The sequence below is a fragment of the Amblyomma americanum genome, chromosome 1, assembly GCF_052857255.1.
Source record: "Amblyomma americanum isolate KBUSLIRL-KWMA chromosome 1, ASM5285725v1, whole genome shotgun sequence".
Lineage (NCBI taxonomy): Eukaryota > Metazoa > Arthropoda > Arachnida > Ixodida > Ixodidae > Amblyomma > Amblyomma americanum.
The window spans coordinates 459,883,324-459,955,412 of NC_135497.1; positions in this window are offsets into that span (position 1 = coordinate 459,883,324).

Consider the following 72,089-nt stretch of genomic DNA (forward strand, 5'->3'; position numbering starts at 1 on the left):
GTGAGACAGTACTGAGCGATTTCATTTCCTCAAAACCAGCCCAACCGCGGCGGCCGCGTTTCGATGGAAGCGAAACGCAAAGGCGCCCGTGTGCTGTGCGATGTCATTGCATGTTAGAGATCCCCAGGTGGTCGAAATTATTCCGGAGCCCTCCACTACGGCACCTCTATCTTCATGTCTTCTCTCTGTCCCTCCTTTACCGCTTCCTTTACGGCGCAGTTAAGGAGGCCGCCGAGATGTGAGACAAATACTGCACCATTTCCTTCCCCCCCCCCAAAAAAAAAAAACAATTTTCGTCTCCAACCAACTTTAAAAACCAATCTTCCATTTTCTTCGAAAGCGAGGGAAAGGCGCAAATGGCTTCCTGGGACAGTGGACACCTCAGTCGCACTTTAAGCTACGTGGCGGCAGTGAGAGATACGTGCTGCATGCGTTGGCATTCAAAACGTTGTAGCAGAAACGCGGCCCTGAAGCTATAGACCGTTGGCGTTCTTTGAGTTCATCGGCGTTAGCGTTGACAACGTTCTAGGCTCCAATATTTTGAGGAAAGGAAGGCGCATAGCAGGCTCCCTAGGGCAGTGGACGCCTCAATCGCGCTTTGAGGTACGCGGGTTGCGTGCATCAGCGCTGACAACGTTGAGTCAGACGCGTCACTGCAGCAACAGGCCACAGCGTCCCCTGGGTGACCAACATTTTTTATTTACATGAACAATAAAGGAGAGGTTGGTGCTGCATATCGGATCCGGCTACTGATTTGGTGAATTGATTGGTTTTTGAGGAAAGGAAATTGCGCAATATCTGTCTCGCATATCGGCGGACACCTGAACCGCGCCGTAAGGGAAGGGATAAATTAGGGACTAAGAGGAGGGAAGAAACAGGTGCGGTAGTGGAGGACTCCGGAATAATTTCGACCACCTGGGGATCTTCAGCGTGCTCTGACATCGCACAGCACACGGGCGCCTTAGCATTTCGCCTTGGAAACGCGGGCCGCCGTGGTAGGGTTCGAGCCCGGGCACCCCGGATCAGTAGCCAAGCGCCTTAACCACTCAGCCACTACTGCTTTTCACTTAATTCATAGCAACCACTTGGTCCGACGCTGTACAGTTCAACATAACATAGCACAAACACAAAGAGTACACAACATATAAAAAATAGAAGCGTCAGGAGAAGTCAGGGCAGAGAGATGTGGTTTGCATGCATTAGCGCTGACAATGTTGTGGCAGACACGCGCCATTGCAGCAATAGGCCGCAGCGTTCGTTGTGTGACCAGCCTCTCGCGTTCAACCATTAATTTAAGCGCCACGTGGCAGGGTGGCCGCGTAGTCTATCCAGTGTGCGGAACGCACTCAACGTTACATTGGGCAAGCCGCGTCTACTTGCCCGATACACCGCAGCTTTCCCACTCGGGCCAGGTTCAGCAGTAGTTGAACTGCAGCTATTTTTTTTGCGCAGCGGTTTCGGCAGCATCCCTGTCGAGCTGGTGCCTAAGGTTTTCAGCATATAAAAGACGCATAACTGCTTCTAGTTCTAGGTGAACGCCACCGCATAGTCACAGCGCGACTGAGGTGTACACTGACTCAGTGACCAAGTTACTCTTGCATTTAAACATCCTAAGAATTGCTAAGGTACCCCCATATTTTTTTTACATTTTGACCTTAAAGATGATCATTTTAATAACAGTTTGTCGGAATGCTTTGGGAGGGATTCAATGATGAAAGCGAAAAATATTTCTGCTTGGGTGCTGCGAATAAAGCTCTCAGATATGCTAACTGATCTGCTACAGCTTTCTGCGCTGAGTACGAAGGCGTATGGAATTAAATGCCCTCTGGACGACTTCGCTTCTCAGTCATCGTAGCTACTACTTCACTTTCCGAGACTGGTTCTATAAATATCGTTTGTTCATTTGGGCCATTCATAAGAGATAAGTGAGTGGTGGATTCGCTAATATCGCCAAGTGAAAGAAATAAAGAACTAAAGGCGTAAGATAGTTTAGCACCTTGTAACTCTACTCCGTCTTTTGTTCTTTTACATAGTGTTTCTGTTGAGGTTCCAATTGCAACTTAAGTGCTTTCCAAACATTCCCTGTGCGCCCTTCTGCCGAATTAAAGCGGTGAATATAATACTGTCTTTTTTCAGCACGAAGGTGTTCCGTGACGAAATTCCTGTATGACTTGAATATTTTGAGGGCTTTAGGAGATTAAGTTCCTATGAATGTCCTATATAAATGATCTCGTTTCCTCAAAGGGTTAAATGATTCTTTTGTTCTCCAGGGATACTGTTTTTAAATGTTCTGCACTTTTTGACGGGAAAGCACGCGAAGTATATATCAGAAAATTCACGCAAAAGTGTTTCATATGCTACGTTCGGGTCATTTGCTGCGAACGCATCATTCCAGCTGACTGTGGTCAGACGGTCTTTAAATATTCCGAGCGTTGTAGGATGAACAACTCAGTAAGAGAATACGGAACGTGCTGTAGTTACTGCATTAGTGCACTGATTTACTGGTATAACTATCGGCAGGTGGTCGCTGATGCTATGAATTAATGTACAAGCCCTAACGAGGCATGCATCGCTGCTCTGCCCCTATTCTTTCTAAAGGGCGTTGCTGATGTGCACATCCGCCCCGGCGCCGAAAATGGCGAAAATGCCGAAAATGCATCCCTGTGTTTTGAGGAAAAAGGAGGAAAAACTTTAGGTGTAGAATTTCGTCTATCCCTGCGGATGCGCATTTCGTTATATTTTCGTCCGACTTTTTCCAGTTTTGACTGGTCAGTTCTAAACCGTGTTCTATTGTGCTGTCCTGTGTTGCTCCCTCATTTAGGAAATTTACCGTATCGTCGTTCCTAAGCGACCCTGCTATAACTGGTGCAATGTAGTTCACAGCATCGTCTCCATTTTCTTTCGGCATCTTCAATCTGTTCCTGCTTTCTTTGATTCGTTTTACCCAGCCAGCTTATATGGTTCCAGAATTTTCTTGGCCCCCCTTTAGTTGCATCGCGGACTTCATGCAGCCAGCGATCAGAGGAGTGCTTTATTTTATCTTGGACGTGGACCTGCACTTGCTGTTTCTTTTGTGGATAAAATTCCCATTTTTGGCCTAGTTCCTCTTCAAATAACTGCGCCCTATTTGCTTCTCTGTGTTCCCGTGATGCCAAGCGTCGTTGTTCGATGGCGTCCCTAATATCCTTATTCCACCAACTTTGTGGCTTCCTCTTTACTCTCCAGCAGTTTACTCCTTTGACATCTTTTATTCTTGTAATAATTAGTAGTTTTAACTGATTGCAATCACACTTTTCCATGGAATGCATCTCTATTGCTTCATCTATGCCGGCCGCTATTAGCGCGATTTGCTCGTCTTTTAATTTTGCGTACTCTTTTTGACTTCCCTGCATTTCACTTTTGAGCAGGGCTTCTAACTGTAGATTAATACGCTTATGATCACTTCCAAGGCTGTACTTCTCCTCTTCGTCTATTTCCATTATTGCGAGCTTGCTATACATCCCCTGCGACATTAAGCAGTTGTCAATGGTAGTTTGCCTGTTGCGGGATTCCCACGTGACTGGTCCCTCCCACTTAGTTTCTCTATTTACAATAGCAAGGTTGTGTCGCTCACAGAAGTCTAGCGCGAACTTCCCGTTAAAGGGACACTGAGGAGAACACTATCAAATTTTTTTTGTTAGCAAAATCTAATGGCTCGGCATTTTATGGCTTTGTTGCCGCTTGTCCGGGAGCGAAAATTGCATTTATTTAAAAACAAAATTGGATTCGAAGTTGAAAAAGTATTCCCGCCGCTCCGATTCAAACTCGAGAACTCTTATGACGTCACGGAGAACTCTTATGACGCCACAGGACGTAGTGACGTGAAACTTGACGTAAACGGTCACTCCGTGATTTCTGAGGGCTTGCGGTGCGATCTAGCAGCAGCCGAAATGAAAGCTGCCGCCGCCGCACGTTGAAGGCATCTATCGGGGGTCGCTTCGTTTACGTGTGCACCGGTGTCTTGCCAGCGGTACGATGGATCCCGTTCCCGAACCCGACGACGTAGTTCTCGCAAAAAGTCCGGCCGGCATTTCAGCGACCTCAGCCCCACAGAGCGTGCGATGCTTTTGAGGGAGCACGGTTAGGTTAGCCGCCGGCGGGTCGTTTCCCCCTTCCTCAGTGAGCAGCCGTTGCAAACTAAATATCATAACCCCAGTGCGGGGATTCGCAAGGGGCCAGGACAAGGTCGGCGCCTTGCGCCCACCGGAGGCTGGCCGGGGCTTTGGCGCCGGAGGACTGTGATTCCTTGAACGGCGCGGTTTCACGGTGCAGCAGGCGGCGTCGCGGTCTCCCACGGCTGCAAGGGCCAAGTTATTTATTTATTTTTTTGCCACAAAAAACGGATGGGTGCTCAAGGGCGGTCGCGTTTAAAGTTGGCTGCTTGAAACTAAAGCCGGCGCACGACGCTTCAACGGCTTCCGCTAGATCCATCGGGTCCACTAGATCGGGCTCTCTCGCCCACTTGCATGTACCTTCAGATATGTAATGTGAATGGGTTAAATTAGCCGAGAGCTCGAAAAGAACAGCTCCGCCCATCTGCCAAAGCCATTGAATTACGTCACAACGCGCACCTCGCCGCGGAGCCGAATCAGTCAGGCCGGCTGGCGCACTCGGCGCGAAATAGAGACATGCTCCAAGTCTTCCCGCCAGTGCGGTCAGAGTGCGCCGAAGCCGCTGAACGCGTCGGCGGTCAAGCGCAGTTAGAGCATAGAGGGTCTCGCTTTGGCCGACGTGACGTTACGCCGGAGCATAAATGCGCCTTAACAGCCTGCGCTTAACCGCTAACAAACGTATTCGGTGGCGGCATCTATGGGAGCCACTGAAACCCCCCGCCCACTAACTAACTGAATAAAAAAAAGTCCTGTGCAGAATTTTTTTTGGCGTTCGAAGCGGTGACGCTACCACTCTGCCACGACGGCTCAAGTTACAGCCGTCCATAAAGGCGCATCTAGTGAATGCACCCTTCCGATGCAGAAATCTCCGTGATTTCGCTATGTATATCATGGGTAACAGAGCTAGGCCATCAGCTTTTTTTCTGAACTGCCTTGTACTTTGTCTCCCGTTTCTAATAAACGATTTCCGTTAAGTGGTTTGAAGTTCACTGGCACAGCCGCGAACGTTTCGGCGGGCGAGCATGCGAAGACACAAGTGCTGCCTTGTACGATCACCAAACATCGTGCCATCATAGTTTTTCATCGACCGTGGCGATCATCTGACAAGCCTTAACAGGCCCCTTCAAAGGTTAACTAGCACTTGAAGCGGCACTTGGAGTTCCTCGATTGTTCGGCGCTTGTAAATCGAGGCGCGTCAAGAACAAAACCGCGGGGCACGCAAAGCTCATAGACGCGAAGCGCCATAAAAAATCGAAGCTCTCCTGGCCGCCTGTGGCGCCGTCAAGCATCGGTTTTCTTTGCTTCCAACATTCACGTTGTCTTTTGTCTGCCTTTCTAGCGTGATAAAAGTGCACTATCGGTTTTAAAACAAAACTTACTTCCATATTGAACCGCGCAACCTTCCCTTGGCAGCCTCAGAGGTATGCGGTGATGTTGGAAGGAAAATTACTCCAAGGTGGCGCCTCTTGTACTATGCCGTCACCACGCTTGTACTTGCGAGATTGGCCTGTGGCGGCGATACTTGTATTTTAGTTCTTGCTATTTTCGACCTTACAAGAGCTTTGTTTTCAGTAAGAGCGACGTTTTTGTGATCAGGAGCTGGTATTCTATCGATACAAGCCATCTTCAATTTCTCCTCAGTGTCCCTTTAAAATCTGTGTATCCATCTAGATCCTCGATGTGGCCATTCATGTCAACCAGCAGAATAATATCGGCACCTTCTCCAAACTGCTTTACATCGTCATTGAGATCCTTGTTTTCTTGACTGCACTTCTCCCCTGTCATTAAATAAACTACTCCTAGCCATGTCCTTTTACCGGAAATGTTATCTGATACCAGGACATGTTCTATGCAAGTTGGCTTTATTCTTTTCCAATTTGTTCCTTGATGTATCGCATACCTACCCCTCATCCCTTCCTCTCCGTTGTTGCTCCCTTCCCACATGTAGCCATCAATAAACGGTGGGTCTTCTAGATCCCTGAGATGTGTCTCGCTTATGTTGTTGTTGTTGCCTCAAATACGATGGACATACCCACGATGGGGGATTGGCCAGGGTTTGGTCCAGATTCAATCAGGGAAAATCTCATCCAGGTTTATCTGAAGCGGCTCATAAATTGAGAGGACTCTGTGTGAAAAAGAAAATCACGAATTTTGAGAGAGCTTGAGGAAATCGGAATGGAAATCAAGGAAACAAAGTGGTGCAAGTAGAATAACTCGCATAGCGCGTATACACCTACTTCTTTGTCCTTTAACTGCTGTTCTTTTTCTAACCATTTCGCTCTCTTTCTACCGCTTTGCATGTTTATGTACCTGATCCTGGTGTTAAATTTAGTAGTTTTTTGTAGTTTTCTTCCTGGTCCTCCTAGCGACCATTTTATTGGCGTCAGCCGCCATTGTAACATTTTCTAGTTTGCTTCTACCTATTCCTAAGCTTTGAGCCGCAGTGGACCCCCTTAAAAAGCTACTGCTCGACCTGCCAGGCGCCAGCCGATCTCTACTCCTAGCCTTCCACTAAAATGGATGCCATTTCGTGTAAAGCCTCTGCCAAAGCCTGCTCTATGCACTTCCCCGTTTATGTCTGCCACTTCAAATACCTTCTCCTGGCTTAACATCTTTATCTCTCGATTAACAGCCACAACGTCCTTGGCAACATCTCTCTTCCGTCCTTGCATCCCGGGCACTGTGCAGACCATGACCTGCACTTGCTGTGCTATCGCTCTTATATCGACCACTCCCTCCGCTAACCTTTGTGCGGCTTCACCATTCAGGACATCATTTCGCTCCGCCGCTACTACCATCAAATTACGCTCTGCAAAATGCCCCGCCGCGGTGGCTCAGCCGGAGTACCTGGGTTCGATCCTGACCGCGGCTGCACCGTTTCGATGGTGGCGAAATGCTAAGTCGCCCGTGTGCTGTGCGATGTCAGTGCACGTTAAAGATCCCCAGGTGGTCGAAATTATTCCGGAGCCCTCCACTACGTCACCTCTTTCTTACTTTCTCCTTTCACTCCCTCCTTTATCCCTTCCCTTACGGCGCGGTTCAGATGTCCAACGATGTATTAGACAGATACTTCGCCATTTCCTTTCCCTCAGAACCATATAATATTTTTATTATTAAAATGCCCCGCCGCGGTGGCTCAGTTGTTAGGGAGCTCGGCTACTGACCCGGAGTACCTGGGTTCGAACCTGACCACGGCTGCAGCGTTTCGGCGGAGGCGAAACGCAAAGGCGCCCGTGTTCTGTGCGATGTCAGTGCACGTTAAAGATTCCCAGGTGGTCGAAATTATTCCGGAGCCCTGCGCTACTGCACCCTTTCTTACTTTCTCCTTTCACTCCCTCCTTTGTCCTTTCCCTTACGGCGCGGTTCAGATGTCCACCGATATGTGAGACAGATAATGCGCCATTTCCTTTCCCCAAAAAGGAATTTTTATTTTTTTATCATTTAAAATTCTGATAAAGTTCGCTCGTTGGGTCTCAGTGCTGCGTCCATTGTCCTGCCTGGGAATGCCCCGACTGCTAGCCGCTTATCATCCTTTACACGCTCCATTATAGTTCTTTTGCACCTACTCATGCTTGAGTCCCCAGCGATAAGCACTAGGGCATTCTCTCTCTCCCTCCCTCCTAACTTCTGGATTTTGCTGCCTCTTATCAGTGACTATAACCTCGTTTCTTGTTAGCTTGTTCCCCATCTCTCCATCGCCTCCAGACTTCATAGAGGCTACGTGTGCGTAGCTGTTCCTGTCGGAACCTGCTTTATTTACTTTTCTATTGCTGTCTATGCCAGTGCACGCCCATCCACGTGGCCGGCGCTGGAATGTCCGCCATTGCGTCCTCACATGGCGGTGTCAGACATTTTTGCGTCCAACAGTTGACTAGGTTGTTCTTGAAGTTGGCGCTTCTCATACCCCTCTGCCTGTAGTTTTCTTTCTAGAGCATCCATACGTATCGCTAGGTCGGTGTTAGCTTGGTCAGCGCTGTCCAGGCGCACACCTAATGCGCAACACACGCACATAAAATCCGCGCCTTCGGCCTCCTCTACAGATATTATTGCTACCACAAAATGCTAGAGTATCGAGAGGCTAAAAAAAGCGCTTGCATGCACATGCTCAAATAAAATTCTGCTAACCGCAAAAGCGATCACCTAGAAAAGGAATACTACCTGTCTAAACTACTTAACTAACAAATGAGCCCAGTAAATCTATAGCTGCCGGCCAGAAAATACCTGGCCGTTAGGTCACTGACCTGCTCTTTCGCGAGCACTTCACCTCACTTGGCTAACTGAAACTAGCGTAGATATAAACTCTCAAAATATTGTTGCGGGAAAGAATATATTTACAGCTATGTACACCAGCGAAGGAGCAGCTACGAGCGGCACTCAGAACACAGTCAGAACTTCGTTGTCGTCTTCGTCCACCCGTTCACTCGCTCAGTCTGGTCGTCGTCTTCCCGCTTCAGGACCCCCGGCTGATGAGACGCCGTCTCAGCGTTAGAGTGACAACGTATGAACGTCGTGATAATGTTTTAGGCGGGAGACATGGACGACGTCGGTGGAGGGGCCGGAGGACGATGGCGAGCACGCAAGGGGTGCAATTTCATAGTTCACGTCGGTGACACGGCGCACCACACGGTAAGGGCCTCGGTATTGAGAAAGGAGCTTCTCGGAGAGACCGACGCTGCGTGACGGCGTCCAGAGAAGGACGAGTGATCCGGGTTCATATTCTACCACCCGGTGATGGCGGTCGTAGGCGGACTTCTGGGAAGCTTGTGAGGCACGGAGCCGACTACGGGCTATTTGGCGCGCCAGCGAGGCCTGGGCGATGGCGTCCTGAGCGTATGCAGTGGTGGCGACTGAAGAAGACGACATCGGTGTGTCCAAAGGCAAGATGGGGTGCCGACCAAACCAAAGGTAGAAAGGGAAATAGCCGGCTGTGTCATGCCGTGAAGAGTTATACGCAAAAGTCACATAAGGCAAGGCAGTGTCCCAATCTCGGTGGTCTGGCGAGACGTACATTGCTAACATGCCGGTGAGCGGGCGGTTGAACCGTTCCGTAAGCCCGTTGGTTTGTGGATGGTAAGCTGTCGCGAGCTGGTGCTGCGTGGCACACGAACGAAGAATGTCATTAATCACTCGGGACAGAATATAACGACCACGGTCGGTGAGCAGTTGACGAGGGGGCCATGGTGAAGAATGACTTTTTAGAGAAGAAAATCGGCGACATCGGTAGCGCAGTTGGCAGGCAAAGCACGCGTGATGGCGTACCGAGTCGTATAATCAGTTGCGACAGCGATCCACTTGTTGCCGCAGAGGGACGTGGGAAAAGGGCCTAGAAGGCCGAGGCCAACACGGTGAAAAGGCTCCGGAGGTACGTCGATGGGTTCTAGGAGACCGGCAGGCAAAGTGTAGGGCCTTTTCTGACGTTGACACAGGTCGCAAGCGGCAACGTAACGCTTGACGGAACGATACAGGCCAGGCCAAAAGAAGCGGTGCCGCACTCGAGCGTAGGTGCGGGACACGCCAAGGTGGCCGGCTGTCGGCAGATCGTGCAATTATTCAAGGACAGAAGAGCGTAGATGTTGGGGTATGACGAGCAGCAATGGAGGACCATCGGAGCGTAGATTGCGGCAATATAAAATGCCATACTGGAGCACATAAAGTTGCAGAGACGGAGATCGGTTTGCAGAGCGGAGGCCATCAAAGATAGGGCGTAAAGAGGAGTCGTGGCGCTGTTCGTTGACGATATCGGTGAGAGCAGTGATAGCTAAGAGGCAGGGCAGGATCTCAGCGTCTTCTTGGTCGCGTGGCTCCACAGGGTACCGGGATAAACAGTCAGCGTCCTGGTGGCGACGACCGGACTTGTACACTAGAGTATCAATATTCTTGGAGGCGCAAAGCCCAGCGACCAAGGCGACCGGTGGGATCTTTTAGTGAAGTCAGCCAACAGATAGCGTGGTGATCAGTGACAACAGCGAATGAGCGGCTGAAAAGGTACGGGCGGAATTTAGCTACAGCCCAGACAAGGGCGAGGCACTCGCGCTCATTAATGGAGTAATTTTACTCGGCGGCGAAAAGTAGGAGGCTGGCATAAGCGATGACGCGATCTTGTCCCTGTTGGCGTTGGGCTAGCACGGCACCGATCCCATATCCGGAGGCGTCGGTGCGAACCTCTGTGGGAGACGACAGGTCAAAATGGGCTAAGATGGGCGGAGAGGTTAGAAATTGAACGAGCGAGGAAAATGAGTGCTCTTGAGCAGGGCCCCAGTTAAAGGGGGTGTCGTTCTTAAGAAGGTCGGTGAGGGGGCGAGCGATTTCCGGAGAAATCTTTGATAAAACGGCTAAAATACGAGCGTAAGCCGACAAAGATGCGAACATCTTTCGACGACCTAGGAAGAGGAAAGTCCTTGACGGCTTGAATTTTGACTGGATCTGGGCGGACACCAGAAGCATCAACCAGGTGTCCGAGAATATTGAGTTGGCGGCGACCGAATTTGCATTTCGATGAGTTCAGCTAGAGTCCGGCGTTACGGAACACTGTCAGAATACTGGAGAGGCGTTCGAGGTGCGCGGCAAAAGTAGGCGAGAAAACCACAACATCGTCAAGGTAGCAGAGGCAGGTAGACCACTTAAAGCCGCGAAGGAGGGAATCCATCATTCGTTCAAAGGTAGCCGGCGCGTTACATAGTCCGAATGGCATGACTTTAAATTGGTAGAAGCCATCAGGCGTCACGAAGGCGGTCTTTTTGTGGCCCTTATCATCATTATCGAAACATTGAATAACTGCGCAAAAAGGACGGGACAAGAGAGAAGAAACACCCGTCGTTTTTGCGCAGTTATTCAATGTTTCGATAATGTCGTACCAACTAGCCCCTCACCGCTCTCTTCTAGATTTCCTCTTAATCAACGGCAATTTGCCAGTACCCCGGCGGAGGATCGATTGAAGAGAAATATTTACGCTGCGGAGGCAATCTAATGCATCATCGTTCCTCGGGAGAGGATATACGTCCTTTTATGTGATGCGGTTTAGGTGCCGGTAATCAACGCAGAAGCGCCAGCTGCCGTCCTTCTTTTTTACCAGGACAACTGGTGAAGCCCAAGGGGTTGACGAGGGCTCGATGATGCCTTTTGCGAGCATCTTGTCCACCTCTTGATTGATGACGGTGCGTTCAGCGCTGGACACGCGGTACAGACGTCTGTGGATAGGAGCGGCATCACCAGTGTTTATGCGATGCGTCACTACAGAGGTACGAGCGAAAACACGGGCATCAAAGTCGAAGATGTCGCGAAAAGATGACAAAAGGCACCTAAGATCGTGAGCTTGCATCGGCGGTAGGTCAGAAGAGATCATGTCGGCGTAGTCGTCCGTTGGTTTCTCGGTTGATGTGGCCGCAGGCAACAGGCTTTGATGAGTAGAAGGTAAGCAGGCGTCCACGACTGATAGGACACATTCGGCAGCCAGTCAGAGCATGGCGAGTGAGATGCGTTGCGGGAGCGGTTGGATAGACGAGCCAAAGTTCAGAATCGGAAGGTACGCTCGGTTGGCCGACATTGTACAGACAGTGTGCGCAAGCGCAATACTTCACGAGAGGGCGACGTCAAGGTCCGGAGTGACTGCGTAGGGACCATCAGGGAGCGGAGGAACAGATGAGAAAGAAATGTAAGTGGTGGCTTTAGGCGTTAGACGGACAAAGTCGACAGCACAGAGGTGAGGTACAACTGGGGACGGTGACTCAGCAGAAAGGGGAAAGTCAAGCTGGACAACACTGGTGGCGCAGTTGATGAGGGCTGAATGCTCAGACAGGAAGTCAAGGCCAAGAATGACGTCATGAGGGCTCTGGTTCAGAACAGAGAATTGAACGGATGTATGGCGGCAGGACTCTCTCACCAGAGCAGGATTTTGCCACCCTGGTGTAGTACTTGGCCACAACCTTCTATGATCAAACCAATTAACCCTCGGCCCTCAGTCCCTAGCGGCTGCAGAACAACTGACCACGGCGGCGGTCAGACCTGTGACGCAGCGGAGGGTGCTAAGAATCTCTGGCTCCGGACAGGCCGCCATTGGAATCTGAACCTGGCAACGTTTAACGCTAGAACTTTAGCTAGTGAGGCTAGCCTAGCAGTGCTGTTTGAGGAACTAGCGGGAATTAAATGGGATGTGATAGGGCTTAGCGAAGTTAGGAGGACAGGTGAGGCGTATACAGTACTGAAGGACGGACACATACTGGGCTATCGCGGGTTAGAGGATAGACGAGAACTAGGTGTGGGTTTCCTCATTAATATGGATATAGCTGGCAACGTAGATGAGTTCTACAGTATTAACGAGAGGGTAGCAGCTATAGTAATTAGGCTGAATAGGAGGTACAAGCTGAAAGTGGTGCAGGCCTACGCACCCACATCCAGCCATGATGACCAGACCGTTGAAAGCTTCTATGAGGACGTAGAATCAGCAATGAATAAAGTAAAATCGCAGTACACTGTACTGATGGGCGACTTCAATGCGAAGGTGGGCAAGAAGGAGGCTGAGGACCACGCGGTAGGTGACTATGGGATAGGCTCTAGAAATAGCAGGGGAGAGTTATTAGTCGAATTCGCGGATAGAAATAATTTACGGATCATGAATACCTTCTTCCGCAAACGAGAAAACAGGAAGTGGACCTGGAAGAGCCCCAATGGTGAGATTAAAAATGAAATCGATTTCATACTATGCGCTAAACCTGGCATCATTCAGGATGTGGCCGTCCTCGGAAGGGTGCGTTGCAGCGACCATAGAATGGTAAGGTCTAGAATTAGCTTAGACTTGAAGAGGGAACGGAAGAAGCTAGCGAAGAAGAAGACCATTAACGAGTTAGCCGTAAGAGGGAAAGCACAGGAGTTTAGGATAGCGCTGCAAAACAGATATTCGGCTTTAACTGAGGAAGATGATCCTGATGTTCATTCAATGCACGATAACCTGACATCAATAATTACGGAGTGCGCAGTAGAAGTAGGTGGTAGGACAGTTCGAAAAGATACCGGGAAGCTATCTCAGGTGACGAAAGATCTGATTAAGAAGCGCCAAAACATGAACACATCTAACACTACCGATAGAATAGAACTAACGGAGCTATCAAAGTTAATAAATAAGCGCAAGGTAGCCGACATAAGGAAGTTTAATATGGAGGGAATCGAGCATGCTATAAAGAACGGAGGTAGCCTAAAAACAGTGAAGAGGAAACTAGGCATAGGTAAAAACCAGATGTATGCATTAAGAGACAAGCAGGGCAATGTCATTAGCAATATGGATAAGATAGTTAACGTAGCCGAAGAGTTCTACACAGATCTGTACAGTAGCCAATGTAATCAGAGCGCTAATGAGAAAGACAGCAGTGCACAGCAATGCGTCATCCCGCCAGTAATGAAAGATGAAGTAAAGAAAGCCTTAGAAGCAATGAAAAGGGAAAAGCAGCTGGGGAGGATCAGGTAACAGCAGATCTGTTGAAGGATGGGGGGGACATCGTACTAGAAAAACTAGCCACCCTGTATACGCAATGCCTTATGACCTCGACTGTACCAGAAGCTTGGAAGAATGCAAACATTATCTTAATTCATAAGAAGGGAGACGCCAAGGACTTGAAAAATTACAGGCCGATCAGCTTACTATCCGTTGCCTACAAAGTATTTACTAAGGTAATCGCTAATAGAGTCAGGGCAACGTTAGACTTTAATCAACCAAATGATCAGGCAGGCTTTCGTAAAGGATATTCCACAATAGATCATATTCACACTATCAATCAGGTGATAGAGAAATGCGCAGAATATAACCAACCTCTATATATAGCTTTCATTGATTACGAGAAAGCATTCGACTCAGTGGAAACCTCAGCAGTCATACAGGCATTGCGTAATCAGGGGGTAGAAGAGCCTTATGTCAAAATACTGGAAGATATATATAGCAACTGCACAGCTACTATAGTCCTCCATAAAGTCAGCAATAAAATTCCAATAAGGAAGGGTGTCAGGCAAGGAGTCACGATCTCGCTAATGCTGTTCACCGCATGTTTGCAGGTGGTTTTTTGAGGCCTGAATTGGGAACAGTTGGGAATAAGAATAAATGGAGAATACCTAAATAATCTGCGATTTGCTGATGACATTGCCTTGCTGAGTCACTCAGGAGGTGAACTGCAAATCATGATCAACGAGTTAGACAGGCAGAGCAGATCGATGGGTCTAAAAATTAACATGCAGAAAACCAAGGTAATGTTCAACAGCCTAGCAAGGGAACAACAGTTCACAGTTGGCAGCGAGAGCCTAGAAATTGTGCCGGAATAAGTCTACTTAGGGCAGGTAGTGACAGCTGATCCGGATCATGAGAGGGAGATAACAAGAAGGATAATAATGGGGTGGAGCGCATATGGCAAATTCTCGCAGATCATGAGTGGCAGTTTACCAATTTCCCTCAAGAGGAAAGTGTACAACAGCATAATCTTACCGGTACTCACCTACGGGGCAGAAACGTGGAGGCTAACGAAAAGAGTTCAGCTTAAGTTAAGGACAACGCAGCGAGCCATGGAAAGAAAAATGATAGGTGTAACGTTAAGAGATCGGAAGCGGGCAGAGTGGGTGAGGGAACAAACACGGGTTAATGACATCCTAGTCGAAATCAAGAGAAAGAAATGGGCTTGGGCAGGGCATGTAATGCGAAGGCAAGATAACCGCTGGTCTTTAAGGGAACGGAGTGGGTTCCAAGAGAAAGTAAGCGTAGCAGGGGGCGGCAGAAGGTTAGGTGGGCGGATGAGATTAAGAAGTTTGCAGGCAAAGGGTGGATGCAGCTGGCAAAGGATAGGGTTAATTGGAGAGACATGGGAGAGGCCTTTGCCCTGCAGTGGGTGTAGTAAGGCTGATGATGATGATGATGATGGCGGCAGGAAATGGTCACACGAACCGTGCATAGTCCAACCACAGGAGGTGTTCCGCCGTCGGGTCTTCCCCGTTCAATATTAAATGAAAGAACTCATCTATTTGGTGTAGTCACAGCACTCTCGCTGTTGTCAGTCCGTCCGGTCCCGGTCACCTCGCGTAATTCGAAGAGCACCCTAACATGCGTCCGCACCGCACGGCTGTCAAAGCGTTGGATCGATGGATGGAAGGTAGGAGCGTCACCTTTGAAACGGGGCAGTGGTTGTTGCCACTAGGCTCAGTTTTTTCATTTATTTTTGTTTACTCTGCTGTAAGTTGTTAATACAATTCGCCATTTGCTTTAATAAAAAACGTCTTCCTACACTTTAAAACTTATGTCACCTCTCTGCTTTTGTGCCACCAATCCTCCAATCGCTTTTTGCTAATTTACACCGCAGATTTATATACATGACTATTGCTATCTCTAAACCCGAAGGCCTCAGGAAGAGTTACTGTGCCTGCATCGACATCGGGATGGATACCATCGCATTTTAGGATTAGGTGTTCTATAGTTTCTTCAGATTTACCACACACAGCACATGTGTCATCTTCGTTAAATTTTTTTCTGTAGCTGCGCATTCTAAGACACCCTGACCTAGATTCAAAGAGGAGGGCACTGCCTCTTCAGTTATCATAAAACGTTTCCTTCCTGATCTGCCTTTTCCAGCATCAATATAGTTTTACACTATGCTTCTTTTCCATTGAGTCTGTCCAATTTTTACCTTCGACGTCTTTAACCTGTCGTTTAATGCTATTTCTTTCTCCTTCCTCGTCTCTGACAAACTTACTGGCCAGCTTTCTAGTTCGTTTCCGCCACTGTGTGTCAAAGCAATTTCTCTACAGGTATTTAAATACCTTAGCTGCCCACCTGTTATCATCCAATTTCCTCAGGCGTTCTTCGTATAGTACTTTACTCTGAGCTTCCCGTGCTTCGAACGTTGCGCAGCCCATATCCCCCTGTACTGCCTCGTTTGTGGTTTTTCCGTGGGCACCTGGTGCTAATCTTCCGACATTTCTCTGATTTACTTCTAATCGCGACTGAACTGCAGCCCTTAAGCATAGAACCGCATTCCCTAAAGTAAGCCCCGGCACCATTATTCCTTTCCAAATACCTCTGAGGACTTCATACCTGTTGTACCCCCACAATGCCCTATGTTTCATTATCCCGGCATCTCCTCGCCCTTTTGCTATGAGAGACTGTTCGTGCTTTTCCGTGTACATATGCCCTTCGTTTACCCATACCCCGAGATATTTGTATTCGGCCACTCGGGGTATTTCATGGCCTTGTATTGTAAGCTTCTGATCAGTTTTGCCGTTGAAAACCATCACACCTGACTTAGTTGCGCTAAAACTGAAACCTAGACTGTCTCCTTCGTCTCCACAGCAATTCACCAAAGTTTACAAATCTTCCTGGCTATCTACTAACAGTACAATATCATCCGCATACATTAAACCCGGTAGTCGTTGCTCAACAACCTCTCCGCCTAATGTGCATGACAAATCATAACCTAGATTGCTTCCTTGTAGCCTTCTTTCCATACTTATCATATAAAACATTGAACAGCAGCGGTGATAGAGGACAACCTTGCCTTAATCCTTTGTGTATCTGGATAGTTGTACTAGTAATTCCTTCCCATGTTATTTCAACTTCATTTTCTCGATATATTTCCTGTAGAAAATTAATTACCTCATGACTGACACCTGCACCTTTTAATATGTTCCACAGGAGTTCCCTGTTCACGTTGTCGTATGCACCGCTTAAGTCCAAGAAGGCTAAATACAGAGGTCTGTTTTCCGTTTTAGCTATTTCTATGCACTGGGTAAGCACGAACAGGCAATCATCTAAGCGCCTACCACTTCTGAACCCGTTCTGAAGTTCTCCGAGTATTCTATTACTTTCTACCCATGACTGCATTTTTATTTTCACCGCCTGCATCGCCAGCTTGTATGTAGCTTATGGTGTCGTAATCGGTCGGAAGGATTTTATGTTCGTATTATTGCCTTTTCCTTTATAAATCAAATTCATTTTACTCTGTTTCCAGCTGTCTGGAATTCGCTGATTCGTTATGACTGCCTCCAATACTTTTATCAGCGCTTCCTTGCCTCTTGGGCTAAGTTCATTAATTAGCGTGATTGGAATTTCGTCGATCCCTGCTGACGTACATCTTGGAATATTTGCTTCCACCTTTTTCCAGTTAAGATTCGTCAGTTCCACGCTGTTTTCTATTGTGCGTTCCTGTGTTGCTCCCTCATTTGGGGTGATTACTCTATCGTCTTTCTTAAATGACTCAGCTATATGAAATGAAGTTCACAGCGTCATCTCCCTCTAAACATTTTCCTTCGGCATCGTGAATCTGGTCCTGCTTTCTGTGATTCGCTTTGCCCAGCCAGCTTATATGGTTCCAGAATTTTCTTGGCCCCCCTTTAGTTGCATCGCGAACTTCAGCCAGCCAGCGATCAGAGGACTGCTTTATTTTAGCCTGGACGAGGAGCTGCACTTGCTGTTTCTTTTGTCGATAAGATTGCCATTTTCGGCCTATTTCCTCCTCAGATAACTGCGCCCTCTTTGCTTCTCTATGTTCCCGTTCCACCAACTGTGTTCCACCAACTTCGTGGCTTCCTCTTTCCTCTCCAGCGGTTTACTCCTTTAGCGTTAGCTGTGGAACAAAGCGCCATGTATGTTGTAGAGAGGAAAGTAAATGCAAATAGCTTGTGGTCAGGTACGATAGGTGTGACCGTGTTCTGCTTGGGCTTATGGAGTTCTGCGTTCCGAAGCGACCCAGGCTATGAGAGACGCTGTAGTGGAAACCGTCGGTAATTTCAGTGACCTGGGGTTTTTAACGTGCACTGACTTCGCGCAGGGGATGTGGATTTGAATTTGGGAGACCGGCAGACGAAACCTTTGAAGATGTCAGGTGGTACTAACACGGAGCCCGGTGATAACATGACGGTTTGGCCCCTGCGGGCGGCAGCGTGGGTGCAACCCTTCCCGACTTCTTCGGGCTTCAGACGGGCAGGAAGCGATGACCGGAACTGTGTGCGTCATGTTTTGTGCAGGTGCAAAATGAAATTTAGTTTTTGATGAAAGGAAATGACGCAGTTACTCTCTCACATTTCTCGGTAGACATCCCAACCACGCCATAAGGGAACCCTTATAAAAATGGACATGGAATATTTGTTGAGTTCTCATGGGGCGCTTATGGACACATCAGGAAGTCGACAGAAACTCTGGTTCTGTAGAGAGACCACCATTTAAACCACACGAAGCGTTTGATGTGAATTTACATAAAAAATTTAGTCCGAACAAACTCGTCAAAGATGATGTATTTCTCACCACAAAAATTCATGCAATTTAAATTCCTCAGATATTTTTTATGTGATTTCATTATAGGCATTCAGTCTACATGAACCCATAAATGTTCTTGATGTACTTTCATTACAGAAATTCATTCAATACAAATTGCTCAAATATTCTTGATGTGGCTTCACTACAGAAATTTAGTCCGCATAAACTCATCGATGTTATTGACATCGTTTCACTTCAGAAATTTAATCAATACGAATTGCTCCTATATCCTTGATGTGGCTTAACTGCAGACATTCAGTTCGCATAATTTCATTTAAATTATTGATGTTATTTCACTCCAGAAGTTCAGTCAATACAAATTGCTCAAACGTTGTTGGCGTGACTTCACTGCAGAAATCTAGTCTACACTAAGTCATCATAAAGTTGTTGTAGTTCCGCTAGTGAAATTCATTCCGTACGAATTCCTCAAACATTGGTGATGAAGCTTCACTAGAGGGATTCAGTCGGCACAATCTACTCAAATATGTTGATGCAGTTCGCCAACAGAAGTTCAATCAATACAAATTCCGCAAATAACACAAGAGACCAAATCACACAGCCACACTATTAGGAGGAATTATTCAGCATAACTGAATAAGAAATGCATATACTTTTTTGGAAGAGTGCTTTCGACGTCCTGCTGATGCACATGCCATTTATTAAGTTGATATGGGATTCGGAAATAAGACTTTATATCGCGTTTTTATAGTTGGCAATGATTGCGGTTCGATTAAAAAATTGCGGTCGGATTCAAAACTGCTTCACAGCTTTCGCACTGAGCACAGTGTATGGCTGCTAGATGGTTTCGGCGTGACTTATTTTCTATGCCTTTTTCGACCTCACTGATTGGATCGCTGATGCAGCATTCAGTCTCGCCGATAAAAAAGTTGCCGCGTCGAAATTTCATTTAATACAGCAACGATACACCAAACTTCTGATGCTGTTTCCAATAATATTTTAGTGCTGAAGCACTACTTCACGAGCTATGAACCGGCTCAACAAATTTGTGTGAAGCTTGACATTGACGGTGATCGACCTGGCCCGTGCAGGAATGAAATGAATATAAATAAATATTGCCGTGAATTGGTGTTGACTTCACGGGGGTGCGCGAAAAGATTCATGAGCTTTGCTGGTCACTGCACGAGGGCCCGAACACATGCTTTCGAACGTATACTCGGTTTATAACAGTACGTTAAAATCTACAACTTTTTTTCTTCCTCGTTCACTCGTTTGCTCAGCTCCACCTAGTTTATACAGGACCAGAACGGAAACCTCACGCCAGCTTTGCTCGCAGCTTTTTTAGGGCACGTCCTGGATGAATGCTGTTTCCTTCCTGACTCTTTGATCAACATTAATTCACTTGTTATTTTGGGTCCTGCATCTGGCAAGCAAGCTTATGAACTACGCTACGCTGAACAAAATAGGTATCCTCCCGCGCTTAGCCTCCTCGCCTGTTCGTGGAGGCGAGTTTTGGTTATAGAGCCATGCACACATAAACTCTGCAAGGCGGCTTTTAGTTACGCAAGCTTTTGCAATCCCGCGCTTGACAATTTTTCGATTATGCACCTTAAAGTGCAGAATTAAGGATCTTTAAGGACGGCTAGTATACACTCAATACACATGAATTGTCCTTAGAAATTACGACTTCGAGATTTAAGACCCAAGAATATTAAGTGGAAAGCTCCTTAGTCAAATATAAATTAAGTCCGGTACATAAAGAAAACAATAAAACGAAAAAAAAGAAAAATCCAGACAGACCAAAAAATATACTGAAGAATGAGCAACATTAATTTATTAATAAATTCACGAGACGTCCATCAAAAGACATCCATCTATTTCATTGAATAAAATGCGTGGTGACGCCAGCCATTGGTTTAAACTTTCCGTGAAAGCAAGAACATTTCAAGTAAATTTTATTCCACACTACAAAAGCTACGCGTGTGAGCCGATCATTGATGAGGTCGCCAGTGAGGGGCTTTAGCACCGCTTGCAACGCCACCGTGGCAGGTATGATGATGCTTGTATTGCACTATGCGCTGTGCTTTCCATTGCCGCAAGTGACGTTTTCTGTTTTCATGCCCATTAAAGGCTTATAGCAATACGTTGTTCCCGCCGATCTGAAGGGCTTAATCCAGTTGCGTTTTATATTATCCCGGCAACTCATTCTTTGGCATCAGTAGAACGTAGGACTCCAATGATCGAGTAGTGCATACCACGGTTATTATAGGATGATTATGGTGTATGAAGCACGTCAGATACCTTTATTCTCTTAAGACCTCTTTGGTTGCGTAGACTCGGCTAACTATAGCAATTTTCAATTGCCTTTTTTTGCATACGTTTGCGAGGTGCTTAGTGTAGTTGCTTGCTGACTAATTCGGCACTCATGATGTAGAAGCCATTTCGACATTTGTCTTATTATCTGTTTTTAATTTAACTTTCAGAATAGGGTGGCTCTATCGCTTAGGTTCATAGGGTGATAGCATGGAGCCAGTGCCCAGGCGCAGCACAATTACCGGAGGGGCGTTATTGTCCTGCGCCTGCGCACTGGCTCCAAGCTATTCCCAGTGCTACTACAATTATCGCCACGTAAACGAATGAAGCACGTTCAAGAATTTCGCGCTCATTTCTGACTCTAACCGGTAGCGTCACCCTATTCTAAATACGCGTAGTCTCGAATGCCTCTTTTTCTGCAAACACCGTTCAATACATCGGATCTGGTATTTCTTCGCGAGAATTTCCAGCAATCTTAGACAATGGTCACTTTACCCTGCGTTCAGGAAGAAGGAAACAATATGATTTCGAATGCTTTCTAGCTGAAGTTAGGCTGCCGATTCGTGCGCTTATGTTTTCGGAAACATGGTTGCAGAGCGGGTGGCCGAGCCAGTTGATATATACTAGCTTTCAAGAGCTGTTGCTTGAATCACCAGGTTAAACGAGGTTGTGGCGTATCGCTTTTGGTCAAAAATGAATTACAATGTGAACTTCTTGATATATTTTGTGTTGCAAACGCCCATTATGAGACACGCTCAAAATTCCGCTCATATGTGTTTGTGCGTGCTATCGCACCCTCCCTCTGGCAATACGAGTGCTTTCTTTTCTTTTCTGGATTCTCTCAGTGAATTTGTGAATCATTACAAGTTCAATAGTGTTCTTGGTGGTGGCCTAATATTAAGCTCTTGTCAAACAGCTAGCATTGCTACGCGACAATAGGCACACTGTTCAATGTTCACTGGTGTAGGAATGCTATAAATACCCCAACGAGGGTAACAAAAGAAACAGAAATACTGTTAAACCTTTTCATTGCAAATTATAACAAAGATCACTTAAAGATGGACTAAAAAGGAATCTCAACTCGTCTTTTTACCGCGGGAAATCGATCTACACGTACCGAGCATTCTTAGAATGTTTCAATTATTGTCCTTTGTGGCCGAGTTCCCTAATTTAAATCGGTTTAAACGTTCCGGCTCCCGCCTTTTTTGAACACAACGATAAAGCTAGGAGGAGTCAACCAACGCGTGGAGGACCTCTCAGCCAATCTTGCGGCGGCTTCGCTTACGATTTTATTGCATTTTTAGGTTTTTGTGAATAAATAGTTTCTGTCTTAGGCAATCTAGCCGCAAATTAGGCCCGCAGAGATAAAAATACGCGTGGACACTGATTTACGTATCACTCCGCCGATAAATTAGGCCCGCGGAGATAAAAATACTCGTGGACACTGATTTACGTATCACTCCGCCGATGGCAGAGTATCGCAGAGTATCTCGTTCCCCCTCGCCATGCACTCTTACAATTAACGTTTATTCCGTCTTTTTTTTTCTTTTTCATTTTTAATTATGTGTCATAGAAACTAGCAACACATCTTCCTTCCTTCCTTTTCCTTTATCTCCATTTTTTTTCGATACTTTCGTCCCATCACTGCCAGACCGACGCATACCTCTCCTTCTGCGTGGTTACAGCCACTCTATTACCCCTTCCCTCCTTTTCCTTCCCCTTTGAAGTATATCCTTCTGCGCTTCTTCAGCTCTGTTGATTTTCTTGTTATCGCTGCCAGCTTTCGACCATGTCATTCTTACACCGTTCTTTCGACCAACAGGCTCTTCTCGGCATGCACACAGGCGGTGCGCGTCTTAGATTGTACTGGACTGGCTGTGCACGCGGGCCCGTTGAAGAACAGGGCGCGTCCCATCGACGCCTCTTAAACGCATGCGAGAGGATTTTGTTCGGTGACGGGGGGGGGGGGGGGCGCTGCGAGCTGTCGAGGAGAGCTGACGTGCGGCACATGCGCTCCGCAATTTTCGAAGTCTCTGACCCACAATTCCGACCGGATCACCGAAATTTTCGAGCGGAAAGGAAGAACCGAAGCGGAGCACAAGGACACCAAAATCAAGCCGGTGGGTCCACTTTTTTGGATTTTATCGGACTTTTGGTGCTCCCACGTGGCCGCCGAGACCTAAGCCTAACCTAGGTTTAACGAGTACCGGGGACTGCGGACGGCCCGGCCGCGGCAGAGAGGGCACCTGAGGTCCGAAGAGACCTCCCCCCGGACACGCGAACACCCTGAACCGAGAAAGAAGATGGAGGGACTACCCAGGGACCTGGCAGACGCACAGGAAATGGACTGCCACGTGGCGACCGAGGCCGAGGGCCTAGGCCTAACCGGCTCGGTCGGCAACGAAGTCCCGAGAAGAAGCAGCCCCTCATCCGACCCAAGCACACAAAAGGAAGACAACCAAAACTGGGAGATTGCAATGTCGAGAAGGCAAGCGAGACGCCTGCGAGAGAAACAACAAGGAAACGGCGGCGGCAGCGAGTCGGCCAGCGCAGCGGCAAGCCGAGCGGGACCGCAGAGACCCGCGGTCAGCGGGCCCGACACGGAAGCCACTGCCGAGGAGAAGCGCAGGGAAGCGGCTAGGAAACGACTTCCTCCCCTACCCAAGTACGACCTGAAAATCGTTCTGAGACCCAGAGGCCTCATCGCGAGAAACCTGCAGACCCACCAAGTGGCTCGGGCGGTGGTTGGGGCGACCGGCTCGAGGTGCAAGGGCGAGGACCTGATCATCAGACTATGAAACGGCTCCAACATAATCATCGTGAGCACCGACAACGAAGAGGCGGCCGAACACGTGAGGCGCATCTCCCACCTCACGTTCGGAGAGACGTCCTACGCGGTGAACGACACGTGGCGGTACCGGAAGACACGATACGAGGGGTGGTCCACGGCATCGCGCCCGGAACGACGCCCGAAGAACTGAAAGCCAACCTGAGGGTGCGCACCCAGGGAGTCAAGTTCCACAGCGCTCGTATGCTGGGCAAGTCGAGCACGGCAGTAATCACCTTTGACGGCCACACGAAGCCCAGACAAGTCCTGTACTACGGAGGGGAGATGTGGTGCTACCCATACCTCCCCACCCGCCAGGTCTGCTACGTGTGCTGCAAGCAGGGCCACAGATCCTACGTCTGCCCGACCCCGGACAGCAAGGCCTGCAAGCAGTGTGGGGAGCAGGACCCAACCGAAGAACACCAATGCACCCCGAAGTGCCTGGTCTGCGGCGAGGGCCACAAAACAGGCACCAAGGAATGCAAACAAAGACTGAAGTCAGCGGAGGAACTGCGGGGGCGACCTGCCTTCAGGAACCGACAGCAGCAACAGCAGCTGCTGAGACGGGGACGAAGCAGGAGCCGCAGCAGAGGCCGCGTGCCAAGGTGGTTTGGGGAGGAAGAGGACTCCTCCTTCCAGCCACGGAACGGAGGAAGCAAGTCGAGGAGCCGGAGCCGGGGGAGAAGCAAGAGCCGGGACGGACGGCGGGACGAGTCCTACCCGCCGCTGGTGAAGCCCGGGGGACCCGGACCGGAGCAGCAACAACAACAGCAGAAGAAGAGCGGCGGAGTCAAGGTGAGCTGGAGAGCGGGCCCCCCCCCCCCCCCAAGTCGCTTTTTCCGCACTCAAACACACACTCAAACACAAACACACCCTCACACAAAGAGAAAAAGCTAGAAGAAGAAAACAGGGCTCTGAGGCAGGAGCTAGAAAAGAGCCGAGAGGAGACTAGACAGATTAAGCAGAAGCTAGACGAACTCATCAGAGAACTGCAATGGCAACGACAGGGCAGAAGTGAGGCAGGCAACAGCAGGCCGACCCCCCCTTCGCCACCGCCCGAGGAGGCACAGAAACAATCGGAAGAACAAAGGTGGAACGAAATAAAAAGTTTTATGCTGACCGTACAGAAGCAAATGCACGAACTCCAGCAGAGACAAGCTATGCAGGACCAAAGCTTCCGCAGCTACGTCAAGAATCAAAACAGCAGAGCCATTAACTAGGCCAGAGACAGACTATTCTGCGAGAGACGCTTCGGCGGATCAGAAAACCAAGGGGCAAACAACAACGGTAACTCATCATGGCAGGACATCAGCAACTAAGCATTTGGCAGTGGAACTGCAGGGGGTACAAGAGGAAGCAGAACCTCCTGCAGCAGTACATAAACTCCCAGGGGAAGCAGCCAGACGTAATTCTGCTACAAGAAACCAACAGCACACCCACGCTAAAGGGATACACATGTCAGGAAGGCGGGAAAAGAGCCGCAACCCTCGTAAACAACAAAATAGCCACCAGAGCACACAAAGAGATCGAGGGCACAGGGATAGAACACGTAATCACCGAAATAATCCCAAATAAGTTCAGCGCGAAGAGTACGTACATAGTGAACCTATACAGCTCCCCGAAACAAAAGGACGGCGATTTTGGAAAGCTGTTTACGGAAGTAAGCAAGATGGCCAAAACGAACGCCCTCGTGGTAGCGGGAGACTTTAACGCCAAGAGTCCGAACTGGGGATACCCATCGTCCGACCGCAAAGGCCAAGGCATATGGGACGCCGCGGAGAACCTGGGGTACGAACTAGTAACGGACGAAGACCAACCTACAAGGATAGGCAACAGCGTCAGCGCAGACAGGTGCCCGGACCTCACCTTCGTGAAGGGCACGAGCCAAGTAGAGGGGGAAAACACCCTAGAAAACCTGGGGAGCGACCACTGCATAATCCAACTCACGATGGCAGCAGAGTCCACCAAACGAAAACTTGGGAAAGCCCGCCTCACCGACTGGGACGCCTTTCGGCAAGGAAGCAGGGATCTGACCGGGCAGATCACAAACATCCAACAGTGGTGCCAACAGCTCAAACAGATACAGGAGACCTACACGCAAGAGGGAGACAGAACCGAGCAAATACCGGAGGTGGACAAGCGCCTGCTCAGGCTATGGGAGGCAAGGCGCGCGCTCACCAAACGATGGAGGAAACAAAAGCTAAACAGGAAGCTAAAGAAGAAGATAGCGGAAATCACGGTCAAGGCAGAAGAATACGCTACACAACTGGCAAGGCAAGGGTGGCAGCAGTTCAGCAGCTCGCTAAACGGCACCCTGAACACGGCCAAAACGTGGCGAATTCTGAAAGCGATGATGGATCCGGGAAAGACGAAGACCGAAAGCAGTAAAACGATACAAAGACTGATCCACCAGTACGAAGGAACGGAGGACCAAATGATAGAGGACCTCAAAACCAAGTGTTACGGGAAGGAACGCCCCGAAGAATATAGAGGAACCTATCAAGGCAAAGAAAACCCCGAGATGGACAGGCCGATCACGCTGGCAGAAGTGCACGAGGCGATGGGGGCCCTCACTAAGAACACGGCAGCTGGGGGAGACAGGATACGCAATTCCCTCAAACGCAACCTCAGTGAGGAAGCGGTAAACCAGCTGACAGACTACCTCAACCAACTCTGAGCCGAGGGCTCGATTCCGGCCGAATGGAAACACGCGGAGGTAGTGATGATCCCCAAACCGGGCAAAAAGCTGCAGATCGAAAACCTACGACCGATCTCCCTCACCTCGTGCCTGGGAAAGCTGTACGAAAGAATAATTACGAAAAGAATCCAGCTATGGATGGAGCGAGAACAACTCTATCCACACAGCATGTTTGGATTCAGGTCAAAGCTGTCTACGCAAGACGTTCTCCTACAACTCAAGGAGGACGTTCTCGCCAACATCCCGAAGGCTGGAGAGAATGTTGTCATGGCCCTAGACATCAAGGGGGTCTTTGACAACGTCAGCCAGCCGGCAATAATGGAGGGCCTCCAGAACATAAATTGCGGAGAAAGAACTCACAACTACGTGAGGGCCTTTCTCGCAGGCAGAACTGCCACCGTGGGGCTTGGAGACGTGAGAAGCCAACCCTTAAACACCCCCCACAAAGGAACCCCACAGGGGTCGGTGATTTCGCCCGTGCTCTTCAACCTAGCAATGATCGGCCTGGCCAAAAGATTGGGGGAAATCGAAGGCACACAACATGCCATGTATGCGGACGACATCACGGTGTGGACCAACCGTGGATCGCTAGGAGAAAAACAAGAGAGACTACAGAGAGCCGCGACCTGCATAGAAGAATACGTGAAGGCAAGGGGTCTAGCGTGCTCGACAGACAAGTCAGAGCTACTCAGAGTAGCGAGGAAACCCACGGAGGCGAGCCTAGAGATCAAGCTCGAAGGCCAAAACATACCAGAAAGAAGCACCATAAGGATTCTGGGCATGTGGCTGCAGAGCAGCGGCAAATGCAGCCACACGATCAGCCTGCTACAGAAATCGACCGAACAAGTCGGCAGAATGATAGAGTCTCCCGCAGAAGACACGTCATGAAGGAAGAGGACACCCTCAAACTAGTCAGGAGCCTGGTAGTCAGTAGGGTGACGTACTCCCGCCCCTACCACCCGGCGATCAAGAGGGAAAAAGAACAGATCGAGGCATTAATAAGGAAAGCCTACAAGACCGCATTAAACCTACCGAGAAACACCCCGAACGACAAGCTACTACAGCTGGGAGTCCACAACACCTTCGAGGAGTTGGCGGCGACCCAGCTGAACGCACAGCTAGAAAGACTAGAACTTACAGAAACAGGCAGGCAACTCCTGAGAAGACTTGGCCACAGAGTGGAAACCACAGCAGATCCGGACGAGAACATTCCGGACGAAATCCGGCAAACCCTCAGAATCTGCCCACTGCCGCGCAACATGGACCCCAACCTACACGCGGCCAGAAGACAAGCAAGAGCAGAATTCGTGGAGAGACACCTAGCCACGCAGGAAAACACGGTGTACACGGACGCAGGACTATATCCGAGGGATAGACGCAACAACATCACGAGAGTGGCGGTGGCGGTCGTAGACCACACGGGCGACACGATCAGCTGCGCATCCGCGAGAGGACGTACGGTGGCAGAAGGGGAGGAGATCGCTGTGGCGCTTGCAGCGGTCGAAGGCTACCGCAGAAACAAGCCACGGATTATAATAACGGACTAAAAAACGGCCTGCAGACGATATCAGCAAGGAAGGATCTGCAGGGAGGCCCTACGCATCCTCCTCGGCGCGAGAACCTCGGGATTCAAAGCGAAGCAAAAGGTCTTCTGGGTACCGGCACACACCGGAGTCGAGGGCAACTCGAGGGCTGACAGCCAGGTTCGCGAGATCACGCACCGAGCCTTGCTGACGGAGGACCTCGAGAACCCCTCGATGGTGGACCCAATGTACGCAGACATCCTAAATCACTACAGAGGCTGCAGGTTCAAGTATCCCCCGCCCCACAAACTCCTCACACAGCAAGAAGCGGTCAGCTGGAGGAGGCTGCAGACTGGCACCTTCTTTAACTTACACGTCCTAAGCAAAATGTTCCCCACCCAGTACAGCGACAGCTGCCCCTGGTGCGGGGACGTCCCGACACTTTACCACGTCACATGGGAGTGTAAACACAATTACACCTTCCACAAACAGACTAACCCGAGTGCGGAGCAATGGGAGGGCCTGCTCACCAGCAGCGAGCTCACCGCCCAAAGGGCATTGGTGCAGCACGCGTGCGAGGTGGCCAGGACCAGTGGAGCCCTGGAATGAGGGACCACCCTTGCTAAGGAGCCCCCGACGGCGGCGGCGGCTGCGGCAAGCGCCAAGACGCAGCTGCAAGGAGACTCTCCGGAACTAACCAAAAGAATTCAATAAAGTTTTCCATTCATTCGGTGACGGTGCGTTTTTGAAGCTTGCCGAGGAGACTGGAGAACGTTGTTGCGAATGGAAAACGGGTTGGTTGGTAACAACTTTATTCAAAAGTCCTGCAGAGCATTCGCCGACGGGGCATTAGGTCTCCCACGTGGGGACGTCGAGGTGTTGCCTTGCCGTCGCCTCGCGGGCCTGCTGGACGGACCAGAGTTGGTCACTGAGGCTGAGGCTGCGCAAGGCAGCGGCCCACCGCGGCTGGAGGGTTCCGGAGTTAGCACCGTCAGGGTTTTTGCTACAGTCCCAGAGCATGTGGGGTAAAGTTGCTATAGCAGTATGGCAGACCTTGCATATATTCGTCGGGTATGTTCCGGGGTAGAGTCTGTGGTATTGTGCCGGGTTGGGGTACGTGAGCGTCTGCAGTTGTCTGAGGGCAACCGCGTGCGGCCTGTCCAGCTTGTCGTTGGGCGGAGGGAAGGTTCGGCGGGCCAGGCAGAGGGTCTTGGTAATTTCGTTGTATGTGGTCAAACTGCCTTTGGTGCGGTCCCATGGACGACGGTCGCCGGCGCGGTTCGCGAGCTGGCGCGCCTTGGCGTGTGCCGTCTCATTTCGGTTGCGATATGAGTTCGATACTGCTCCCATGCGCCGGGAACTACTGAATTCTGGTTTGAAAAGCTTCCTCCCACTGGACTTTTCTATTGCTCAGGATTCGGGCCGCTGTCTGTGAGATCCATCCCTTGGCGAAGTTTTTGACCGTTTGTCGCGAGTCACAGAGAACTATGGTGCACGTCGGATCCGTGATGGTGAGGGCCACCGCTGCTTCCTCCGCTTCTTCTGCGCGCTCGCATGTTACACTTGCCGTTATGCGCGTTTCGCCACTCGAATCGACGACCGCAACCGCTAATCGCGAGCGTTCTGCGTATTCCGCGGCGTCAACGTACCTTGTCCCCATTTCGTCTCCGTGGCTGTGTAGGAGAGCTCTGGCCCTGGCCACTCTTCTTCCCCGGTTGTGTTCTGGGTGGACGTTCCGTGGAATCGGGTCGACTCTTAGGGTTTGTCTGATCGCGTCCGGAACAGCGACTTTCTGGCCTTATTGTGCATGGTAACGGATGCTGACACTTTCCATGATCTGGCGTCCTGCTCTCGTGCCCACTAATCTTTTTGTTGTGAAGTGCGCTGCGCGTCGGCGATTTCGGTAAGCGTGTTGTGAAGCCCGAGCTGGAGCAAGCGTTGCGTGCTGGTTGACTCGGGTAGACCCAGTGCTATCTTGTACACCTTGCGGATGAGGACGTTGATCTTGGCTTCTTCTCCCTTGTACCAGTTGTGGAATGCCGCGACGTACGTAATATGGCTCATGACGAAAGAGTGTATGAGTCGTGTAAGACTCGCCTCCCTCATTCCGTTTCTTCTGCTGGTGACCCTCTTGAGGATTCGCATGGCGTTAGCCGTCTTGTGCTGTAATTTAGAGATCGTTTCGCCGTTGACGCCATTGGCTTCGATTATCATGCCAAGGACCCTAATTCTGTGCACTATCGGGATGGTTGCTCCGTTGCTCGTGCGTAGTCTGATCTGTTCGTATTCTCGTCTGGTCGTTAACGCATTCCGACCACACCCGGGTGGTCTGCCCCTCTCCGTAGGGTGGTAGAGTAGGAGTTCCGACTTTGTAGGCGAACATCGCAATCCCGTACCCACACGTTATTCCTCTATTGCCTCGATTGCTAGTTGCAGTGCCGTTTCGATGTGACCGTCGCTGCCTTCGTGCACCCAGAGTGTTATGTCGTCGGCGTATATGGTGTGCTGGACGTCTTCGAGTTCTTGTAGCTTTTCTGCTAGCCCGATCATGACGAGGTTGAAGAGCATGGGCGAGATGACGGAGCCCTGCGGGTGCCGGTGCTTCCCAGCGTTTGCTCTTCTAGCTGGATATCCCCTGCCACTAAGAAAGCTCACCTGCCTGTCAAAAAATCTTCAACGTAGTTGTACGAGCGTACACCTAGGTTTTGCCGCGATATCTGGTGTAAGATCGCCGAGTGCGCGATTCTATCGAACGCGCTTTCAGATCGAGGCCGAGAATTGCTCTGGTGTCTCTCGTCTTGCCGTCAAGCACCTGGTGCTTCAGTTCTAACATTGCGTCTTGCGTGGATAATTGGGGGCGTTAGCAGCCAGCGGTTAAGCAGTGCGTGCGCCATGGTCTTGCGGACGCACGACGTTAGGGATATGGGGCGAAGGTTGTCCAGGCTCGGCGGTTTTCCGGGTTTTGGGATTAGTATCATTCTCGCAGTTTTCCACTGTTGCGGGAGGCTGCCGCGCTGCCAGCACTCATTCATGAATGCCGTTAACTGTTCCACGGATCGGTCGTCGAGATTATTTAGGGCGCGATTCGACAGCCCGTCGGGGCCCGGCGCCGATCTGCTGTGGAGGTTGTGCAGCGCCGTCCTGATCTCTTCTACGTTAAAGTCCTTATCCGATTCTGCGTTCAGATCCCCCTCGTATGAGCCTTGTTGTGCGGTCGAAGTGTGCGGCAAGTACTTCGCTCGTAACCGAACGGTCACTGCATCTTCACCGTGCTTCTCGGGTTCCTTGTGTAATAGACGTGCGAGGCAGTTCCTCTGGTGGGACTTGGTCTTCGTTTCGTCCAACATATGCCTGAGCAGGTTCCACGATTTCCCGTGCTGTAGTTGGCCGTCGACTGCATTGCATAACTCATCCCATTGCTGGCGGTTGTGCGTTCGGCAGTGCTCCTCGATGTTGCGGTTGATCTCCGCTATTTTCTTTCTGAGATAGAGTCTCCGATTGAGTCTGTCCCTTCCACCTGGCCAGGACAGAGTTCTTCGTCTCGATGAGATGCGCCAGGCGGCTGTCCATCTTACCAGTTTCAACCTCGGTTTCGACGGTCTTGGTTGACGCTTTGGCGTCTGCAACCAGCGAGCGGGTCCAGGCTTCGATGTCCGTGATCGTATCTCCTGAAGACTCTTGCTGGTCTCATTTATTTCCGAAATTTCCCAATCGGTCCATTCGAAATTTTGCTTACTGCCGTGCGCCTTGTCCGGAGTCTGTACGTGTATTTCGACGATCATGTGGTCACTCCCCAGGTCGGTCGACGTGTTTTTCCACGTGATGGCCGTCGTCCCGGCATTTCGGAGGAACGTCAGGTCCGGGGTCGTGTCTCTGGTAGTGGAGATACCAATTCTCTTCGGGTGCGCCGGATCCGTAAGTAACGTGAAGTTGAGTTCCTGCGCATCTTGCCCGAGTTGTCTTCTCTTGGTCGTGCTGTAGCCGTAACCCCATGCCGTGTCTGCCGCGTTGAAACCTCCCCCTGCAATCAGCGTCCGGGACCTGGCAATCTTGAGCGTCTTCTGAAACAGCGCTCGGAAGCGTTGGCGGCGTTTCGATGGGCTGCTGTATACGTTCAGTATCGCTTCTAGCCTGTTTCCCTCAATAGTGACCCCGCAGAAGAACTTTGTTAGTGCTAGAGAGCAGCTCGGATCCTTAATTGCAAACAGGTTGCAAAGCACCCCCCCCCCCCGACGCAGATATATCTTCCAAGGGACCAGAAAAACTACTATTCCTTATATGAAAGCCATAACTGACTACTTCCAAGATAAACTCTAGAAGAAGGGCATTGTACAGTCGGGGACAAAATTCTCTGGACCACGTGTTCCTCGAACGAAACTCGTAGCTCTGCTATTAGCCGTCGGCTGGAGACCACACTTGCGGAGATGAAGGAACAAAATATTAACTTTCACCTCCACAACTGTGGTCTCCAGCAGCAGGCTAATAGCACAGCTATGGCCTTCGTTTCAGGAACACGTGGTCCAGAGACTTTTGTCCTCGACTGTACCTCATGATTGGCGTCATGCTGAAATTGTCACCATGCCCGAGCCGGCGAAAGTCACTTGATTCCTTCCGGCCCATCTCCCTAACATCATGCTTAGGAAAACTCTATAAACGGGTCATCCACACCCGCCCCCAAAATTATATTGAAGACAATGATCTCTTCCTCCCTACTACGGTTAGGTTCAGACGGAGGCTTTTGGCCCAAGACGCCTTCCTGCTCCTGCAAGAACAAGTGCTTACCAACATCCCCGGAGGTCAAGAACACCTCATCTTGACCTTGGATTAAAGGGCGCATTCGACAACATATCCCACGAGGCGATGCCCGAGGAGATAAAAGAAGGAACTCGCGGCGGGGAACATACTCTCGTTGCCGGCCAACACTTGACTGCCCCGAGGAACCCCTTCGCTGCCCGCTGGCCCACGAACACAACGCCGGTCGACAACAACAACTTGGTGAGCTACTGAACATCTATTTTTCGGATAGAACATTCCGCAGTATGCCTTGCCTCGCGTTAGGATAATTAACTATTTCCTAGCGTGCCCTGCCGTTGCCTATTTCGTCCGGACCTGCCGTGGCTTCGACTCTGCGCCACGGGTTGGGGAAACGTGTTGCGTAAAAATAACACAGCACCTCCGTGTAGCTGGCACGGAAGCTCGCCTTCCCGGCCGGCTGACGCAGAGTGACCCAGTACCATATACGCGGATGATATAACTATATGGTCCACATAGTGTTCCCTGGGTAAAAAAGATACCACCCTATAATCAGCAGCGCAGATCGTCGAGGAGTTCGCCTCTGAAAGTGGCTTCCACTGCGCGCCGAGGAAATCGGATGTCATACGAGAGCATGGCCCGAAATGCGTCTCTCCAGTTCCCATAAACCTCACGATCGAGGGTCAAGCCACCAGGGAAGATAACCTGATCCGCATTCTTGGTCTTTGGATACAGAGCAACCTCCGTGTTACCCACACCATCCAGACTATCAAAGATCACCGCAAACCAGATAGCTCGCATCATCAGCCGCATTACCAAGCATTGCCAAGGAATGTGAGAAGAAGACACTCTCCGGCAGGTGCAAGCACTGGTACTTAACCGAATCACATCAGGACTACCCTTTCACATGCTAACAAAGGCAGATGAGCAGCAAGTCGACACCATCATAAGGGGAGTATACAAGACGGCCCTTAACCTTCATAAAAACACCTCGCCGGAACGTCTCACCGCACTAGGATACTTCAACACCTTTGCGAAACTAACAGAAGCCAGCCGTACATCTCAAACACAAAAACTTCAGACCACCCAAGCTGGACGAGCTATCCTACGCCGAGTAGGCACTGTTGCGGAGATCCGCGCACTATTTGCTCAATCCCCTCCAGAAAAACAACACAGGAAATACATCAGCGTGGCCCCGATACCGAAACATATGCTTAAAGACGTTCACACAGGCAGACGACGAGCGCGAGTATCCTACCTACGCCGACGGCTAGCCAATGCCCCGACCGTGGTTTGTGGTGACGCCGCAGCATACCTGGGCCATGACAAGTACGCAGTGGCGGAAGAGGACCACTAATTCTCCACTCTATTCACTGCTCCTGTAAGAGCCGAAACACAAGCGGCCGCGGAGACCACCGCCGTGGCCATTGCCTTAAGGCATTACGAGTCCCAAGGCCAAAGGCCTGATGTGATCACAAAGCCTCACACGCGTGTCGAAACTTCCTGAGAGACCGAGTTCCCAAGCACGTCAGTCGGCTCGTGGGCACTACACCCCTCACCAAGCACCAACAAGTCACCTGGACTCTAGGCCACGAGCGGCTGGAGGGAGTTGCGACGGCACATGCTCTATATGGCACATGCTCTATATAACTCGAGGCATCATCAACCGAGCGGGGCCACAAACCGTGCCCGCTTTTGCCCCTCTCCCTTCTAGGTATACCGACCGCCTCGAGTTTCAGCGTCTTCAAAGGAGACACTCCCCTCCACCTCAGACGAAATTATACACCCCAGATGCCGTCTCTTGGTGGCAGATACAGAGGAACACATTTCCAAACCTCCATACACCACATCTCATACACCCAACATTATACTCCGACACCTGCCCCTGGTGCGAGGCCCGCCCTACACTTTTCCACATTTCGCGGGGATGTGAGGCCAAACCAGACACTCTACAGACGGAAAACACGTCTTTTGAGTGGTGTGAGGCGCTGCTGACCAGCGACAGCCTGGAGGACCAAGGGGCCCCCGTACAACAGGCCCGCAGGGCAGCTCAAGCCAATGGAGCCCTGGAATGAGGCCCCCACCCGTAAGCTCGCTCAACTCCTCTCCACTTTAATTACCTCCTCCTGCTCCACGTTTTCTGAGCACCCCGGGAGCTGGAAGCTCCCGTAGCAAACGCTCTTAAAAGTCGAACACTGAGGCAGCGTTGGCGGATTTTGAAGCGAAAGCTTCACAGCGCTACCTGCGGCGCGTTTGGCGGACGCCGTAGTTTGACCTTCATCCGACGTTCAGCCAAATCACGTTTGTCCCTTACTTACGGCGCGGTTTGGGTGTCCACCGATAATTTCCTCAAAACCAGTTCGGGTGTCCAGAGATATATGTGAGACAGTACTGAGCGATTTCATTTCCTCAAAACCAGCCCAACCGCGGCGGCCGCGTTTCGATGGAAGCGAAACGCAAAGGCGCCCGTGTGCTGTGCGATGTCATTGCATGTTAGAGATCCCCAGGTGGTCGAAATTATTCCGGAGCCCTCCACTACGGCACCTCTATCTTCATGTCTTCTCTCTGTCCCTCCTTTACCGCTTCCTTTACGGCGCAGTTAAGGAGGCCGCCGAGATGTGAGACAAATACTGCACCATTTCCTTCCCCCCTCCCCAAAAAAAAACAATTTTCGTTTCCAACCAACTTTAAAAACCAATCTTCCATTTTCTTCGAAAGCGAGGGAAAGGCGCAAATGGCTCCCTGGGACAGTGGACACCTCAGTCGCACTTTAAGCTACGTGGCGGCAGTGAGAGATACGTGCTGCATGCGTTGGCATTCAAGACGTTGTAGCAGAAACGCGGCCCTGAAGCTATAGACCGTTGGCGTTCTTTGAGTTCATCGGCGTTAGCGTTGACAACGTTCTAGGCTCCAATATTTTGAGGAAAGGAAGGCGCATAGCAGGCTCCCTAGGGCAGTGGACGCCTCAATCGCGCTTTGAGGTACGCGGGTTGCGTGCATCAGCGCTGACAACGTTGAGTCAGACGCGTCACTGCAGCAAGAGGCCACAGCGTCCACTGGGTGACCAACATTTTTTATTTACATGAACAATAAAGGAGAGGTTGGTGCTGCATATCGGATCCGGCTACTGATTTGGTGAATTGATTGGTTTTTGAGGAAAGGAAATTGCGCAATATCTGTCTCGCATATCGGCGGACACCTGAACCGCGCCGTAAGGGAAGGGATAAATTAGGGACTAAGAGGAGGGAAGAAACAGGTGCGGTAGTGGAGGACTCCGGAATAATTTCGACCACCTGGGGATCTTCAGCGTGCTCTGACATCGCACAGCACACGGGCGCCTTAGCATTTCGCCTTGGAAACGCGGGCCGCCGTGGTAGGGTTCGAGCCCGGGCACCCCGGATCAGTAGCCAAGCGCCTTAACCACTCAGCCACTACTGCTTTTCACTTAATTCATAGCAACCACTTGGTCCGACGCTGTACAGTTCAACATAACATAGCACAAACACAAAGAGTACACAACATATAAAAAATAGAAGCGTCAGGAGAAGTCAGGGCAGAGAGATGTGGGTTGCATGCATTAGCGCTGACAATGTTGTGGCAGACACGCGCCATTGCAGCAATAGGCCGCAGCGTTCGTTGTGTGACCAGCCTCTCGCGTTCAACCATTAATTTAAGCGCCACGTGGCAGGGTGGCCGCGTAGTCTATCCAGTGTGCGGAACGCACTCAACGTTACATTGGGCAAGCCGCGTCTACTTGCCCGATACACCGCAGCTTTCCCACTCGGGCCAGGTTCAGCAGTAGTTGAACTGCAGCTATTTTTTTTTGCGCAGCGGTTTCGGCAGCATCCCTGTCGAGCTGGTGCCTAAGGTTTTCAGCATATAAAAGACGCATAACTGCTTCTAGTTCTAGGTGAACGCCACCGCATAGTCACAGCGCGACTGAGGTGTACACTGACTCAGTGACCAAGTTACTCTTGCATTTAAACATCCTAAGAATTGCTAAGGTGCCCCCATATTTTTTTTACATTTTGACCTTAAAGATGATCATTTTAATAACAGTTTGTCGGAATGCTTTGGGAGGGATTCAATGATGAAAGCGAAAAATATTTCTGCTTGGGTGCTGCGAATAAAGCTCTCAGATATGCTAACTGATCTGCTACAGCTTTCTGCGCTGAGTACGAAGGCGTATGGAATTAAATGCCCTCTGGACGACTTCGCTTCTCAGTCATCGTAGCTACTACTTCACTTTCCGAGACTGGTTCTATAAATATCGTTTGTTCATTTGGGCCATTCATAAGAGATAAGTGAGTGGTGGATTCGCTAATATCGCCAAGTGAAAGAAATAAAGAACTAAAGGCGTAAGATAGTTTAGCACCTTGTAACTCTACTCCGTCTTTTGTTCTTTTACTTGGTGTTTCTGTTGAGGTTCCAGTTGCAACTTAAGTGCTTTCCAAACATTCCCTGTGCGCCCTTCTGCCGAAATAAAGCGGTGAATATAATACTGTCTTTTTTCAGCACGAAGGTGTTCCGTGACGAAATTCCTGTATGACTTGAATATTTTGAGGGCTTTAGGAGATTAAGTTCGTATGAATGTCCTATATAAATGATCTCGTTTCCTCAAAGGGTTAAATGATTCTTTTGTTCTCCAGGGAGACTGTTTTTAAATGTTCTGCACTTTTTCACGGGAAAGCACGCGAAGTATATATCAGAAAATTCACGCAAAAGTGTTTCATATGCTACGTTCGGGTCATTTGCTGCGAACGCATCATTCCAGCTGACTGTGTTCAGACGGTCTTTAAATATTCCGAGCGTTGTAGGATGAACAACTCAGTAAGAGAATACGGAACGTGCTGTAGTTACTGCATTAGTGCACTGATTTACTGGTATAACTATCGGCAGGTGGTCGCTGATGCTATGAATTAATGTACAAGCCCTAACGAGGCATGCATCGCTGCTCTGCCCCTATTCTTTCTAAAGGGCGTTGCTGATGTGCACATCCGCCCCGGCGCCGAAAATGGCGAAAATGCCGAAAATGCATCCCTGTGTTTTGAGGAAAAAGGAGGAAAAACTTTAGGTGTAGAATTTCGTCTATCCCTGCGGATGCGCATTTCGTTATATTTTCGTCCGACTTTTTCCAGTTTTGACTGGTCAGTTCTAAACCGTGTTCTATTGTGCTGTCCTGTGTTGCTCCCTCATTTAGGAAATTTACCGTATCGTCGTTCCTAAGCGACCCTGCTATAACTGGTGCAATGTAGTTCACAGCATCGTCTCCATTTTCATTCGGCATCTTCAATCTGTTCCTGCTTTCTTTGATTCGTTTTACCCAGCCAGCTTATATGGTTCCAGAATTTTCTTGGCCCCCCTTTAGTTGCAACGCGGACTTCATGCAGCCAGCGATCAGAGGAGTGCTTTATTTTATCTTGGACGTGGACCTGCACTTGCTGTTTCTTTTGTGGATAAAATTCCCATTTTTGGCCTAGTTCCTCTTCAAATAACTGCGCCTTATTTGCTTCTCTGTTTTCCCGTGATGCCAAGCGTCGTTGTTCGATGGCGTCCCTAATATCCTTATTCCACCAACTTTGTGGCTTCCTCTTTACTCTCCAGCAGTTTACTCCTTTGACATCTTTTATTCTTGTAATAATTAGTAGTTCTAACTGATTGCAATCACACTTTTCCATGGAATGCATCTCTATTGCTTCATCTATGCCGGCCGCTATTAGCGCGATTTGCTCGTCTTTTATATTTGCGTACTCTTTTTGACTTCCCTGCATTTCACTTTTGAACAGGGCTTCTAACTGTAGATTAATACGCTTATGATCACTTCCAAGGCTGTACTTCTCCTCTTCGTCTATTTCCATTATTGCGAGCTTGCTATACATCCCCTGCGACATTAAGCAGTTGTCAATGGTAGTTTGCCTGTTGCGGGATTCCCACGTGACTGGTCCCTCCCACATAGTTTCTCTATTTACAATAGCAAGGTTGTGTCGCTCACAGAAGTCTAGCGCGAACTTCCCGTTAAAGGGACACTGAGGAGAACACTATCAAATTTTTTTGTTAGCAAAATCTAATGGTTCGGCATTTCATGGCTTTGTTGCCGCTTGTCCGGGAGCGAAAAATGCATTTATTTAAAAACAAAATTGGATTCGAAGTTGAAAAAGTTATTCCCGCCGCTCCGATTCAAACTCGAGAACTCTTATGACGTCACGGAGAACTCTTATGACGCCACAGGACGTAGTGACGTGAAACTTGACGTAAACGGTCACTCCGTGATTTCTGAGGGCTTGCGTTGCGATCTAGCAGCAGCCGAAATGAAAGCTGCCGCCGCCGCACGTTGAAGGCATCTATCGGGGGTCGCTTCGTTTACGTTTGCACCGGTGTCTTGCCAGCGGTACGATGGATCCCGTTCCCGAACCCGACGACGTAGTTCTCGCAAAAAGTCCGGCCGGCATTTCAGCGACCTCAGCCCCACAGAGCGTGCGATGCTTTTGAGGGAGCACGGTTAGGTTAGGCGCCGGCGGGTCGTTTCCCCCTTCCTCAGTGAGCAGCCGTTGCAAACTAAATATCATAACCCCAGTGCGGGGATTCGCAAGGGGCCAGGACAAGGTCGGCGCCTTGCGCCCACCGGAGGCTGGCCGGGGCTTTGGCGCCGGAGGACTGTGATTCCTTGAACGCCGCGGTTTCACGGTGCAGCAGGCGGCGTCGCGGTCTCCCACGGCTGCAAGGGCCAAGTTATTTATTTATTTTTTTTTGCCACAAAAAACGGATGGGTGCTCAAGGGCGGTCGCGTTTAAAGTTGGCTGCTTGAAACGAAAGCCGGCGCACGACGCTTCAACGGCTTCCGCTAGATCCAACGGGTCCACTAGATCGGGCTCTCTCGCCCACTTGCATGTACCTTCAGATATGTAATGTGAATGGGTTAAATTAGCCGAGAGCTCGAAAAAACAGCTCCGCCCATCTGCCAAAGCCATTGAATTACGTCACAACGAGCACCTCTCCGCGGAGCCGAATCAGTCAGGCCGGCTGGCGCATTAGGCGCGAAATAGAGACATGCTCCAAGTCTCCCCGCCAGTGCGGTCAGAGTGCGCCGAAGCCGCTGAACGCGTCGGCGGTCAAGCGCAGTTAGAGCATAGAGGGTCTCGCTTTGGCCGACGTGACGTCGCCGTGCAGCGCGCGCGCGCGCGTTACGCCGGAGCATAAATGCGCCTTAACAGCCTGCGCTTAACCGCTAACAAACGTATTCGGTGGCGGCATCTATGGGAGCCACTGAAACCCCCCGCCCACTCACTAACTGAATAAAAAAAAGTCCTGTGCAGAATTTTTTTGGCGTTCGAGGCGGTGACGCTACCACTCTGCCACGACGGCTCAAGTTACAGCCGTCCATAAAGGCGCATCTAGTGAATGCACCCTTCCGATGCAGAAATCTCCGTGATTTCGCTATGTATAACATGGGTAACAGAGCTAGGCCATCAGCTTTTTTTCTGAACTGCCTTGTACTTTGTCTCCCGTTTCTAATAAACGATTTCCGTTAAGTGGTTTGAAGTTGACTGGCACAGCCGCGAACGTTTCGTCGGGCGAGCATGCGAAGACACAAGTGCTGCCTTGTACGATCACCGAACATCGTGCCATCATAGTTTTTCATCGACCGTGGCGATCATCTGACAAGCCTTAACAGGCCCCTTCAAAGGTTAACTAGCACTTGAAGCGGCACTTGGAGTTCCTCTGCTGTTCGGCGCTTGTAAATCGAGGCGCGTCAAGAACAAAACCGCGGGGCACGCAAAGCTCATAGACGCGAAGCGCCATAAAAAATCGAAGCTCTCCTGGCCGCCTGTGGCGCCGTCAAGTATCGGTTTTCTTTGCTTCCAACATTCACGTTGTCTTTTGTCTGCCTTTCTAGCGTGATAAAAGTGCACTATCGGTTTTAAAACAAAACTTACTTCCATATTGAACCGCGCAACCTTCCCTTGGCAGCCTCAGAGATATGCGGTATTGTTGGAAGGAAAATTACTCCAAGGTGGCGCCTCTTGTACTATGCCGTCACCACGCTTGTACTTGCGAGATTGGCCTGTGGCGGCGATACTTGTATTTTAGTTCTTGCTATTTTCGACCTTACAAGAGCTTTGTTTTCAGTAAGAGCGACGTTTTTGTGATCAGGAGCTGGTATTCTATCGATACAAGCCATCTTCAATTTCTCCTCAGTGTCCCTTTAAAATCTGTGTATCCATCTAGATCCTCGATGTGGCCATTCATGTCAACCAGCAGAATAATATCGGCACCTTCTCCAAACTGCTTTACATCGTCATTGAGATCCTTGTTTTCTTGACTGCACTTCTCTCCTGTCATTAAATAAACTACTCCTAGCCATGTCCTTTTACCGGAAATGTTATCTGATACCAGGACATGTTCTATGCAAGTTGGCTTTATTCTTTTCCAATTTGTTCCTTGATGTATCGCATACCTACCCCTCATCCCTTCCTCTCCGTTGTTGCTCCCTTCCCACATGTAGCCATCAATAAACGGTGGGTCTTCTAGATCCCTGAGATGTGTCTCGCTTATGTTGTTGTTGTTGCCTCAAATACGATGGACATACCCACGATGGGGGATTGGCCAGGGTTTGGTCCAGATTCAATCAGGGAAAATCTCATCCAGGTTTATCTGAAGCGGCTCATAAATTGAGAGGACTCTGTGTGAAAAAGAAAATCACGAATTTTGAGAGAGCTTGAGGAAATCGGAATGGAAATCAAGGAAACAAAGTGGTGCAAGTAGAATAACTCGCATAGCGCGTATACACCGACTTCTTTGTCCTTTAACTGCTGTTCTTTTTCTAACCATTTCGCTCTCTTTCTACCGCTTTGCATGTTTATGTACCTGATCCTGGTGTTAAATTTAGTAGTTTTTTGTAGTTTTCTTCCTGGTTCTCCTAGCGACCATTTTATTGGCGTCAGCCGCCATTGTTACACTTTCTAGTTTGCTTCTACCTATTCCTAAGCTTTGAGCCGCAGTGGACCCCCTTAAAAAGCTACTGCTCGACCTGCCAGGCGCCAGCCGATCTCTACTCCTAGCCTTCCACTAAAATGGATGCCATTTCGTGTAAAGCCTCTGCCAAAGCCTGCTCTATGCACTTCCCCGTTTATGTCTGCCACTTCAAATACCTTCTCCTGGCTTAACATCTTTATCTCTCGATAAACAGCCACAAAGTCCTTGGCAACATCTCTCTTCCGTCCTTGCATCCCGGGCACTGTGCAGACCATGACCTGCACTTGCTGTGCTATCGCTCTTATATCGACCACTCCCTCCGCTAACCTTTGTGCGGCTTCACCATTCAGGACATCATTTCGCTCCGCCGCTACTACCATCAAATTACGCTCTGCAAAATGCCCCGCCGCGGTGGCTCAGCCGGAGTACCTGGGTTCGATCCTGACCGCGGCTGCACCGTTTCGATGGTGGCGAAATGCTAAGTCGCCCGTGTGCTGTGCGATGTCAGTGCACGTTAAAGATCCCCAGGTGGTCGAAATTATTCCGGAGCCCTCCACTACGTCACCTCTTTCTTACTTTCTCCTTTCACTCCCTCCTTTATCCCTTCCCTTACGGCGCGGTTCAGATGTCCAACGATGTATTAGACAGATACTTCGCCATTTCCTTTCCCTCAGAACCAATTAATATTTTTATTATTAAAATGCCTCGCCGCGGTGGCTCAGTTGTTAGGGAGCTCGGCTACTGACCCGGAGTACCTGGGTTCGAACCTGACCACGGCTGCAGCGTTTCGGCGGAGGCGAAACGCAAAGGCGCCCGTGTTCTGTGCGATGTCAGTGCACGTTAAAGATTCCCAGGTGGTCGAAATTATTCCGGAGCCCTGCGCTACTGCACCCTTTCTTACTTTCTCCTTTCACTCCCTCCTTTGTCCCTTCCGTTACGGCGCGGTTCAGATGTCCACCGATATGTGAGACAGATAATGCGCCATTTCCTTTCCCCAAAAAGGAATTTTTATTTTTTTATCATTTAAAATTCTGATAAAGTTCGCTCGTTGGGTCTCAGTGCTGCGTCCATTGTCCTGCCTGGGAATGCCCCGACTGCTAGCCGCTTATACTCCTTTACACGCTCCATTATAGTTCTTTTGCACCTACTCATGCTTGAGTCCCCAGCGATAAGCACTAGGGCATTCTCTTTCTCCCTCCCTCCTAACTTCTGGATTTTGCTGCCTCTTATCAGTGACTATGGACCTCGTTTCTTGTTAGCTTGTTCCCCATCTCTCCATCGCCTCCAGACTTCATAGAGGCTACGTGTGCGTAGCAGTTCCTGTCGGAACCTGCTTTATTTACTTTTCTATTGCTGTCCATGCCAGTGCACGCCCATCCACGTGGCCGGCGCTGGAATGTCCGCCATTGCGGCCTCACATGGCGGTGTCAGACATTTTTGCGTCCAACAGTTGACTAGGTTGTTCTTGAAGTTGGCGCTTCTCATACCCCTCTGCCTGTAGTTTTCTTTCTAGAGCATCCATACGTATCGCTAGGTCGGTGTTAGCTTGGTCAGCGCTGTCCAGGCGCACACCTAAAGCGCAACACACGCACATAAAATCCGCGCCTTCGGCCTCCTCTACAGATATTATTGCTACCACAAAATGCTAGAGTATCGAGAGGCTAAAAAAAGCGCTTGCATGCACATGCTCAAATAAAATTCTGCTAACCGCAAAAGCGATCACCTAGAAAAGGAATACTACCTGTCTAAACTACTTAACTAACAAATGAGCCCAGTAAATCTATAGCTGCCGGCCAGAAAATACCTGGCCGTTAGGTCACTGACCTGCTCTTTCGCGAGCACTTCACCTCACTTGGCTAACTGAAACTAGCGTAGATATAAACTCTCAAAATATTGTTGCGGGAAAGAATATATTTACAGCTATGTACACCAGCGAAGGAGCAGCTACGAGCGGCACTCAGAACACAGTCAGAACTTCGTTGTCGTCTTCGTCCACCCGTTCACTCGCTCAGTCTGGTCGTCGTCTTCACGCTTCAGGACCCCCGGCTGATGAGACGCCGTCTCAGCGTTAGAGTGACAACGTATGAACGTCGTGATAATGTTTTAGGCGGGAGACATGGACGACGTCGGTGGAGGGGCCGGAGGACGATGGCGAGCACGCAAGGGGTGCAATTTCATAGTTCACGTCGGTGACACGGCGCACCACACGGTAAGGGCCTCGGTAATGAGAAAGGAGCTTCTCGGAGAGACCGACGCTGCGTGACGGCGTCCAGAGAAGGACGAGTGATCCGGGTTCATATTCTACCACCCGGTGATGGCGGTCGTAGGCGGACTTCTGGGAAGCTTGTGAGGCATGGAGCCGACTACGGGCTATTTGGCGCGCCAGCGAGGCCTGGGCGATGGCGTCCTGAGCGTATGCAGTGGTGGCGACTGAAGAAGACGACATCGGTGTGTCCAAAGGCAAGATGGGTGCCGACAAAACCAAAGGTAGAAAGGGGAATAGCCGGCTGTGTCATGCCGTGAAGAGTTATACGCAAAAGTCACATAAGGCAAGGCAGTGTCCCAATCTCGGTGGTCTGGCGAGACGTACATTGCTAACATGCCGGTGAGCGGGCGGTTGAACCGTTCCGTAAGCCCGTTGGTTTGTGGATGGTAAGCTGTCGCGAGCTGGTGCTGCGTGGCACACGAACGAAGAATGTCATTAATCACTCGGGACAGAATATAACGACCACGGTCGGTGAGCAGTAGACGAGGGGGCCATGGTGAAGAATGACTTTTTAGAGAAGAAAATCGGCGACATCGGTAGCGCAGTTGGCAGGCAAAGCACGCGTGATGGCGTACCGAGTCGTATAATCAGTTGCGACAGCGATCCACTTGTTGCCGGAGAGGGACGTGGGAAAAGGGCCTAGAAGGCCGAGGCCAACACGGTGAAAAGGTTCCGGAGGTACGTCGATGGGTTCTAGGAGACCGGCAGGCAAAGTGTAGGGCCTTTTCTGACGTTGACACAGGTCGCAAGCGGCAACGTAACGCTTGACGGAACGATACAGGCCAGGCCAAAAGAAGCGGTGCCGCACTCGAGCGTAGGTGCGGGACACGCCAAGGTGGCCGGCTGTCGGCAGATCGTGCAATTATTCAAGGACAGAAGAGCGTAGATGTTGGGGTATGACGAGCAGCAATGGAGGACCATCGGAGCGTAGATTGCGGCAATATAAAATGCCATTCTGGAGCACATAAAGTTGCAGAGACGGAGATCGGTTTGCAGAGCGGAGGCCATCAAAGATTGGGCGTAAAGAGGAGTCGTGGCGCTGTTCGTTGACGATATCGGTGAGAGCAGTGATAGCTAAGAGGCAGGGCAGGATCTCAGCGTCTTCTTGGTCGCGTGGCTCCACAGGGTACCGGGATAAACAGTCAGCGTCCTGGTGGCGACGACCGGACTTGTACACTAGAGTATCAATATTCTTGGAGGCGCAAAGCCCAGCGACCAAGGCGACCGGTGGGATCTTTTAGTGAAGTCAGCCAACAGATAGCGTGGTGATCAGTGACAACAGCGAATGAGCGGCTGAACAGGTACGGGCGGAATTTAGCTACAGCCCAGACAAGGGCGAGGCACTCGTGCTCATTAATGGAGTAATTTTGCTCGGCGGCGAAAAGTAGGAGGCTGGCTTAAGCGATGACGCGATCTTGTCCCTGTTGGCGTTGGGCTAGCACGGCACCGATCCCATATCCGGAGGCGTCGGTGCGAACCTCTGTGGGAGACGACGGGTCAAAATGGGCTAAGATGGGCGGAGAGGTTAGCAATTGAACGAGCGAGGAAAATGAGTGCTCTTGAGCAGGGCCCCAGTTAAGGGCACAGGGTAAGCCCTATACTTCCCATGCATTTTAGGCCATGTTGAGGTACATGTTTCTCACTAACTAATAACAGTAGCCTAATAATACATATATCATTGTTTGCCAAATTTTGTGCTCTTTGTACTGAATTAGAATATTTGAAGTGTGTTGAAAATTCGATTTTTATTAAAATTTTTTCCGGTAGTACACAAATCTGGCCTTTCTTTGCGCATTTCAAAATTCATAACTGATTAACTGCTCAGTGAAATTGCTTAATTCTAGTTCAGTAGTTGGCAACACTTATGTAGATGATTGCAAAAAAAAATCAGCTGTCTGTCTTGAAAGGCATTGGAAATAATGGTACCTTTGTAAGAAAAAACACTGTTTTGAGATAATAGAGCGTAAAGAGAAAAAAGATGTGAAAAACCATTTTTTATTTGCAGAAACGCCTCCATAGTAATTGGTTTATTAGCCCCCTGCTTCGTAGTCACTGTCGCCGTCATTTTTCCGCTTTTCGGCTTGTCGTTTTGACTGTCGGGCCTCTTTTGTAAGCTGTCGTGTTGCTCGGTCCGCAAAGTACATGCGCTTATGGTCAGCGTCCCTCAGCCACTTTATGGTGTTGCTCCCTGGGTTCAATCCACACTCCTTCAAAACGTTGGCCCGTGCGATGCTACCATCATTAAATGAAAGAACAGCATCCAGTGTTGCCATCCGTAGGGTGCGAAGCGTAACAAACACATTCTTTGGCGCGCGTTCCCAAACAACATGGTTGAACGACTCATTTGCATTTTGAGTTCGCCCATGCAGGCACTTCTCTAGGAGCTCAGCCTTCGATAGCTCCCTATAAATGGGTTTGATAGCCTCCAAGACAGATGCAGGCAAACCCTCCTTGTGGAAAAATGGCTTGCCCTCTGACTGACTTCTGTTGAAGGCACACCACGTATCAGGTCCCTTTGGGCAAAGTCCATGGCATGGGTCATCGTCTGTGGCCGATAAGTGGAAGAAGGTTGCTCAAACGGCCTTTCGCATTTCATCCAGGTTTCCTACATTTCTTCTGATGGCCAAACCATAGTACGTCTGGAGCTTGTCTATTACTGCATCAGTCAGTCGGCCTCGGCCCGAGAGGCTCTTTCCATCAGAGAGTTTTCCTGCTTTGTTTCCTTTTTTTAGCCTTCGTAACCTTGTGCCCATCCTTTTTTGCACGTGCCCTATGCACTCAACCTTGGATATTTCAACGGAATCACCATATGGCATTTGTGCCTTCACAGCCATAAAAGCCTTGCTGTCACCATCCCCAAGGTATTTGACGTATCGAACGCCGTGAAGCTCCTCACTCCTGCCGAAAATTTTCAGTGCTCCTGCGACTTCCATTCCACCGCTGGTGCCTTGGTAGTTGCTTTGGCACACCTCTCTATGAAGGGGGTCACTGTTTGTACTCTTGATGCTGCACTTTGGACAACGTTTAGACAAAACCTCCACATCCAGCACTTTCTCAGAGTCTACACTGGTCGCAGAGACTATGCCGTTATTGGAAGTATGGCCTCGCTTCTGCCAGCTTCCATCAAGAGCAACTGCGATGTCTTTATCCCCCTCATTCAGCTGCACAGCTTCGTCAGCTGCCCTTTTCATCGACTCCTGAGCAGCAGCTTCGATGTGACCTAGAAGCTCTTGATTGTATTTCGCAAACTTTGTCGGCGGCTTAGGAAGGTTTAGCATAGCACAGAGTATATTTCCTGCAGCCATTCCCTTACCAGTGGACCTCAAGGCATACACTAACCTGAGGTTGGCTTCATAGAGGCCAGAAGTAGTTTTCTTCGACGTCTCAAATCGTTGTGCGGCACTACACACTTCATAGTTCAAACTGCAAACGCTTGCAACACCTACCCGTTTTGTCACAATTTCGATGAGCTCAACACTTCCACCGCACTCTCTGCACACACAATTCTGTGTAATTGCGGCACAAATGCCGTCCATGTCCATTAAGGCATATTGGCTGCTGCTCTGTAGCACATCCTTTTCCTGGAAGCACAGAGAAAATCTCGAATGCTTCGATGTCGAGCTGGCGCGTTCGGCGTTCGGGATCTCATTCGGTCGTGGACATCCTTTTGCTTTTTCACGATGAGCGTAGCGGTTGCCGTGAAATTCACGCCTGACGAAGGCCTTCTTTGCCCTGGGCACCTCAACTTATCAGCAGCAACCAACACCGGCACAATTTACGATACTGATCGAAAGGGATAGCACTCGGACGCAGCTGCATGAAGGTTGCAGAAACGTGGAAAAAACGTGCAAAGCGTCTCAGGATTGTCTTGGCTAAAAAAGAGGAGCTGTACAATAGTTGCCAGACAATTTTTTATATGTAGCTGATTTTAGACAAGTTTTGAAATCAGGTGGTGGACTTTTTGGTTGAAAAAATTGACGTTAATCCTGAAAGGGGGCGTGGCCGCTCACTACTTGGTTTCGGAAAAAGCGTTTTTCAGCCGTAAATATGGCTTTCTGAGGAAAGTGCGATCATGGAACATGTGTAGAAAGAATTGAACTTCTAAAATTCCAAAAGAAAAAAAAAACGATTTTTTTTTCTAATTTTACCTTACCCTGTGCCCTTAAAAAGGGGGTGTCGTTCTTAAGAAGGTCGGTGAGGGGGCGAGCGATTTCCGGCGAAATCTTTGATAAAACGGCTAAAATACGAGCGTAAGCCGACAAAGATGCGAACATCTTTCGACGACCTAGGAAGAGGAAAGTCCTTGACGGCTTGAATTTTGACTGGATCTGGGCGGACACCAGAAGCATCAACCAGGTGTCCGAGAGTATTGAGTTGGCGGCGACCGAATTTGCATTTCGATGAGTTCAGCTGGAGTCCGGCGTTACGGAACACTGTCAGAATACTGGAGAGGCGTTCGAGGTGCGCGGCAAAAGTAGGCGAGAAAACCACAACATCGTGAAGGTAGCAGAGGCAGGTAGACCACTTAAAGCCGCGAAGGAGGGAATCCATCATTCGTTCAAAGGTAGCCGGCGCGTTACATAGTCCGAATGGCATGACTTTAAATTGGTATAAGCCATCAGGCGTCACGAAGGCGGTCTTTTTGTGGTCCTTATCATCATTATCGAAACATTGAATAACTGCGCAAAAAGGACGGGACAAGAGAGAAGAAACACCCGTCGTTTTTGCGCAGTTATTCAATGTTTCGATAATGTCGTACCAACTAGCCCCTCACCGCTCTCTTCTAGATTTCCTCTTCATCAACGGCAATTTGCCAGTACCCCGGCGAAGGATCAATTGAAGAGAAATATTTACGCTGCGGAGGCAATCTAATGCATCATCGTTCCTCGGGAGAGGATATACGTCCTTTTTTGTGATGCGGTTTAGGTGCCGGTAATCAACGCAGAAGCGCCAGCTGCCGTCCTTCTTTTTTACCAGGACAACTGGTGAAGCCCAAGGGGTTGACGAGGGCTCGATGATGTCTTTTGCGAGCATCTTGTCCACCTCTTGATTGATGACGGTGCGTTCAGCGCTGGACACGCGGTACGGACGTCTGTGGTTAGGAGCGGCATCACCAGTGTTTATGCGATGCGTCACTACAGAGGTACGAGCCAAAACACGGGCATCAAAGTCGAAGATGTCGCGAAAAGATGACAAAAGGCACCTAAGATCGTGAGCTTGCATCGGCGGTAGGTCAGAAGAGATCATGTCGGCGTAGTCGTGCGTTGGTTTCTCGGTTGATGTGGCCGCAGGCAACAGGCTTTGATGAGTAGAAGGTACGCAGGCGTCCACGACTGATAGGACACATTCGGCAGCCAGTCAGAGCATGGCGAGTGAGATGCCTTGCGGGAGCGGTTGGATAGACGAGCCAAAGTTCAGAATCGGAAGGTACGCTCGGTTGGCCGACATTGTACAGACAGTGTGCGCAAGCGCAATACTTCACCAGAGGGCGACGTCATGGTCCGGAGTGACTGCGTAGGGACCATCAGGGAGCGGAGGAACAGATGAGAAAGAAATGTAAGTGGTGGCTTTAGGCGTTAGACGGACAAAGTCGACAGCACAGAGGTGAGGTACAACTGGGGACGGTGACTCAGCAGAAAGGGGAAAGTCAAGCTGGACAACACTGGTGGCGCAGTTGATGAGGGCTGAATGCTCAGACAGGAAGTCAAGGCCAAGAATGACGTCATGAGGGCTCTGGTTCAGAACAGAGAATTGAACAGATGTATGGCGGCAGGACTCTGTCACCAGAGCAGAATTTTGGCACCCTGGTGTAGTACTTGGCCACAACCTTCTATGATCAAACCAATTAACCCTCGGCCCTCAGTCCCCAGCGGCTGCAGAGCAACTGACCACGGCGGTGGTCAGACCTGTGACGCAGCGGAGGGTGCTAAGAATCTCTGGCTCCGGACAGGCCGCCATTGGAATCTGAACCTGGCAACGTTTAACGCTAGAACTTTAGCTAGTGAGGCTAGCCTAGCAGTGCTGTTTGAGGAACTAGCGGGAATTAAATGGGATGTGATAGGGCTTAGCGAAGTTAGGAGGACAGGTGAGGCGTATGCAGTACTGAAGGACGGACACATACTGGGCTATCGCGGGTTAGAGGATAGACGGGAACTAGGTGTGGGTTTCCTGATTAATATGGATATAGCTGGCAACGTAGATGAGTTCTACAGTATTAACGAGAGGGTAGCAGCTATAGTAATTAGGCTGAATAGGAGGTACAAGCTGAAAGTGGTGCAGGCCTACGCACCCACATCCAGCCATGATGACCAGACCGTTGAAAGCTTCTATGAGGACGTAGAATCAGCAATGAATAAAGTAAAATCGCAGTACACTGTACTGATGGGCGACTTCAATGCGAAGGTGGGCAAGAAGGAGGCTGACGACCACGCTGTAGGTGACTATGGGATAGGCTCTAGAAATAGCAGGGGAGAGTTATTAGTCGAATTCGCGGATAGAAATAATTTACGGATCATGAATACCTTCTTCCGCAAACGAGAAAACAGGAAGTGGACCTGGAAGAGCCCCAATGGTGAGATTAAAAATGAAATCGATTTCATACTATGCGCTAAACCTGGCATCATTCAGGATGTGGCCGTCCTCGGAAGGGTGCGTTGCAGCGACCATTGAATGGTAAGGTCTAGAATTAGCTTAGACTTGAAGAGGGAACGGAAGAAGCTAGCGAAGAAGAAGACCATTAACGAGTTAGCCGTAAGAGGGAAAGCACAGGAGTTTAGGATAGCGCTGCAAAACAGATATTCGGCTTTAACTGAGGAAGATGATCCTGATGTTCATTCAATGCACGATAACCTGACATCAATAATTACGGAGTGCGCAGTAGAAGTAGGTGGTAGGACCGTTCGAAAAGATACCGGGAAGCTATCTCAGGTGACGAAAGATCTGATTAAGAAGCGCCAAAACATGAAGACATCTAACACTACCGATAGAATAGAACTAACGGAGCTATCAAAGTTAATAAATAAGCGCAAGGTAGCCGACATAAGGAAGTTTAATATGGAGGGAATCGAGCATGCTATAAAGAACGGAGGTAGCCTAAAAACAGTGAAGAGGAAACTAGGCATAGGTAAAAACCAGATGTATGCATTAAGAGACAAGCAGGGCAATGTCATTAGCAATATGGATAAGATAGTTAACGTAGCCGAAGAGTTCTACACAGACCTGTACAGTAGCCAATGTAATCAGAGCGCTAATGAGAAAGACAGCAGTGCACAGCAATGCGTCATCCCGCCAGTAATGAAAGATGAAGTAAAGAAAGCCTTAGAAGCAATGAAAAGGGGAAAAGCAGCTGGGGAGGATCAGGTAACAGCAGATCTGTTGAAGGATGGAGGGTACATCGTACTAGAAAAACTAGCCACCCTGTATACGCAATGCCTTATGACCTCGACTGTACCAGAAGCTTGGAAGAATGCAAACATTATCTTAATTCATAAGAAGGGAGACGCCAAGGACTTGAAAAATTACAGGCCGATCAGCTTACTATCCGTTGCCTACAAAGTATTTACTAAGGTAATCGCTAATAGAGTCAGGGCAACGTTAGACTTTAATCAACCAAATGATCAGGCAGGCTTTCGTAAAGGATATTCCACAATAGATCATATTCACACTATCAATCAGGTGATAGAGAAATGCGCAGAATATAACCAACCTCTATATATAGCTTTCATTGATTACGAGAAAGCATTCGACTCAGTGGAAACCTCAGCAGTCATACAGGCATTGCGTAATCAGGGGGTAGAAGAGCCTTATGTCAAAATACTGGAAGATATATATAGCAACTGCACAGCTACTATAGTCCTCCATAAAGTCAGCAATAAAATTCCAATAAGGAAGGGCGTCAGGCAAGGAGACTCAATCTCGCAAATGCTGTTCACCGTATGTTTGCAGGAGGTATTTCGAGGCCTAAGTTGGGAACAGTTGGGAATAAGAATAAATGCAGAATACCTAAATAATTGCGATTTGCTGATGACATTGCCTTGCTGAGTCACTCAGGAGGTGAATTGCAAATCATGATCAACGAGTTAGACAGGCAGAGCAGATCGATGGGTCTAAAAATTAACATGCAGAAAACCAAGGTAATGTTCAACAGCCTAGCAAGGGAACAACAGTTCACAATTGGCAGCGAGAGCCTAGAAATTGTGCCGGAATACGTCTACTTAGGGCAGGTAGTGACAGCTGATCCGGATTATGAGAGGGAGATAACTAGAAGGATAAGAATGGGGTGGAGCGCATATGGCAAATTCTCGCAGATCATGAGTGGCAGTTTACCAATTTCCCTCAAGAGGAAAATGTACAACAGCATAATCTTACCGGTACTCACCTACGGGGCAGAAACGTGGAGGCTAATGAAAAGAGTTCAGCTTAAGTTAAGGACAACGCAGCGAGCCATGGAAAGAAAAATGATAGGTGTAACGTTAAGAGATCGGAAGCGGGCAGAGTGGGTGAGGGAACAAACACGGGTTAATGACATCCTAGTCGAAATCAAGAGAAAGAAATGGGCTTGGGCAGGGCACGTAATGCGAAGGCAAGATAACCGCTGGTCTTTAAGGGAACGGAGTGGGTTCCAAGAGAAAGTAAGCGTAGCAGGGGGCGGCAGAAGGTTAGGTGGGCGGATGAAATTAAGAAGTTTGCAGGCAAAGGGTGGATGCAGCTGGCAAAGGATAGGGTTAATTGGAGAGACATGGGAGAGGCCTTTGCCCTGCAGTGGGTGTAGTAAGGCTGATGATGATGATGATGATGATGATGATGGCGGCAGGAAATGGTCACACGAACCGTGCATAGTCCAACCACAGGAGGTGTTCCGCCGTCGGGTCTTCCCCGTTCAATATTAAATGAAAGAACTCATCTATTTGGTGTAGTCACAGCACTCTCGCTGTTGTCAGTCCGTCCGGTCCCGGTCACCTCGCGTAATTCGAAGAGCACCCTAACATGCGTCCGCACCGCACGGCTGTCAAAGCGTTGGATCGATGGATGGAAGGTAGGAGCGTCACCTTTGAAACGGGGCAGTGGTTGTTGCCACTAGGCTCAGTTTTTTCATTTATTTTTGTTTACTCTGCTGTAAGTTGTTAATACAATTCGCCATTTGCTTTAATAAAAAACGTCTTCCTACACTTTAAAACTTATGTCACCTCTCTGCTTTCGTGCCACCAATCCTCCAATCGCTTTTTGCTAATTTACACCGCAGATTTATATACATGACTATTGCTATCTCTAAACCCGAAGGCCTCAGGAAGAGTTACTGTGCCTGCATCGACATCGGGATGGATACCATCGCATTTTAGGATTAGGTGTTCTATAGTTTCTTCAGATTTACCACACACAGCACATGTGTCATCTTCGTTAAATTTTTTTCTGTAGCTGCGCATTCTAAGACACCCTGACCTAGTTTCAAAGAGGAGGGCACTGCCTCTTGAGTTATCATAAAACGTTTCCTTCCTGATCTGCCTTTTCCAGCATCAATATAGTTTTACACTATGCTTCTTTTCCATTGAGTCTGTCCAATTTTTACCTTCGACGTCTTTAACCTGTCGTTTAATGCTATTTCTTTCTCCTTCCTCGTCTCTGACAAACTTACTGGCCAGCTTTCTAGTTCGTTTCCGCCACTGTGTGTCAAAGCATTTTCTCTACAGGTATTTAAATACCTTAGCTGCCCACCTGTTATCATCCAATTTCCTCAGGCGTTCTTCGTATAGTACTTTACTCTGAGCTTCCCGTGCTTCGAACGTTGCGCAGCCCATATCCCCCTGTACTGCCTCGTTTGTGGTTTTTCCGTGGGCACCTAGTGCTAATCTTCCGACATTTCTCTGATTTACTTCTAATCGCGACTGAACTGCAGCCCTTAAGCATAGAACCGCATTCCCTAAAGTAAGCCCCGGCACCGTTATTCCTTTCCAAATACCTCTGAGGACTTCATACCTGTTGTACCCCCACAATGCCCTATGTTTCATTATCCCGGCATCTCCTCGCCCTTTTGCTATGAGAGACTGTTCGTGCTTTTCCGTGTACATATGCCCTTCGTTTACCCCTACCCCGAGATATTTGTATTCGGCCACTCGGGGTATTTCATGGCCTTGTATTGTAAGCTCCTGATCAGTTTTGCCGTTGAAAACCATCACACCTGACTTAGTTGCGCTAAAACTGAAACCTAGACTGTCTCCTTCGTCTCCACAGCAATTCACCAAAGTTTACAAATCTTCCTGGCTATCTACTAACAGTACAATATCATCCGCATACATTAAACCCGGTAGTCGTTGCTCAACAACCTTTCCGCCTAATGTGCATGACAAATCATAACCTAGATTGCTTCCTTGTAGCCTTCTTTCCATACTTATCATATAAAACATTGAACAGCAGCGGTGATAGAGGACAACCTTGCCTTAATCCTTTGTGTATCTGGATAGTTGTACTAGTAATTCCTTCCCATGTTATTTCAACTTCATTTTCTCGATATATTTCCTGTAGAAAATTAATTACCTCATGACTGACACCTGCACCTTTTAATATGTTCCACAGAAGTTCCCTGTTCACGTTGTCGTATGCACCGCTTAAGTCCAAGAAGGCTAAATACAGAGGTCTGTTTTCCGCCTTAGCTATTTCTATGCACTGGGTAAGCACGAACAGGCAATCATCTAAGCGCCTACCACTTCTGAACCCGTTCTGAAGTTCTCCGAGTATTCTATTACTTTCTACCCATGACTGCATTTTTATTTTCACCGCCTGCATCGCCAGCCTGTATGTAGCTTATGGTGTCGTAATCGGTCGGAAGGATTTTATGTTCGTATTATTGCCTTTTCCTTTATAAATCAAATTCATTTTACTCTGTTTCCAGCTGTCTGGAATTCGCTGATTCGTTATGACTGTCTCCAATACTTTTATCAGCGCTTCCTTGCCTCTTGGGCTAAGTTCATTAATTAGCGTGATTGAAATTTCGTCGATTCCTGCTGACGTACATCTTGGAATATTTGCTTCCACCTTTTTCCAGTTAAGATTCGTCAGTTCCACGCTGTTTTCTATTGTGCGTTCCTGTGTTGCTTCCTCATTTGGGGTGATTACTCTATCGTCTTTCTTAAATGACTCAGCTATATGAAATGAAGTTCACAGCGTCATCTCCCTCTAAACATTTTCCTTCGGCATCGTGAATCTGGTCCTGCTTTCTGTGATTCGCTTTGCCCAGCCAGCTTATATGGTTCCACAATTTTCTTGGCCCCCATTTAGTTGCATCGCGAACTTCAGCCAGCCAGCGATCAGAGGACTGCTTTATTTTAGCCTGGACGAGGAGCTGCACTTGCTGTTTCTTTTGTCGATAAGATTGCCATTTTCGGCCTATTTCCTCTTCAGATAACTGCGCCCTCTTTGCTTCTCTGTGTTCCCGTTCCACCAACTGTGTTCCACCAACTTCGTGGCTTCCTCTTTCCTCTCCAGCGGTTTACTCCTTTAGCGTTAGCTGTGGAACAAAGCGCCATGTATGTTGTAGAGAGGAATGTAAATGCAAATAGCTTGTGGTCAGGTACGATAGGTGTGACCGTGTTCTGCTTGGGCTTATGGAGTTCTGCGTTCCGAAGCGACCCAGGCTATGAGAGACGCTGTAGTGGAAGCCGCCGGTAATTTCAGTGACCTGGGGTTTTTAACGTGCACTGACTTCGCGCAGGGGATGTGGATTTGAATTTGGGGACCGGCAGACGAAACCTTTGAAGATGTCAGGTGGTACTAACACGGAGCCCGGTGATAACATGACGGTTTGGCCTCTGCGGGCGGCAGCGTTGGTGCAACCCTTCCCGACTTCTTCGGGCTTCAGACGGGCAGGCAGCGGTGACCGGAACTGTGTGCGTCATGTTTTGTGCAGGTGCAAAATGAAATTTAGTTTTTGATGAAAGGAAATGACGCAGTTACTCTCTCACATTTCTCGGTAGACATCCCAACCACACCATAAGGGAACCCTTATAAAAATGGACATGGAATATTTGTTGAGATCTCATGGGGCTCTTATGGACACATCAGGAAGTCGACAGAAACTCTGGTTCTGTAGAGAGACCACCATTTAAACCACACGAAGCGTTTGATGCGAATTTACATAAGAAATTTAGTCCGTACAAACTCGTCAAAGATGTTGATGTATTTCTCACCACAAAAATTCATGCAATATAAATTCCTCAGATATTTTTTATGTGATTTCATTAGAGACATTCAGTCTACATGAACCCATAAATGTTCTTGATGTACTTTCATTACAGAAATTCATTCAATACAAATTGCTCAAATATTCTTGATGTGGCTTCACTACAGAAATTTAGTCCGCATAAACTCATCGATGTTATTAACATCGTTTCACTTCAGAAATTTAATCAATACGAATTGCTCCTATATCCTTGATGTGGCTTAACTGCAGACATTCAGTCCGCATAATTTCATTTAAACTATTGATGTTATTTCACTCCAGAAGTTCAGTCAATACAAATTGCTCAAACGTTGTTGGCGTGACTTCACTGCAGAAATCTAGTCTACACTAAGTCATCATAAAGTTGTTGTAGTTCCGCTAGTGAAATTCATTCCATACGAATTCCTCAAACTTTGGTGATGAAGCTTCACTAGAGGGATTCAGTCGGCACAATCTACTCAAATATGTTGATGCAGTTCGCCGACAGAAGTTCAATCAATACAAATTCCGCAAATAACACAAGAGACCAAACCACACAGCCACACTATTAGGAGGAATTATTCAGCATAACTGAATAAGAAATGCATATACTTTTTTGGAAGAGTGCTTTCGACGTCCTGCTGATGCACATGCCATTTATTAAGTTGATATGGGATTCGGAAATAAGCCTTTATATCGCGTTTTTATAGTTGGCAATGATTGCGGTTCGATTAAAAAATTGCGGTCGGATTCAAAACTGCTTCACAGCTTTCGCACACAGCACAGTGTATGGCTGCTAGATGGTTTCGGCGTGACTTATTTTCTATGCCTTTTTCGACCTCACTGATTGGATCGCTGATGCAGCATTCAGTCTCGCCGATAAAAAAGTTGCCGCGTCGAAATTTCATTTAATACAGCAACGATACACCAAACTTCTGATGCTGTTTCCAATAATATTTTAGTGCTGAAGCACTACTTCACGAGCTATTTAACCGGCTCAACAAATTTGTGTGAAGCTTGACATTGACGGTGATCGACCTGGCCCATGTAGGAATGAAATGAATATAAATAAATATTGCCGTGAATTGGTGTTTACTTCACGGGGGTGCGCGAAAAGATTCATGAGCTTTGCTGGTCACTGCACGAGGGCCCGAACCCATGCTTTCGAACGTATACTCGGTTTATAACAGTACGTTAAAATCTACAACTTTTTTCTTCCTCGTTCACTCGTTTGCTCAGCTCCACCTAGTTTATACAGGACCAGAACGGAAACCTCACGATAGCTTTGCTCGCAGCTTTTTTAGGGCACGTCCTGGATGAATGCTGTTTCGTTCCTGACTCTTTGATCAACATTATTTCACTTGTTATTTTGGGTCCTGCATCTGGCAAGCAAGCTTATGAACTACGCTACGCTGAACAAAATAGGTATCCTCCGGCGCTTAGCCTCCTCGCCTGTTCGTGGAGGCGAGTTTTGGTTATAGAGCCATGCACACATAAGCTCTGTAAGGCGGCTTTTAGTTACGCAAGCTTTTGCAATCCCGCGCTTGACAATTTTTCGATTATGCACCTTAAAGTGCAGAATTAAGGATCTTCAAGGACGGCTAGTATACACTCAATACACATGGATTGTCCTTAGAAATTACGACTTCGAGATTTAGGACCCAAGAATATTAAGTGGAAAGCTCCTTAGTCAAATATAAATTAAGTCCGGTACATACAGAAAACAATCAAACGAAAAAAAAAGAAAAATCCAGACAGACCATAAAATATACTGAAGAATGAGCAACATTAATTTATTAATAAATTCACGAGACGTCCATCAAAAGACATCCATCTATTTCATTGAATAAAATGCGTGGTGACGCCAGCCATTGGTTTAAACTTTCCGTGAAAGCAAGAACATTTCAAGTAAATTTTATTCCACACTACAAAAGCTACGCGTGTGAGCCGATCATTGATGAGGTCGCCAGTGAGGGGCTTTAGCACCGCTTTCAACGCCACCGTGGCAGGTATGATGATGCTTGTATTGCACTATGCGCTGTGCTTTCCATTGCCGCAAGTGACCTTTTCTGTTTTCATGCCCATTAAAGGCTTATAGCAATACGTTGTTCCCGCCGATCTGAAGGGCTTAATCCAGTTGCGTTTTATATTATCCCGGCAACTCATTCTTTGGCATCAGTAGAACGTAGGACTCCAATGATCGAGTAGTGCATACCACGGTTATTATAGGATGATTATGGTGTATGAAGCATGTCAGATACCTTTAATCTCTTAAGACCTCTTGGTTGCGTAGACTCGGCTAACTATAGCAATTTTCAATTGCCTTTTTTTGCATACGTTTGCGAGGTGCTTAGTGTAGTTGCTTGCTGACTAATTCGGCACTCATGATGTAGAAGCCATTTCGACATTTGTCTTATTATCTGTTTTTAATTTAACTTTCAGAATAGGGTGGCTCTATCGCTTAGGTTCATAGGGTGATAGCTTGGAGCCAGTGCCCAGGCGCAGCACAATTACCGGAGGGGCGTTTTTGTCCTGCGCCTGCGCACTGGCTCCAAGCTATTCCCAGTGCGACTACAATTATCGCCACGTAAACGACTGAAGCACGTTCAAGAATTTCGCGCTCATTTCTGACTCTAACCGGTAGCGTCACCCTATTCTAAATACGCGTAGTCACGAATGCCTCTTTTTCTGCAAACACCGTTCTGTACATCGGATCTGGTATTTCTTTGCGAGAATTTCCAGCAATCTTAGACAATGGTCACTTTACCCTGCGTTCAGGAAGAAGGAAACAATATGATTTCGAATGCTTTCTAGCTGAAGTTAGGCTGCCGATTCGTGCGCTTATGTTTTCGGAAACATGGTTGCAGAGCGGGTGGCCGAGCCAGTTGATATATACTAGCTTTCAAGAGCTGTTGCTTGAATCACCAGGTTAAACGAGGTTGTGGCGTATCGCTTTTGGTCAAAAATGAATTACAATGTGAACTTCTTGATATATTTTGTGTTGCAAACGCCCATTATGAGACACGCTCAAAATTCCGCTCATATGTGTTTGTGCGTGCTATCGCACCCTCCCTCTGGCAATACGAGTGCTTTCTTTTCTTTTCTGGATTCTCTCAGTGAATTTGTGAATCATTACAAGTTCAATAGTGTTCTTGGTGGTGGCCTAATATTAAGCTCTTGTCAAACAGCTAGCATTGCAACGCGAAAATAGGCACACTGTTCAATGTTCACTGGTGTAGGAATGCTATAAATGCCCCAACGAGGGTAACAAAAGAAACAGAAATACTGTTAAACCTTTTCATTGCAAATTATAACAAAGGTCACTTAAAGATGGACTAAAAAGGAATCTCAACTCGTCTTTTTACCGCGGGAAATCGATCTACACGTACCGAGCATTCTTAGAATGTTTCAATTATTGTCCTTTGTGGCCGAGTTCCCTAATTTAAATCGGTTTAAACATCCCGGCTCCCGCCTTTTTTGAACTCAACGATAAAGCTAGGAGGAGTCAACCAACGCGTGGAGGACCTCTCAGCCAATCTTGCGGTGGCTTCGCTTACGATTTTATTGCATTTTTAGGTTTTTGTGAATAAATAGTTTCTGTCGTAGGCAATCTAGCCGCAAATTAGGCCCGCGGAGATAAAAATACGCGTGGACACTGATTTACGTATCACTCCGCCGATAAATTAGGCCCGCGGAGATAAAAATACGCGTGGACACTGATTTACGTATCACTCCGCCGATGGCAGAGTATTGCAGAGTATCTCGTTCCCCCTCGCCATGCACTCTTACAATTAACGTTTATTCCGTCTTTTTTTTTCTTTTTCATTTTTAATTATGTGTCATAGAAACTAGCAACACCTCTTCCGCCCTTCCTTTTCCTTTATCTCCATTTTTTTTCGATACTTTCGTCCCATCACTGCCAGACCGACGCATACCTCTCCTTCTGCGTGGTTGCAGCCACCCTATTACCCCTTCCCTCCTTTTCCTTCCCCTTTGAAGTATATCCTTCTGCGCTTCTTCAGCTCTGTTGATTTTCTTGTTATCGCTGCCAGCTTTCGACCATGTCATTCTTACACCGTTCTTTCGACCTACAGGCTCTTCTCGGCATGCACACAGGCGGTGCGCGTCTTAGATTGTACTGGACTGGCTGTGCACGCGGGCCCGTTGAAGAACAGGGCGCGTCCATCGACGCCTCTTAAACGCATGCGAGAGGATTTTGTTCGGTGACGGTGGGGGGGGGGGGAGCGCTGCGAGCTGTCGAGGAGAGCTGACGTGCGGCACATGCGCTCCGCAATTTTCGAAGTCTCTGACCCACAATTCCGACCGGATCACCGAAATTTTCGAGCGGAAAGGAAGAACCGAAGCGGAGCACAAGGACACCGAAATCAAGCCAGTGGGTCCACTTTTTTGGATTTTATCAGACTTTTGGTGCTCCCACGTGGCCGCCGAGACCTAAGCCTAACCTAGGCTTAACGAGTACTGGGGACTGCGGACGGCCCGGCCGCGGCAGAGAGGGCACCTGAGGTCCGAAGAGACCTCCCCCCGGACACGCGAACACCCTGAACCGAGAAAGAAGATGGAGGGACTACCCAGGGACCTGGCAGACGCACAGGAAATGGACTGCCACGTGGCGACCGAGGCCGAGGGCCTAGGACTAACCGGCTCGGTCGGCAACGAAGTCCCGAGAAGAAGCAGCCCCTCATCCGACCCAAGCACACAAGAGGAAGACAACCAAAACTGGGAGATTGCAATGTCGAGAAGGCAAGCGAGACGCCTGCCAGAGAAACAACAAGGAAACGGCGGCGGCAGCGAGTCGGCCTGCGCAGCGGCAAGCCGAGCGGGACCGCAGAGACCCGCGGTCAGCGGGCCCGACACGGAAGCCACTGCCGAGGAGAAGCGCAGGGAAGCGGCTAGGAAACGACTTCCTCCCCTACCCAAGTACGACCTGAAAATCGTTCTGAGACCCAGAGGCCTCATCGTGAGAAACCTGCAGACCCACCAAGTGGCTCGGGCGGTGGTCGCGGCGACCGGCTCGAGGTGCAAGGGCGAGGACCTGATCATCAGACTACGAAACGGCTCCAACATAATCATCGTGAGCACCGGCAACGAAGAGGCGGCCAAACACGTGAGGCGCATCTCCCACCTCACGTTCGGAGAGACGTCCTACGCGGTGAACGCACACGTGGCGGTACCGGAAGACACGATACAAGGGGTGGTCCACGGCATCGCGCCCGGAACGACGCCCGAAGAACTAAAGCCAACCTGAGGGTGCGCACCCAGGGAGTCAAGTTCCACAGCGCTCGTATGCTGGGCAAGTCGAGCACGGCAGTAATCACCTTTGACGGCCACACGAAGCCCAGACAAGTCCTGTACTACGGAGGGGAGATGTGGTGCTACCCATACCTCCCCACCCGCCAGGTCTGCTACGTGTGCTGCAAGCAGGGCCACAGATCCGACGTCTGCCCGACCCCGGACAGCAAGGCCTGCAAGCAGTGTGGGGAGCAGGACCCAACCGAAGAACACCAATGAACCCCGAAGTGCCTGGTCTGCGGCGAGGGCCACAAAACAGGCACCAAGGAATGCAAACAAAGACTGAAGTCAGCGGAGGAACTGCGTGGGCGACCTGCCTTCAGGAACCGACAGCAGCAACAGCAGCTGCTGAGACGGGGACGAAGCAGGAGCCGCAGCAGAGGCCGCGTGCCAAGGTGGTTTGGGGAGGAAGAGGACTCCTCCTTCCAGCCACGGAGCGGAGGAAGCAAGTCGAGGAGCCGGAGCCGGGGGAGAAGCAAGAGCCGGGACGGACGGCGGGACGAGTCCTACCCGCCGCTGGTGAAGCCCGGGGGACCCGGACCGAAGCAGCAACAACAACAGCAGAAGAAGAGCGGCGGAGTCAAGGTGAGCTGGGGAGCGGGCCCCCCCCCCCCCCCCCCGCCCCCCCCCCCAAGTCGCTTTTTCCGCACTCAAACACACACTCAAACACAAACACACCCTCACACAAAGAGAAAAAGCTAGAAGAAGAAAACAGGGCTCTGAGGCAGGAGCTAGAAAAGAGCCGAGAGGAGACTAGACAGATTAAGCAGAAGCTAGACGAACTCATCAGAGAACTGCAATGGCAACGACAGGGCAGAAGTGAGGCAGGCAACAGCAGGCCGACCCCCCCTTCGCCACCGCCCGAGGAGGCACAGAAACAATCGGAAGAACAAAGGTGGAACGAAATAAAAAGTTTTATGCTGACCGTACAGAAGCAAATGCACGAACTCCATCAGAAACAAGCTATGCAGGACCAAAGCTTCCGCAGCTACGTCAAGAATCAAAACAGCAGAGCCATTAACGAGGCGAGAGACAGACTATTCTGCGAGAGACGCTTCGGCGGATCAGAAAACCAAGGGGCAAACAACAACGGTAACTCATCATGGCAGGACATCAGCAACTAAGCATTTGGCAGTGGAACTGCAGGGGGTACAAGAGGAAGCAGAACCTCCTGCAGCAGTACATAAACTCCCAGGGGAAGCAGCCAGACGTAATTCTGCTACAAGAAACCAACAGCACACCCACGCTAAAGGGATACACATGTCAGGAAGGCGGGAAAAGAGCCGCAACCCTCGTAAACAACAAAATAGCCACCATAGCACACAAAGAGATCGAGGGCACAGGGATAGAACACGTAATCACCGAAATAATCCCAAAATAAGAAGTTCAGCGCGAAGAGTACGTACATAGTGAACCTATACAGCTCCCCGAAACAAAAGGACGGCGATTTTGGAAAGCTGTTTACGGAAGTAAGCAAGATGGCCAAAACGAACGCCCTCGTGGTAGCGGGAGACTTTAACGCCAAGAGTCCGAACTGGGGATACCCATCGTCCGACCGCAAAGACCAAGGCATATGGGACGCCGCGGAGAACCTGGGGTACGAACTAGTAACGGACGAAGACCAACCTACAAGGATAGGCAACAGCGTCAGCGCAGACACGTGCCCGGACCTCACCTTCGTGAAGGGCACGAGCCAAGTAGAGGGGGAAAACACCCTAAAAAACCTGGGGAGCGAGCACTGCATAATCCAACTCACGATGGCAGCGGAGTCCACCAAACGAAAACTTGGGAAAGCCCGCCTCACCGACTGGGACGCCTTTCGGCAAGGAAGCAGGGATCTGACCGGGCAGATCACAAACATCCAACAGTGGTGCCAACAGCTCAAACAGATACAGGAGACCTACACGCAAGAGGTAGACAGAACCGAGCAAATACCGGAGGTGGACAAGCGCCTGCTCAGGCTATGGGAGGCAAGGCGCGCGCTCACCAAACGATGGAGGAAACAAAAGCTAAACAGGAAGCTAAAGAAGAAGATAGTGGAAATCACGGTCAAGGCAGAAGAATACGCTACACAACTGGCAAGGCAAGGGTGGCAGCAGTTCAGCAGCTCGCTAAACGGCACCCTGAACACGGCCAAAACGTGGCGAATTCTGAAAGCGATGATGGATCCGGGAAAGACGAAGACCAAAAGCAGTAAAACGATACAAAGACTGATCCACCAGTACGAAGGAACGGAGGACCAAATGATAGAGGACCTCAAAACCAAGTGTTACGGGAAGGAACGCCCTGAAGAATATAGAGGAACCTATCAAGGCAAAGAAAACCCCGAGATGGACAGGCCGATCACGCTGGCAGAAGTGCACGAGGCGATGGGGGCCCTCACTAAGAACACGGCAGCTGGGGGAGACAGGATACGCAATTCCCTCAAACGCAACCTCAGTGAGGAAGCGGTAAACCAGCTGACAGACTACCTCAACCAACTCTGGGCCGAGGGCTCGATTCCGGCCGAATGGAAACACGCGGAGGTAGTGATGATCCCCAAACCGGGCAAAAAGCTGCAGATCGAAAACCTACGACCGATCTCCCTCACCTCGTGCCTGGGAAAGCTGTACGAAAGAATAATTACGAAAAGAATCCAGCTATGGATGGAGCGAGAACAACTCTATCCACACAGCATGTTTGGATTCAGGTCAAAGCTGTCTACGCAAGACGTTCTCCTACAACTCAAGGAGGACGTTCTCGCCAACATCCCGAAGGCTGGAGAGAATGTTGTCATGGCCCTAGACATCAAGGGGGTCTTTGACAACGTCAGCCAGCCGGCAATAATGGAGGGCCTCCAGAACATAAATTGCGGAGAAAGAACTCACAACTACGTGAGGGCCTTTCTCGCAGGCAGAACTGCCACCGTGGGGCTTGGAGACGTGAGAAGCCAACCCTTAAACACCCCCCAGAAAGGAACCCCACAGGGGTCGGTGATTTCGCCCGTGCTCTTCAACCTAGCAATGATCGGCCTGGCCAAAAGATTGGGGGAAATCGAAGGCACACAACATGCCATGTATGCGGACGACATCACGGTGTGGACCAACCGTGGATCGCTAGGAGAAAAACAAGAGAGACTACAGAGAGCCGCGACCTGCATAGAAGAATACGTGAAGGCAAGGGGTCTAGTGTGCTCGACAGACAAGTCAGAGCTACTCAGAGTAGCGGGGAAACCCACGGAGGCGAGCCTAGAGATCGAGCTCGAAGGCCAAAACATACCAGAAAGAAGCACCATAAGGATTCTGGGCATGTGGCTGCAGAGCAGCGGCAAATGCAGCCACACGATCAGCCTGCTACAGAAATCGACCGAACAAGTCGGCAGATTGATAAAGAGAGTCTCCAGCAGAAGACACGGCATGAAGGAAGAGGACACCCTCAAACTAGTCAGGAGCCTGGTAGTCAGTAGGGTGACGTACTCCCGCCCCTACCACCCGGCGGTCAAGAGGGAAAAAGAACAGATCGAGGCATTAATAAGGAAAGCCTACAAGACCGCATTAAACCTACCGAGAAACACCCCGAACGACAAGCTACTACAGCTGGGAGTCCACAACACCTTCGAGGAGTTGGCGGCGACCCAGCTGAACGCACAGCTAGAAAGACTAGAACTTACAGAAACAGGCAGGCAACTCCTGAGAAGACTTGGCCACAGAGTGGAAACCACAGCAGATCCGGACGAGAACATTCCGGACGAAATCCGGCAAACCCTCAGAATCTGCCCACTGCCGCGCAACATGGACCCCAACCTACACGCGGCCAGAAGACAAGCAAGAGCAGAATACGTGGAGAGACACCTAGCCACGCAGGAAAACACGGTGTACACGGACGCAGGACTATATCCGAGGGATAGACGCAACAACATCACGAGAGTGGCGGTGGCGGTCGTAGACCACACGGGCGACACGATCAGCTGCGCATCCGCGAGAGGACGTACGGTGGCAGAAGGGGAGGAGATCGCTGTGGCGCTTGCAGCGGTCGAAGGCTACCGCAGAAACAAGCCACGGATTATAATAACGGACTCCAAAACGGCCTGCAGATGATATCAGCAAGGAAGGATCTGCAGGGAGGCCCTACGCACCCTCCTCGGCGCGAGAACCTCGGGATTCAAAGCGAAGCAAAAGGTCTTCTGGGTACCGGCACACACCGGAGTCGAGGGCAACTCGAGGGCTGACAGCCAGGTTCGCGAGATCACGCACCGAGCCTTGCTGACGGAGGACCTCGAGAACCCCTCGATGGTGGACCCGATGTACGCAGACATCCTAAATCACTACAGAGGCTGCAGGTTCAAGTATCCCCCGCCCCACAAACTCCTCACACAGCAAGAAGCGGTCAGCTGGAGGAGGCTGCAGACTGGCACCTTCTTTAACTTACACGTCCTAAACAAAATGTTCCCCACCCAGTACAGCGACAGCTGCCCCTGGTGCGGGGACGTCCCGACACTTTACCACGTCACATGGGAGTGTAAACACAATTACACCTTCCACAAACAGACTAACCCGAGTGCGGAGCAATGGGAGGGCCTGCTCACCACCATCGAGCTCACCGCCCAAAGGGCATTGGTGCAGCACGCGTGCGAGGTGGCCAGGACCAGTGGAGCCCTGGAATGAGGGACCACCCTTGCTAAGGAGCCCCCGACGGCGGCGGCGGCTGCGGCAAGCGCCAAGACGCAGCTGCAAGGAGACTCTCCGGAACTAACCAAAAGAATTCAATAAAGTTTTTCATTCATTCGGTGACGGTGCGTTTTTGAAGCTTGCCGAGGAGACTGGAGAACGTTGTTGCGAATGGAAAACGGGTTGGTTGGTAGCAACTTTATTCAAAAGTCCTACAGAGCATTCGCCGACGGGGCCTTAGGTCTCCCACGTAGGGACGTCGAGGTGTTGCCTCGCCGTCGCCTCGCGGGCCTGCTGGACGGACCAGAGTTGGTCACTGAGGCTGAGGCTGCGCAAGGCAGCGGCCCACCGCGGCTGGAGGGTTCCGGAGTTAGCACCGTCAGGGTTTTTACTACAGTCCCAGAGCATGTGGGGTAAAGTTGCTATAGCAGTATGGCAGACCTTGCATATATTCGTCGGGTATGTTCCGGGGTAGAGTCTGTGTTGTGCCGGGTTGGGGTACGTGAGCGTCTGCAGTTGTCTGAGGGCAACCGCGTGCGGCCTGTCCAGCTTGTCGTTGGGCGGAGGGAAGGTTCGGCGGGCCAGGCAGAGGGTCTTGGTAATTTCGTTGTATGTGGTCAAACTGTCTTTGGTGCGGTCCCATGGAAGACGGTCGCCGGCGCGGTTCGCGAGCTGGCGCGCCTTGGCGTGTGCCGTCTCATTTCGGTTGCGATATGAGTTCGATACTGCTCACATGCGCCGGGAACTACTGAATTCTGGTTTGAAAAGCTTCCTCCCACTGGACTTTTCTATTGCTCAGGATTCGGGCCGCTGTCTGTGAGATCCATCCTTTGGCGAAGTTTTTGACCGTTTGTCGCAAGTCACAGAGAACTATGGTGCACGTCGGATCCGTGAGGGTGAGGGCCACCGCTGCTTCCTCCGATTCTTCTGCGCGCTCGCATGTTACACTTGCCGTTATGCGCGTTTCGCCACTCGAATCGACGACCGCAACCGCTAATCGCGAGCGTTCTGCGTATTCCGCGGCGTCAACGTACCTTGTCCCCATTTCGTCTCCGTGGCTGTGTAGGAGAGCTCTGGCCCTGGCCACTCTTCTTCCCCGGTTGTGTTCTGGGTGGACGTTCCGTGGAATCGGGTCGACTCTTAGGGTTTGTCTGATCGCGTCCGGAACAGCGACTTTCAGGCCTTATTGTGCATGGTAACGGATGCTGACACTTTCCATGATCTGGCGTCCTGCTCTCGTGCCCACTAATCTTTCTAGTTGTGAAGTGCGCTGCGCGTCGGCGATTTCGGTAAGCGTGTTGTGAAGCCCGAGCTGGAGCAAGCGTTGCGTGCTGGTTGACTCGGGTAGACCCAGTGCTATCTTGTACACCCTGCGGATGAGGACGTTGATCTTGGCTTCTTCTCCCTTGTACCAGTTGTGGAATGCCGCGACGTACGTAATATGGCTCATGACGAAAGAGTGTATGAGTCGTGTAAGACTCGCCTCCCTCATTCCGTTTCTTCTGCTGGTGACCCTCTTGAGGATTCGCATGGCGTTAGCCGTCTTGTGCTGTAATTTAGAGATCGTTTCGCCGTTGACGCCATTGGCTTCGATTATCATGCCAAGGACCCTAATTCTGTGCACTATCGGGATGGTTGCTCCGTTGCTCGTGCGTAGTCTGATCTGTTCGTATTCTCGTCTGGTCGTTAACGCATTCCGACCACACCCGGGTGGTCTGCCCCTCTCCGTAGGGTGGTAGAGTAGGAGTTCCGACTTTGTAGGCGAACATCGCAATCCCGTACCCACACGTTATTCCTCTATTGCCTCGATTGCTAGTTGCAGTGCCGTTTCGATGTGACCGTCGCTGCCTTCGTGCACCCAGAGTGTTATGTCGTCGGCGTATATGGTGTGCTGGACGTCTTCGAGTTCTTGTAGCTTTTCTGCTAGCCCGATCATGACGAGGTTGAAGAGCATGGGCGAGATGACGGAGCCCTGCGGGTGCCGGTGCTTCCCAGCGTTTGCTCTTCTAGCTGGATATCCCCTGCCACTAAGAAAGCTCACCTGCCTGTCAAAAAATCTTCAACGTAGTTGTACGAGCGTACACCTAGGTTTTGCCGCGATATCTGGTGTAAGATCGCCGAGTGCGCGATTCTATCGAACGCGCTTTCAAGATCGAGGCCGAGAATTGCTCTGGTGTCTCTCGTCTTGCCGTCAAGCACCTGGTGCTTCAGTTCTAACATTGCGTCTTGCGTGGATAATTGGGGGCGTTAGCAGCCAGCGGTTAAGCAGTGCGTGCGCCATGGTCTTGCGGACGCACGACGTTAGGGATATGGGGCGAAGGTTGTCCAGGCTCGGCGGTTTTCCGGGTTTTGGGATTAGTATCATTCTCGCAGTTTTCCACTGTTGCGGGAGGCTGCCGCGCTGCCAGCACTCATTCATGAATGCCGTTAACTGTTCCACGGATCGGTCGTCGAGATTATTTAGGGCGCGATTCGACAGCCCGTCGGGGCCCGGCGCCGATCTGCTGTGGAGGTTGTGCAGCGCCGTCCTGATCTCTTCTACGTTAAAGTCCTTATCCGATTCTGCGTTCAGATCCCCCTCGTATGAGCCTTGTTGTGCGGTCGAAGTGTGCGGCAAGTACTTCGCTCGTAACCGAACGGTCACTGCATCTTCACCGTGCTTCTCGGGTTCCTTGTATAATAGACGTGCGAGGCAGTTCCTCTGGTGGGACTTGGTCTTCGTTTCGTCCAACAGATGCTTGAGCAGGTTCCACGATTTCCCGTGCTGTAGTTGGCCGTCGACTGCATTGCATAACTCATCCCATTGCTGGCGGTTGTGCGTTCGGCAGTGCTCCTCGATGTTGCGGTTGATCTCCGCTATTTTCTTTCTGAGATAGAGTCTCCGATTGAGTCTGTCCCTTCCACCTGGCCAGGACAGAGTTCTTCGTCTCGATGAGATGCGCCAGGCGGCTGTCCATCTTATCAGTTTCAACCTCGGTTTCGACGGTCTTGGTTGACGCTTTGGCGTCTGCAACCAGCGAGCGGGTCCAGGCTTCGATGTCCGTGATCGTATCTCCTGAAGACTCTTGCTGGTCTCATTTATTTCCGAAATTTCCCAATCGGTCCATTCGAAATTTTGCTTACTGCCGTGCGCCTTGTCCGGAGTCTGTACGTGTATTTCGACGATCATGTGGTCACTCCCCAGGTCGGTCGACGTGTTTTTCCACGTGATGGCCGTCGTCCCGGCATTTCGGAGGAACGTCAGGTCCGGGGTCGTGTCTCTGGTAGTGGAGATACCAATTCTCTTCGGGTGCGCCGGATCCGTAAGTAACGTGAAGTTGAGTTCCTGCGCATCTTGCCCGAGTTGTCTTCTCTTGGTCGTGCTGTAGCTGTAACCCCATGCCGTGTCTGCCGCGTTGAAACCTCCCCCTGCAACCAGCGTCCGGGACCTGGCAATCTTGAGCGTCTTCTGAAACAGCGCTCGGAAGCGTTGGCGGCGTTTCGATGGGCTGCTGTATACGTTCAGTATCGCTTCTAGCCTGTTTCCCTCAATAGTGACCCCGCAGAAGAACTTTGTTAGTGCTAGAGAGCAGCTCGGATCCTTAATTGCAAACAGGTTGCAAAGCCCCCCCCCCCCCACCCCCTGACGCAGATATATCTTCCAAGGGACCAGAAAAACTACTATTCCTTATATGAAAGCCATAACTGACTACTTCCAAGATAAACTCTAGAAGAAGGGCATTGTACCTCATGATTGGCGTCATGCTGAAATTGTCACCATGCCCGAGCCGGCGAAAGTCACTTGATTCCTTCCGGCCCATCTCCCTAACATCATGCTTAGGAAAACTCCATAAACGGGTCATCCACACCCGCCTCCAAAATTATATTGAAGACAATGATCTCTTCCTCCCTACTACGGTTAGGTTCAGACGGAGGCTTTTGGCCCAAGACGCCTTCCTGCTCCTGCAAGAACAAGTGCTTACCAACATCCCCGGAGGTCAAGAACACCTCACCTTGACCTTGGATTAAAGGGCGCATTCGTCAACATATCCCACGAGGCGATGCCCGAGGAGATAAAAGAAGGAACTCGCGGCGGGGAACATACTCTCGTTGCCGGCCAACACTTGACTGCCCCGAGGAATCCCTTCGCTGCCCGCTGGCCCCCGAACACAACGCCGGTCGACAACAACAACTTGGTGAGCTACTGAACATCTATATTTCGGATAGAACATTCTGCAGTATGCCTTGCCTCGCGTTAGGATAATTAACTATTTCCTAGCGTGCCCTGCCGTTGCCTATTTCGTCCGGACCTGCCGTGGCTTCGACTCTGCGCCACGGGTTGGGGAAACGTGTTGCGTACAAATAACACAGCACCTCCGTGTAGCTGGCACGGAAGCTCGCCTTCCCTGCCGGATGACGCAGAGTGACCCAGTACCATATACGCGGATGATGTAACTATGTCCACATAGTGTTCCCTGGGTAAAAAAGATACCACCCTATAATCAGCAGCGCAGATCGTCGAGGAGTTCGCCTCTGAAAGTGGCTTCCACTGCGCCCCGAGGAAATCGGATGTCATACGAGAGCATGGCCCGAAATGCGTCTCTCCAGTTCCCATAAACCTCACGATCGAGGGTCAAGCCACCAGGGAAGATAACCTGATCCGCATTCTTGGTCTTTGGATACAGAGCAACCTCCGTGTTACCCACACCATCCAGACTATCAAAGATCACCGCAAACCAGATAGCTCGCATCATCAGCCGCATTACCAAGCATTGCCAAGGAATGTGAGAAGAAGACACTCTCCGGCAGGTGCAAGCACTGGTACTTAACCGAATCTCATCAGGACTACCCTTTCACATGCTAACAAAGGCAGATGAGCAGCAAGTCGACACCATCATAAGGGGAGTATACAAGACGGCCCTTAACCTTCATAAAAACACCTCGCCGGAACGTCTCACCGCACTAGTATACTTTAACACCTTTGCGAAACTAACAGAAGCCAGCCGTACATCTCAAACACAAAAACTTCAGACCACCCAAGCTGGACGAGCTATCCTACGCCGAGTAGGCACTGTTGCGGAGATCCGCGCACTATTTGCTCAATCCCCTCCAGAAAAACAACACAGGAAATACATCAGCGTGGCCCCGATACCGAAACATATGCTTAAAGACGTTCACGCAGGCAGACGACGAGCGCGAGTATCCTACCTACGCCGACGCCTAGCCAATGCCCCGACCGTGGTTTGTTGTGACGCCGCAGCATACCCGGGCCATGACAAGTACGCAGTGGCGGAAGAGGACCACCAATTCTCCACTCTATTCACTGCTCCTGTAAGAGCCGAAACACAAGCGGCCGCGGAGACCACCGCCGTGGCCATTGCCTTAAGGCATTACGAGTCCCAAGGCCAAAGGCCTGATGTGATCACAAAGCCTCACACGCGTGTCGAAACTTCCTGAGAGACCGAGTTCCCAAGCACGTCAGTCGGCTCGTGGGCACTACAGCCCTCACCAAGCACCAACAAGTCACCTGGACTCTAGGCCACGAGCGGCTGGAGGGAGTTGCGACGGCACATGCTCTATATAACTCGAGGCATCATCAACCGAGCGGGGCCACAAACCGTGCCCGCATTTGCCCCTCTCCCTTCTAGGTATACCGACCGCCTCGAGTTTCAGCGTCTTCAAAGGAGACACTTCCCTCCACCTCAGACGAAATTATACACCCCAGATGCCGTCTCTTGGTGGCAGATACAGAGGAACACATTTCCAAACCTCCATACACCACATCTCATACACCCAACATTATACTCCGACACCTGCCCCTGGTGCGAGGCCCGCCCTACACTTTTCCACATTTCGCGGGGATGTGAGGCCAAACCAGACACTCTACAGACGGAAAACACGTCTTTTGAGTGGTGTGAGGCGCTGCTGACCAGCGACAGCCTGGAGGACCAAGGGGCCCCCGTACATCAGGCCCGCAGGGCAGCTCAAGCCAATGGAGCCCTGGAATGAGGCCCCCACCCGTAAGCTCGCTCAACTCCTCTCCACTTTAATTACCTCCTCCTGCTCCACGTTTTCTGAGCACCCCGGGAGCTGGAAGCTCCCGTAGCAAACGCTCTTAAAAGTCGAACACTGAGGCAGCGTTGGCGGATTTTGAAGCGAAAGCTTCACAGCGCTACCTGCGGCGCGTTTGGCAGACGCCGTAGTTTGACCTTCATCCGACGTTCAGCC